A 72089-nucleotide genomic window follows, 5' to 3' on the forward strand; every position below is an offset into this window, starting at 1 on the left:
GCTCATTATAACATACCTTGTCTGACAATTACTTGCTGTCCAACAGTGAAACAGGAGATCTTAAAAAGTGGAATGTGTCCTTCAGAAGTAGGTGTTTACTACCAAGGATGTTGATGGGAAATTCCATAACAGTCTAGAGTTGGACTCAGATCAGCTAGATGATTTAATATCTGTTCCAACTAGAAACCTTGTAGGACTAGAGTCACTGACATACAGCTTTTATTGATGGCATTTATGATGATGTGCATATGTGTGGGTATGGTTCTGTGTTTAACAATAAAGACATTAAACAGAACTAAATAGTTAGAAATTCATGTCAGTATAGGTAGAAACCACCATACAGGAGTAGGTAAGGGTATGTCTGCAAATAAAAACACAAGCACTGATAATAACTGAATTCAAAAATGAATAAAGATTCTACCCAAGATAGAGTAACAGGGGCTGAGTTTAACCTCCCACCTGAAGCAACTAGAAAAGAGAAGATATGAAACAATGGTTTTCCAAAAAATGAAAAACAGAAAAGTACAGACTGTGATCCCTAAAAGGAGAGGAATAAAGGAGGTGACTCCTACGACTGAGCTAGCTTATTTCTAGAGGCCATTTCCATGCTGTGGCATAGGGAGGGGCAATCCAGACAGAGCCTGAGGTCTCGCTGAGTGGGAAAGAGAGAGATCAGAGGTCAGAGAGGCCCTGGTGCCAGAGGTGGGGAAAGAACCCTGGGAATGAGTAAGCGGAAAAGTTGTTGGACTGGGAATAATTCATAATCTAGAGTGAAATGCAAAGGCCATCAGATGAGGCAGGGGCTGGCAAACTACAGCCCACAAGCCAAATCCAACCCACAGGTTGTTTTTGAAAACTTACAAGCTAAGAATCATATTTACATTTTTAGAAAGAGTGTAAAATACACACAAAGAAAAATAGGCAACAGGGATTACATATGGCCTAGAAACCCTAAAATATAACACATAGCCCCTTACCAAAAAGGTTTCCCAATCTCTGAGATACTGTTGAGAGAGTCATCAGTCTGGTCGTGCAGAGAAATCAGCCCTAAGCTAAAGGCTGCTCTGGACTCACCCTAACAAACTTAAAAGCAATCCTCAACAACAACAGCAGCAGCAGCAACAACAACAACAACAACAACAAAAAGCAATCCTCAAAAGGATTTTACCAATTCATAATAAGTTAGCTAACAGTAAATTAAATCTAACACTATTTAATGAAATACAACAAAATCCAGTGCCCCCACATAAAGTTCACATTGAGCATTCAATAAAAGATTGCCGGATTTGCCGGGCTCCCCGCTCAACAGGGAGTCTGCTTTGTCCTCTCCCTCTGACCCTCCGCCTACTTGTGCTCTGTCTCTCTCTCAAATAAATAAATGAAATCCTTTTTTTAAAAAAAATGTCAGATTTGCAAAGAAACAAGAAAACACGAGCCCGTATTATTTACCTATTGCTGGCTAACACACTGCCTCCAAAGCTTGGTGGCTTCAAACAATAATCATTTATTACTTCTTAGGATATTTGTGAATACGGAATTCTTACAGAGCACAGTGGGGAATGCTTGTTTCTGCCTCACTGTTTTGGGGGCCTAAGTTGGAAGATTTGAAATCCAGGAGCTGGAACTTTCTGAAGGCTCCTTCATCTACCTGTTTGGCAGCTGATGCTCACTGGAGCCGCCTTTAGTGAGGTAAGAGTTAACAAAACAGGCCTAGTTGCCTATTCCTCACGTATCTCCAGTTGCATCTGGAACCATGAATGACCCTTGACCAACCACTGGGAATAGGGCCCTTAGATGTCAGATGATGATTCCGTTTGCATGCACCTGGGACAGCGGGCTGGGCTGTACTAGCTTGTCAAGTTGCTTTGCATGAATATCAAAGTTAAGGATGTGCATTTAGTTTCACTCTTGAGGTCCCGAGTCTCAGATGCCATGGCTGGTTGCATACCAAGATGTGCTTATGTGACCAGCACACTAAAAAAGCCTTGGACCCTAAGATTCCAGTAGGCTTCCCTGTGTAGACACATTCTGCACGCGTTCTTACCGGTTGCTGTCGGAGAGAAAGCACGTCAGGTGTGGCCTCTGCTCACAGGCTCTGAAGCCCTGTGCTGAATATGCCCAGGCTCTGCCCAGTGGAAATTCCTTCCCTGCTGCTCTACTCTGTTGTCTCTCACCGTAGTAAACTCTGGTGGGAATATCACCTTCTCTTGAGTCTTTTGAGTCCTTTTGGCCAAACATCAAACGTGGGGTGGTCTTGGGATGCTCAAAAACACCATGGAAATACAAATCAAAGGAAAGCTAAGTCTGTAAGTTATCCGTTGCTGTGTAACAAATTAGCCCAAAGGTAGCTGATTCAAACAACACACATTTATTTATCTCATAGTTTCTGGGCATCAGGGATCTGGGGGTGGCTTAGCTGAGTGCTCCTGTTTGTGGTCTCTCCCAGTCTAGGTGTCATTCTTGGTTGAGTCTGGAGAATCTGCAGATTCTCTGCACCCACTTACCTGGTGTTTGGCAGAAGCCTTCAGCTCCTTGTTGCTTGAATTCTCCGTAGGGCTGTTCATCACGTGACTTCGCTCAGAGGAGGTGTTCAGAGAAGAGAGAGTCAGAGAGAGGGTTGTGACTGAAGCCTCAGAAGGGAAATGGCTTTACTTTTACCACATGTTATTAGCCCCGCAGACCCGGGTTGGTACAACATGAGAGAGGCTATGTGAGAGTGTGCACGCCAGGGGATCGTTGAGGACATCTTAGGGGCTGCTGGTTATCATCAGCCATGGGAGATTCCACAAGATGGAATATCAGCAGGGATACAGAGGGAATTTCATCACAGTAAAGGGGTCAAATCTTCAAGAAAATGTAAAAATCCTACACCGAGCTTCGTGCCTAATTCTAAGACCCAAATAGAGGCTTTCTGCATTGATGGCTGTTGGTATAAGCATTTTCTGTAGGGGAGATCTGGCACGTTTCTAATCCCATCCGTGTTCCATCATCATCTTCATTGCAGTTGTCCTCACTGACATCAAGGGAATCCGAAATCCGATATTTCTTTTCCTTTAGTAAAATAATTATGGAGATTCTGTAAAACGCAAAAGCTCACTTGTAAATAGTTCTGCTTTGAACAACAAAAAAAAGCTCAGTAGGAAAAAGTCACTAGGTGTTAAGAAGGGTGTGGGGATTTCAAGAAGTCGCAGTTCAGCAGAGCAAGCAGGAAGTCATAACCACAAACAAGAAACAGGGCCAAGACATCAGAGGCGGTGGATATTTTTAATGACTGATAGGCCTGCCTGATCTTACACGGATGCCCGGGACGTGGAGACGTGGCCCTGGAGACTCATTACCCAGGTGTGAGCATGTGAGAGGGACACCGTCTTGTTCGTCACCCACATCTTGGTGCCTAGCACATGAGTAGAGTGATGTAAAATGTTTCCCTCTTCATGGAAAAAAGAAAGTCTGCAGTGGGAGGGCCTGCCGAGATGGACCAGCAATCTTAAAGACATCATTTGAATAAATTCTCCAGAATATAGACTTTTATGTTTTAAGGCTTAGCCTATGGGGGCACCTGGGGGGCTCAGTGGTGGAGAGTCTGCCTTCAGCTCAGGGCGTGACCCCGGGGTCCCAGGATCGAGTCCCACGTCGGGCTCCCTGCATGGAGCCTGCTTCTCCCTCTGCCTGGGTCTCTCTCTCTCTGGGTCTCTCATGAATAAATAAATAAATAAAATCTTAAAAAAAAAAAAAAAAGACTAGTGCATCTCTTCCTAAATTCTAATAGCTTGCCATACGGAGAAAAGAAGAATCTGGAAGTAAATTATATACAAGGATCAAAATAGGCAAATTTCAGATTTCTCCTGTCATTCAAGACTCCCCCTAACCCCCTAATCTGGCTTCTGCTTACTTTTCCAGATTTTTCTCTTGGTTCTACCTTCTGGAAATCTGCAATTCCAGTCAAATTGACCAAATACTATATTTTCCTGAGTTAATTTGTACATTTATCTCGACTTCTGAATATCTGTGAAACCAGGAGGTGTTTTACAATCAGAGCATCTGGCTTATGGCCCCTCTTCTAAATATACCCTGTATTTTCTTCTCTCGGAGATGCAGTGAAAAGTATTTTTTCCACCTCTTTCACATCAGCTAAAATCTAGCCAATCTTGGGGATCCCTGGGTGGCTCACCTGCCTTTGGCCCAGGGCGTGACCCCAGGGTCCCGGGATCGAGTCCCGCATCGGGCTCCCTGCAGGGAGCCTGCTTCTCCCTCTGCCTGTGTCTCTGCCTCTCTCTGTGTATCTCTCATGAATAAAAAAATAAAATCTTTAAAAAAAAAATCTAACCAATCTTTTCAGATGCAACTTAAATCCAAAATCTCCTAAAAACCCTTTCTGACCAGCCCTTCCAGAAGTTAACTTACTTTCTTCTGACCCGCAGGGTACCAGAATCTAAATTTACATATTCTGTACTATTTAATATTTATGTCTCCTTGTCTTCCCTGTCTTATTTATCCTTCCAGATTATAAGCATCCAGGGAGCAACAACACTGTGTCTTTATGACCTTGCATTTGGCACAGCAGGCAGCACGGATTCTCCTCGTTCCCACGAGCAGGACACATTAGTGCAGTGAATGAAGGAATAGGAATAACTATATGCAATTATTTTTATTTTTTTTAAAGATTTTATTCATTCATTCATGAGAGACACAGAGAGAGAAGCAGAGACACAGGCAGAGGGAGAAGCAGGCTCCATGCAGGGAGCCCGACCTGGGACATGATCCCAGGAACCGGGGTCACGTCCTGGGCCGAAGGCAGACGCTCAACCACTGAGCACCCCAGGGGCTCACAAATATATTCACAATATATATTCACAAATATATTCAAAAGAATATAATCTATTACAAGTAATGGGAACAGTAACAAAAGGAGAAGATGCCCACGGTTAAGCAGGGAATAATAGCAAGCTGCAGAGTGAATGATATTTTTGCCAAACCAACGGCCAATTCCTCCCTGGCACGTGGGACATGAATGTTTGTTCATTATGCACAGGAGGTGTTGGGAGGAGCACAGTGCTAACAGCACAATCATCTCGGGATTAAAATGATGGAAGTTCACAAGAGATTGTCGCTGTCGGGGTGTTTCCTCCACACGCACGCACACCAGACAAACGTCAACAAGGAGGGAGACTCCGATTCGCAGTGAAAACTAAGGGGATCGGCGGGGAAAGGCTGGCGGGCGGCTGGGGCGTCGCTTTACGGTGAAGGGGAACGGAAAGCCACAATCCAATACCCAGAAAGCCGTGGCTTATGAGATATGACAACCAAGAAATAGGATTGATTCAGAAAACTATAGAAGCAAAAGCACTCGCCTTCTGACTTGGTGGGAGCAGCAGGCCGGGGCCTAATCCACTGGTTGCTTTAGGGCCACGATGGCACAGAAGAAAGTAGAAGGTCCGGGCAGTGGGTGGGGGTAGGAAGTCTTTGCTCCTTTAACAACCCAAACCCCTCCTGCTGAAGCTGAAGCATAAGGGACGCAAGATCCGCCATCAGGAGTCACCTCCCGACCGGTCTGTCCCTTATGCCGGGCTGGTCGCGGGCAGAGCACACGGTCCCTGCGCAGGATCCCAGGACACCGCTCACCTTAAGTAAACACGCCGGGTGCCTGAGATATTTCTACCTTCATCTTTCATAACAAACGGTTAATTTTATTTTTTTAAGAACTTTTTATCACTAACCAGTCATCAGGTGCGGTGCTAAGTGCTTTGCAGGTTTTATTTTGTTGGTGACGCCTCACACGCCTATGACATAACTGTCCCCAATTCACAGATGGTGGGGGCGGGTGGGTGAGACGTAGGTTCAGCAGGTTAGGGCATCGGGGTCGAAGTCAGGACGTCAGCAGCCAGGGATGCGGAATTCCTGATTCTCTGCGCCCCGTTCCCGATCTCCCTTGATGTCCCCACTGCCGTGGCAGGCGGGTCCCGATCGCCCCTCTTTGTGCCAACAGAATGCAAGACCCCCCCATCACGCATCTCCTGCTCTGCTTCCTGTTCCTATTAGACACATAAAGAATATCGGGCCTGAAGGCGGGTGTTCCCGAATGTCACCGCTTCCCGTCGCCGGCCCGCGGTGGCTCCCCCGCCGCCTACTTGGCCTACTGTCTCTTGGACACGCTTCCAGCCTCCCTCGGCGGGTCACGGAGGGGTGTCGTGCAGAAGGCTCGCGGGTTAATGGTCCCTTCCACCCCAATTCTCTGGTCCAAAGAAGTCCGATGAATGAGAGACTTAATGACTCACTTGACATCGAGGTGTGGCCAGACCCAACCTCACTTAGCAACACAACCTGCCCTGAACTGACCGGAGGCTCTTTTCGATCTTCATTGATCACAGTCAGTGTGAATTTTCACACATTTTACTGCTGAAATATCAATTTGCCGTATCACAGGGTGCTGCCCAGGCCTCACGCAGGGCCTTAGGTACGATGTGCTCTGTTTACGTCTCTCCCCACCCAGAAGCCCAAGAGTCCTAAGCTACAAAATGCTTCTGGACCCCAAGGGTCTCAGGTGTGATTCCAGACGTGTATTTCCTCTCTCTTACCACCTGCTTTTATTGAAGAGGTAAAGTTAAGTGCCCCCCCGCCCCCCGCCCAGCCCGGATGTGGTGGGGATATAGAGCTGTCTACACCGTGTTATACGGACTCTGTGCCGTTGGACAACGCAGCTGCCACGGAGGAAGCTTTCTTAATCAAGAGACATTACCCGGTCGCACCGTGTGCGGTTTTGTCATTCATTGGTTGAGAGCCACTAATCAGTCCCCCCCAAAGGACAAGCTTTGTTTTCCCCTTCAGACCGCATCTCAATGTGGGAGACTGCTTCGTTAGACCATGGCTGGTGGTTCCGCTGACCCTTTTGGAATATGTAACCTGGTTTATAATTCCACAAGGGATTAAAATTGAGGTGATGCCAGGGCGCCCGGGGGGCTCAGTCACTTGATCTGATTTCAGCTCAGGTCAGGGTCTCGGGGTTGTGAGCTGGAGCCCTGTAAGAGGTGGGACCTGCTTGAGATTCTCTCTTGGGGCCCCCGGGAGGCCCAGAGGTTGAGCATCTCCCTTTGGCTCAGGGCGTGACCCCAGGGTCCCGGGATCGAGTCCCACATCGGGCTCCCTGCATGGAGCCTACTTCTCCCTCTGCCTGTGTCTCTGCCTCTCTCTGTGTGTCTCTCATGAATAAATACATAAATAAATAATTTTTTAAAAAAGATTCTAAATAAATAAATAAATAAATAAATAAATAAATAAATAAATAAAATAAGATTCTCTCCCTCTGTTCCCCCTTTGTCCCTCTCTTTCTGCCCCCCACCATGTGTGTGCACTCTCTTCTCTAAAAAATAAATTAATTAAATCAAGTTACAGTAATCCAGAGGAGCCTTACATTTCCGACTGATCTGGTTTTCTTTTTAATCCGCATTTTCTGGATACATTTATACAGACGTGCAGGGTTGCTTTTCCCATTCACCTGTCATAATTTTCTAGAATTCTGGTGGCCATGCTCCCCGACCTTTAGTGCTAAATCATAGCCTGTGAAGATCCATTAGATCCAGGACTTCAGAAATTTAAAAACTGCCACAGAATCCTCGTCCGTTCACTGAAATTTTGCGTAAGAGAAATCTGAGTCACAGAATTTAATTCCAAGAGCCAAGGAAGATTCCCAAACTAAAGAGAAGAAAAAGCACTTCTGACTTAAGGCACTTTCTTGCGTTTCTGTGGTAAATCAGTTGCTATGACAGTAGACTCGCTCCGCGAACACGTAACTAACTGCTTAAAATAGCCAAGGAGCACTTTTCCCGAAGGAATCGGCCTCTGCAAGGGATTGCTAAGTCTTACAGTATTTCTATGAGCTCTAGTTCAGCCATCGATAACTAGAGTTACAGAGTAGGCTTGAAAACATTCTGTTGTTTCGGGTTTTTTATTTTTCGCGGAGGGAAAAAAAAAAAAAGAAATTCCTTAGTATTTTACCCAGATAGATACATGCCTGTTGTTTGAAAAGCCTTCCATGTGGCTCAAGTTGAAAGCATATGGATTTCAAGTCCACACTTTAAAAGCATCAATGAATTCTTATAACATGTGCCTGGCACAGGGACACCTGGGGGGCCCGGCGGCAGAGCGTCTGCCTTCAGCTCAGGCCGTGACCCCGGGGTCCTGGGTTCGAGTTCCACGTCAGGCTCCCTGCATGGAGCCTGCTTCTCCCTCTGCCTGTGTCTCTGCCTTTCTCTCTGGGCCTCTCATGAATAAATGAATAACATTTTTACAATAAATTTTTAAAATCTTTGCGGCATAAATAAATGCCACCGTGCCCATCTTACAGGGGACTGATAGAGCCACGCATTGAGTGTATTTCCACCTTAAAGTAAACTGTTCACCGAGAAACACCACCGAAGGCCCCAGACTCTGCCCCCGTGGCTGCTCCGTGATGGAACCGTTCTTCTCTAGGCACCAGGATGTTCTCGAGGGTGCCGAAGGCCTGCGCTTTGTCTCCACGGGGCATCTGTAGGTCGAGCAATGGGGTGAGGGCCTGCAGGCTCCGCGGGTCAGCGGGTGCTCCCTCGGGTGCCGGGCTGCTGTGGCCCCGCACAGCACCCACCTGCCCTCCTGGGTCTCCTGCGGCCGCCGAAGGCCCTGGGACCTGTCACCCTGATGCTGCGGCCAAATGGAAGCTGGCAGCCGGGGTTTCATCTCTGAGGTACCAGGGCTGGTCCAGAGAGCACAGGTGCCAGAGGCATCCTGTAGCGATGGTCCGCAGAGGGAACTGGACAGTACGGACAAGAACCCTCCGGAAAAGCTGCAGCAGAGGCCTGCAGTCCGGGAACTCCCAAACGAGAAAGCCTGCTACAGACTTTTCTACTTCTCTCTTTTGAAACAGCCACCCACCTGGTCCATGGGCTAAGCACAGATTTCTCTCTCTTTTTTTTTTTTTTCAAGATTTTATTTATTTATTCAGACAGAGACCCAGGCAGAGGGAGAAGCAGGCTCCATGCAGGGAGCCTGACAGGGGACTCAAACCCAGGATCCTGGGCCGAAGGCTGACGCTCACCTGCTGAGCCCCCCAGACGTCCCAGCACAGATTTCTCTAAATGAAGACTTCACTCGGGTTCTTTCATCCAATAATATTTATTTACTTATTCTACTTTTACTTAGAATTTTTCTCTCCCCCTCTTTTTTTTTTTCCAAGTAAGTATACTTCTAAGGACATAGGAAATCCAGTAGCACTTGTTACCTGTTGAGCAAGCGGGGTGCTTAGGAGGCAGGAGAGGCTGGTGAGTGCAAACGCTCCAGGCTGCGTGGGCCGCGGGGAGCCTACCCTCAGGGCCCCAAGAGCCCCAGGAGCCAAGCTGTCCTACCCACGGATGCTGCTGTAAGGGTTTGGCATTTGTTGGAAGGAATAGGATATGTTGATCTACGTGGGATGCTCGGGCTCAAGCATCAAAATGAACTCCTAGGGGCACCTGGGTGGCTCAGCTGGCTGGGCGGCGGCCTTTGGCTCAGGCCACGATCCCAGGGTCCCAGGATCGAGCCCCGCATTGGGCTCCCTGCTCGGCAGGGAGTCCGCGTCCCCCTCTGCCCCTCCTCCCCTGCTGTGCTCTCTCTGTCAGACAAGTAGTTAACATAGGAAGAGAGCAAGAAAGAAAGAAGGGAAGATCCTGTAGTAGGCTTCGGCTTAGCACCAAATTTGAATTCTGGGAGATATCCTGGGCGTTACACTGGGGTTTTTTGGAAGAAAAGTGCTATAAAAGGAGGCACTAAGGCATTGTCTAAAAATAATACTAAAACCACTGGTTGAAAATTAAAAAGTTTAAAAATTTATAATAAAAAGATACACTGGTATATATCTCTGTATCCTTTGAATGGAATTTAGCCAAAGATAGATGTTAAATAATTAGTCACGGCCATCAAAGTGAATTCACCAGTTGCTCACGTACCCAGGGATTGGGCGAGGCTCGCGGGCAGGGGTCACCTGGCCTGTCGTCCGGGGCCTGATTTTTATTGGCAACCCTAATTTTCCCCTCCTGCCTCCACCCCAGCTTCCCGATCTCCCCTCCGGGTCCAGCTGCAGTCACACGGTCCTGAGGCAAGGCCCAGCCTCTCCCTGTGAGCCCCGGCTTGCCTCACTTCACCCTAGAGATACTTTCTTACTAGCTTTGTTCCAGATTATCCAGGCTCCTTTTTCACTCTCTCCTCGGAAGTCACTAATATAGGGCAGCCCGGGTGGCTCAGTGGGTGAGCACCTGCCTTCGGCCCAAGGCGTGATCCTGGGGTCCCGGGATCGAGTCCTACGTCGGGCTCCCTGCACGGAGCCTGCTTCTCCCTCTGTCTGTGTCTCTGTGTCTCTCATGAATAAATACATAAAATCTTTAAAAAAAAGAAGAAGAAAAAGAAGAAGTCACTAATATACACCCTTAGGGCCCCATACACGGAACCCTCTGTCTGGAGCCAGCCCACACTCAGCCAATTCAGGAAATCACATCCACTAAACAGACTATGGGGCTCGGCTTTTAACGCTCTTGCGAGCGCAGGTTAAATGCTCACACTCACCCAGTTGTCAAGAAATTGGCTTTGGTTCCCGGGCGGAGAAACACCTGTCAAGACCTCCAGCGGTGGGTAGCCCGGCTCTGCGGGCCAAGGCTAGCAGGCCAAAGCAGTGTTGGACATCCAGGCAAGAGTTTGCTGGTCTTCCAGTTCCTAAATGAGACTGAGAAAGAGATTTGGAGAAGTGCCTGGACGCTACTGAATAACCACTTGAGCCCCCTGTTAATTATTTATAGTAAATAGACATAAATCTAAACGGATCTCAAGCTACCAAGGGACATTACCCAAGATTGCTGGAAAGGGCTCATGCCGTGGAGTTCCTGGGGGTGCTGGGCAGGGGGATGCGGGGGCCGGGGGAGGCCTCGGACCCCCCCCCCCCCAGGACGGTAAGAAGATGCTCAGGGGCCGGTAGAGAGCTGCCTCCTTTCAGCACGACCTCTCCAGGGGACAGCGGCCAGACACATTGGCCTGAGCAGTTCAGCGGAGGATCTCAGCACAAAAAGCGGATCCAGTAGCGGATTTCATTACAAAAAGATTATTTTTTTTCTCATGACCTTCATCAATAGAACCCCTTAGCGTTTCCTTTTGGATTCGCTATGACGGATGTGTTTGCAAGCCTCCCTGCTAGCTTCCACCTGGAAGTTATCTTCTGAGTTCTAACCAGCTCTTCCAAATATTATCTCAAATCATAATCATTCATTCTAGAAGAGACTTCAATATATTTATGCCATTTTTTTTTAAAACCTAGCGCGATACATGACACCAGATTTGTATCTGTGGGTTTCTAGAACAGTGACATGCATCCAGCAGAGCCCAACCCCTACCTGATTCTGGGAGTTTCATCACCTCGTGGGCCTGGAGGCCTGGAGATCTAAACAAAAGCATCCACAGGTATGATGTTCTGTATACTTCCTTCGCATGTTCCTCCGTGTACGTGTATTTATATATGCATGGTACCATTATCTAGGAAGGAAAAAACTAGAACAACCTAAATGTCCAGAACTGGAGAGATTTTTATAGGCAACGTAGTATACCTAGAACATTTTGCAGCTATTTCAATGATCTTTATAATATTATGCAGTAATGTGGGAAAAGAATTTGCATGCATGTGGAAAAGGTCAGGCTACAAAATTATTGGGATGGCTCAACATAATGCGTGTATAAAAATAAATGCATATGGCAGGAGGGGGAAGTACCGAAAGGACATATGCAAACCCGGTGAATAGTTGACATTTTTGGGTGTACGATTATATGCCATTTCCTTCTCATTTTTCAAAATGTTCACCATGTTACTACATTGTATTTACACAAAACTGAGCATAGGAGACCTACACACATGCAGGCCTTGTCCGAGACAGTTCAGGACTGAGCTAGGCCGCGGATCTTAATATTGTCGGTTATAAATAGAAGTCATAAAAGAGCTTACTCAATCTGGTTTAGCCTAGGGTCTTTATTGGAAAATATCAGTAAGAAGTTCAGAGGATGGAGCTCTCAGGGTGAGCTCTTCAGGGACGCACAGCATCCTCCGGGCTGGGGCCCCATTACTTTTGAGTCTTCCTGCACATTATCAGCCTCTTTGTCACCCTCCTCCCTTGGGGCAGAAAAATTGCTGCAGCAGCTGCATTTCAGAGAAGGAGGAAGGTCAACTTTCCCCCCCCAATTACCAAATAGCGATCTGCTTCAGTCTGATTGGACCCGCATGGACCAGCTGCTGGGCCGGGGCCCGCTGCGCTGGCTGGGGGTCAAGTCATGGCACGGCACGGCGGCCGGTGGAGGGCTCTTGGCTCTCCCTAGACACCTGCCGCATGTCCCCACCTCACCGACCGCGGGGGCAGCCACGGCCTGCACTGGCTCTCCAAACGCAAGAGCCCGGGGTCGGGACCAAAACACGACAGAGCTGTTGACCACCGCGGTCGGCGTCCCCGAGGCGTTGTTCCTTCTGCCGGTGGACGCGCTCGGAGGCGTCAGGTTCGCCAGGCTTTCCTTCCCCTGCCACCGTCTCTGGCAACCATCCAGAGGCCTCCATGTCAGCCCGGGTCCAAGGATAAGGACGGAAGCAAGTAGAGCCACAGCCAGTGCAGGTGCCCACGGAGCATGGGCTGCCCCTGCTCGTCCTCAGCTGCTGAGACCCGAGGGGTGTGTGCTACTGCACGGAACCTAGCCCCCCTGGGCTGGCCTGCGCCCCAGCTTAGCCACTTCCCAGCTGCAGGAGTTGGAGAAGTTATTTCACTCCTCTGCACTTATTTGCTTTATTTGCCAAATAGAGACGATAGGTCAGACTGCTGGTTCACGCAGTAGTCCCCCCCTTAACTGTAATCCAAGGCCCCGGTGGAGGCCCAGAACGATGGCTAGGACCGAACCCTGTACAGACCGTGCTTTTCCCTGGATGTGCGTAGTTAGGATAAAGCTCAATTTCTAAATTGCGCATAGTAAGATATTAACAATCATGACGAGTAACTAATAATAAAATAGAACAATTGTAACAATATACTGTGATAAAAGTTGTGTGAATGTGAGCGTGATCTCTCAAAATCTCTTCCTGTACTGGACTCCCTCTCCTTGGGATGCTGTGAGGTAATAGGGTGCCCGTGTAATAGGGTGCGGTGACGCAGGCTCAGGTTACTACTGACCTCCTGACACGTTAGAAAGAGGGTCGTCTGCTTCCCAACTGAGGTTGGCTGTGGGTAACAGACCACAGAAAACGAAATTGTGAATAAGGAGAGGCCACTATGCTCAAAAGTGACAACTACTGGGGCGCCTGGGGGGCTCATCAGTTAAGCGTCTGCCTTCGGCTCAGGTCATGGTCTCAGGGTCCCGTGTCCAAGCCCCAGGTGGGGCTCCCTGCTCAGCGGGGCGTCTGCTTCTCCCTCTGCCCCTGCTCTTCCCCTGGCTCATTCTGTCTCTCTCTCTCTCTCTCTCTCTCAAATAAATAAAATCTTTCAAAAATGGTAACTATTAAAAATTTTTTTAAAATGATAACTATTTTTATTTGTTGATAATAAAAATGAGAATTCTTACTCCCACGGAGGATTTTCTCAGAATCTATCTCAGTGATTTTCAGGGAGGAAAAAAAATTCCATCTGAAAGAGGAGGCACATTATACTCCTTTCTACCAAGACAAGGTCACCTGAAGTTTTAGTATCTGTACTAATTACCTGTAGATAGAACAAGCAATTCTTAAGATATAAATGTTAGTTCCTTGGAATGTTCTTTCTTTTTTAAGAAATTAAAAAAAAAAAGAGATTAACTCAAAATTTCATATGGGAAAATGCTCTTTCACGTTCAATACCAAAATGCGATAAAGCTGTTCAACAGTACAGTTGGCTTCACTGAAGTAATTTTGTTTCTTCTCTGAGTTATCTATTATTGAAGATAGCCAAGCCATGGATATTGAAATAGATGATTTTCTATTCCATTATGAAAAATCTTGTGTTCCCCGAGCCTCTTCCCATAAAGTGATATATTCGTGTGTGTGTGTGTGTGTGTCTGTGTGTGGATGCATGTGAGAGAGAGATTATAGTCAGGGGAATGCAATTTAAAAATTTAAGAAGTAAAATCAATTTACAATTTAAAAGTAAAATCTCCACTTTCTTCCATGAGAATGTAATCATATCTAGACTTGAATCTAAGTTGACTTGATTTTGTGAGCAATAATTATTTTACACTGTGGAACACATTTTCTTAGACATTTATCACTGACGTCTGATATCCAGCATGTTTTGTTTTTGTTTTTCATATTATAGGTTTTACCTTGCTTAGGTTTCTAGTATCCAGCAATTAAGGCTTAAAGCAATTATTTATTCCTTTAGATATAAAATGTGCTTTGAAAAATGTGGTATAAACGAAGTCATGGCCTAACTGCATTAGGGCAGTAGCTCGCACACACTGCTGTGTAACACAATTACCTGGAACCTCGCGCACACGCACGCACACACTCTGGGCCCTGCCTCGGGACTTGTGAATTACAGTCTCTGGAAATGGGCTCAAAATTTTTACTGAAAAGGCTTCCCATGGAGCGCCTTCACCGAGAGGGTGATGCAGGTAATTCCTGACTTGTGTCCCCTTCACAAGAACAGCTAACATCTGTTCAAGTATTAAGACGCCCCTGAGAAAACCCTAGAATACGAGGCTGAGGCTGAAGCACCCCCTTGCACCTCAGAGACCAAGACAGACTACGTCAGAAAGGAATTTGTTTTCAAGAGCACTGAGCTATGGACACCCTTGCACATGTCTCACGGAGCACATAGGAAATAATTTCCCTCGGGCAGATGCCTTTCACTCATGTTGCCAGAGAGAATACGAATATATTCATAATTATGAGACCATGTCAAACTGCAGCACCAGACTTTTTCCAAGTAGGTACATCGTCTTCATTCCCACTAGGATTGATCCCAGTAGATCCATATTCTCTTCAATAGTTGTGATGGTCAGATTTATTTTTCATTATATTTTTTTTGATTTTTTGCCAATAAAATGGACATACAATATTTAGAGAAATTTCTCAAACACCCAGATTTTGATTTCTAAATATCATTCTCCACTAAAGGAAACTAAGGATCCCTGGTGAAAGGATCAACCCCAGGGCTGAGGTGGGGAAGACAAAAGATGAATCCAGAATATTTTCTTATGCCAAAAAGTAGAAAATTGCCCAAAGAATGATGGGAGACATAGCAAAGACACTGAACTCGGCTTGACAGGGCTCTTGCTGGCCACAGCTGGGAAAATTTGTGTATGAAATAAAATAATAATAGATCATAATCCATTGAATAAGATAATTCATATTCTATATTGATATCGAATCAATTATGATATGATATAGAATCATATCAATTCTATATTGATATATTCAAAGAAGGGAAGGAAGTAGAGGGGAGGAACAGAGGGAGGAAGGAAGGAGGAGGAAAGAAAGGAAGGAGGGAGGAAGGAAATGCTCTTATAAAACAATGTCAACTCATAAATGTGAAAGGAATAATGCAATTAGAAAATCACCAGTTGGTGGTACTGGCACAAAAACAGACACATAGATCAATGGAACAGAATAGAGAACCCAGAAGTGGACCCTCAACTTTATGGTCAACTAATATTCGATAAAGGAGGAAAGACTATCCACTGCAAGAAAGACAGTCTCTTCAATAGATGGTGCTGGGAAAATTGGACATCCACATGCAGAAGAATGGAACTAGACCACTCTCTTGCACCAGACACAAAGATAAACTCAAAATGGATGAAAGATCTGAATGTGAGACAAGATTCCATCAAAATCCTAGAGGAGAACACAGGCAACACCCTTTTTGAACTCGGTCACAGTAACTTCTTGCAAGATACATCCACGAAAGCAAAAGAAACAAAAGCAAAAATGAACTATTGGGACTTCACCAAGATAAGAAGCTTTTGCACAGCAAAGAATACAGTCAACAAAACTAAAAGCCAACCTACAGAATGGGAGAAGATATTTGCAAATGACGTATCAGATAAAGGGCTAGTTTCCAAGATCTATAGAGAACTTCTTAAACTCAACAGCAAAGAAACAAACAATCCAATCATGAAATGGGCAAAAGACATGAAGAGAAATCTCACAGAGGAAGACATGGACATGGCCAACATGCACATGAGAAAATGCTCTGCATCACTTGCCATCAGGGAAATACAAATCCAAACCACAATGAGATCCCACCTCACACCAGTGAGAATAGGGAAAATTAACAAGGCAGGAAACCACAATGTTGGAGAGGATGCGGAGAAAAGGGAACCCTCTTACTGTTGGTGGGAATGTGACCTGGTGCAGCCACTCTGGAAAACTGTGTGGAGGTTCCTCAAAGAGTTAAAAATAGACCTGCCCTACGACCCAGCAATTGCACTGTTGGAGGTTTACCCCAAAGATTCAGATGCAGTGAAACGCCGGGACACCTGCACCCCGATGTTTATAGCAGCAATGTCCACAATAGCCAAACTGTGGAAGGAGCCTCGGTGTCCATCGAAAGGTGAATGGATAAAGAAGATGTGGTTTATGTATACAAGGGAATATTCCTCAGCCTTTAGAAACGACAAATACCCACCATTTGCTTCAAAGTGGATGGAACTGGAGGGTATTATGCTGAGTGAAGTAAGTCAGTCGGAGAAGGACAAACATTATATGGTCTCATTCATTTGGGGAATATAAATAATAGTGAAAGGGAATATAAGGGAAGGGAGAAGAAATGTGTGGGAAATATCAGAAAGGGAGACAGAACATAAAGACTCCTAACTCTGGGAAACGAACAAGGGGTGGTGGAAGGCGAGGAGGGCGGGGGTGGGGGGAATGGGTGACGGGCACTGAAGGGGGCACTTGACGGGATGAGCACTGGGTGTTATTCTGTATGTTGGCAAATTGAACACCAATAAAAAATAGATTTATTATTTTAAAAAAATCACCAGTTGGGCAAGAATAATCAATAGATGCTAAAACCAATAGGTAAGAGTTTGATGAGGAATAAAAAGAATAGTCACATCATCTCAAAGGATCTCTCCATAAACTACATCCTAATGATAAATGGAAAAGAGTAAATTTACAGTGGAAAAGTCTGGCTGGCCCACCTGCATGGGCTTGAATGGTGGCCCCTAAAAATATGGTTATGTCTTAACCCCCGGAATTTGTGAATGTGACCTTATTTAGAAAAAGATATCTTTGCAGATATTATTAAGTTAAAGATTTAATGAAATCATCCCAAATTACTCGGGCCCTAAATCCAATGACAAATGTCCTTCAAAGAGACAGGGGAGGAGAAGGCGTGGACAGAGACAATGAGGAGAGGGCCAGGTGAAGACAGAGGCACAGAAGCTATGGGAAATGCCAACAGTGACTAGAAGCCAGAAGATGCAAGGAAAGGATTACACCCTAGACTTCCAGAGGGGGCACAGCCCTGACAACGCTTGATTTTGGACTCTAGCCTCCTTGCTGTGCAAGAAGACTTTTCTGTTGTCTTAAGCCACACAATTTGCAGTAATATGTTATGGTAGCCCCAGGAAACAAACACACCACCTTAACCAAATGATCTGGGTGAATATCACCAATAAAAGAATTAACCTGGGCAGCCCCGGTGGCTCAGCGGTTTAGCGCCACCGTCAGCCCAGGGCCTGATCGTGGAGACCCAGGATCGAGTCCCCCGTCGGGCTCCCTGCATGGAGCCTGTTTCTCCCTCTGCCTGTGTCTCTGCCTCTCTCTATGTGTCTCTGTGTCTCTCATGAATAAATAAATAAAATCTTAAAAAAAAAGAATTAACTTACATCATGCGATTCTGGATGAGACGCACTGAGAAGCTTACAGCCTCGCTCACGTAATGTTCCTGCCAAAATTGCACAACCTGAATCCAATCATAAGGTAATAGCGGACACATGCACATTGAGAGCCATTCTCCAGAAGATGTCGTCTGTATTCTTGAAAAATATTTAGGTTATAAAAACCCAATGGAAGGCTGAGGTACTAACTGCTCCAGATGAAAGGAAACTAAAGAAATATGACAACAAAATACAGTGAGCATCTTTCACTGGAGGCTGATCTGTGAAAAACAAACAAACAAAAAAAAACCTTATTTGGGGGATAATTGGCAAAGCTTGAATATTAGACTGTGAATTGGATGATAATAATATTGTATTAATCTTAAAGTTCCTATTTTTGTTACTCATACCATGATTATGTGAAAGAAGATCCTCGTTTCTAGGAAATAAACACTGACTATTAAGGGCCGTGGGGTCATACTATCTGCAACTTATTCCCAAATGATCCAGAAAGAAAAGCATCTACGCATACGTGCAGAAGAAGAATGAAAAAGTACATCTGGCAAATATTATATTTCATATATAGTATATAATATTTCTATATTTTAAATAAAGTATGATAAGTGGTATGCAAGAGCTCTTTGTATGATTATTGTACTTTTCAATAATTCTAAAATTATTTTGAAGTCTGATATTTTTAAAAAGCTTACTAGATTATTATACTGTGTAACCAATATGAAGACCATTCAAATTCACTTGTTAAGGCAGTGGTTCTCGTGAGTGATTTTGCCTCCCAGAAAACATAGAGCGGCGTCTGAAGACATTTTTGATTGTCAGTGACTGCAGATGGTGGGGGCGAGGGAGCAGGGATCTGCAGTGGTGCGACTGCATCCAGCGTGTGCAAAGGCCACGGATGGCTCTAAAATGGTAAAATGCATAGGACAGCCTCCCACTGGTAATAATCTGGCCCAAAATGTCAAAAGTGGCCGCTGTTAAGAACCTTGCTTTAAGGAAATGACACACTTCCACTGATAGAACCAGATTCTAAACACTTATGGAAAATGGCACCAAGTCTATATAGGTTTAGAATACCCCCTGCAGCAACATTTTACATCAACGAAAGATTCCCATTTTACAGGTAAAAATATATTTGCATTTCAAGACTTGGAAATCACATGCAGAAATGCGTACAATCCCACATGATGCCCTACGCCAGACAAGAGTAGGAAAGGAAAGGAGGCACACAGAAGTCTGGCTCATTCATTTTAACACCATCCCAGTGGCTGTCACACTAGGAGACAATAAGTTCATGGCAAATGCGATTTCAAGGCATTCGAACAGCTCGGTGAGAAAGAAAAATAGAGTCCTCTCACACTGACGGCTGTGCTCATAGAGCGGTGTGAGCCTATTACCTTTCCCAGTTACCCCGGGTAATCCATACCACCTCTTTCTACAGCAAATGAGATTTCCCATTTCCGTATTTTTAGCATAGGAGAGCTACCCAAGCATCACCATAACTGATGAGTAGTGAATCAGACAGTATTAGATTTTTGCAGAACAAACAATCCTCAAACCTCAATGACTCTCAACAGCAAACATTCATTTCTCACCCATTGGTCTGTGCCCTGGCTGAGATGAGGCCACTTCAAGTTCAGGCCTGCGCTTCATGCCCCTCCTTCTGGGACCAGTGATCACCTGGACAGAGGCCTGCTCCCTCCTGGCAGGTCACGGATGCTCCAGAAGCCAGGCCAAACTCTGCCAGCACACTTAAAACCTCGCTCACATCACAGCTGCTGATATCCTGAATATCTCTCCACGCCAATAGAAGTAGTTCGATCTGACTTTAACTATTGCACAGAATCCTGTAGCATAGGAATCCCGTCACTTGTTAAGTCTCTTATTCATGTGCACTTGGATTATGTCTAGTTTTCTCCTATGATATGTGATGCTGTGATATACACATATCCTCGTAACTAAATTTTTATCTGACTTTAACAACCGTTCATTGTTAAGGAAAAAAACATCTAAAAGTGGAATTCCTGGGTCAAAGCACAGAAACAGTTATTTTCAAAAGGTTTTTCTTCTCAGTGTTCTCTGGCATTAAAAAATCAAAGCAGTTAATGTTAGGCAGTTGGTTGGGGATATGAGGATTTGAGATATTGACCACATATACATGGATGGTAGGCGTGAGAGAGGAACAGAAGAGAAGAGGGGAAAAGAAAAGAAGGGAGGAGAAACTGAATGTGAGAATCATCCAAATCCAATATAGGATGGTATCAGCCACTATATAAGAATTACTGGTTGTAATAGAAAATTCCTCTGAATAGCCAGTTGTACCCTTATTAATTTGTAAATGAAATAAAAAAAAAACCTGAACCACTCAAATCAGAATATATATAAATGTTGCAAAAATTTAGTGATTTTTATAAGACATGCAAACATACAGCTAGTAAAGTATTGGACCGAAGGATTCTTTTTTTTTGATATTTTATTTATTTACTCATGAGAAACACACAGAGAGAGGCAGAGACACAGGCAGAGGGGGAAGCAGGCTCCCTGTGGGGATCCCGATGTGGAACTCGATCCCAGGACCTCGGAATCATGCCCTGAGCCCAAGGCAGACGCTCAGCCACTGAGCCACCCAGAAGTCCCCAGACCTAAGAATTTTTAACTACAATCTATCAACTTGATCTCCTTTTCCCAGTAAATCTACTATAAGCAGTGGTTCTCAACAGGAGCAGGTGGGTATTATAGTTAGCTCTTGCTGCGTAACAAATCACCCCAAACTTAATAGCTTAAAACAATAATTATTGCTGATGGTTCTGTGGGTCAGCTGGGTGCGGTGAGTGACTCTTGCGTGGTGCCTCCCCTGTAGCCGCAGTGAGGTATTAGCTGGGGCGGAATCATCTGAGACTTCAACTGGGTTGAGCATCCCCGGCAGCTCCTCCACCTCCAGCACTCAGCGCTACTTGTTGGCTATGAGCTCAGCTGAATGTGCCAAACTGGGGGGGCCCAGATGGGGCCTCTCCTCGGAGTCCGTGACCCTCACAGCATGGTGGCTACACTCACACATGGTGTGTCCCAGGAGCGCATATCCCAAGAGGGAGTGCTTCAAAGTCTCAGGTGGTAGTTGCAGGGCTTCTTATGATTTAATCTCGGAAGTGCCAGGATATCTCTTCTGCATTCTTTGGTTTCGGTGAATCACTCAGGCCTCCCCAGAAGCAAGGGGAGGAGACTTAGATTCTGACCTCTTGATTAGGGAGCAGCAGGTCATATTGCAGAAGACCTGCAATATGACCCTTTCCTACAGGGAAAGTAGGATCGTGGCCACCTTTGGAAGGTGAAATCTGCCACCGTGGGGCAGTTGGGGGGCTTTTCATAGGGTTAGGTCTTTCTCTGAAGGGAATTCTAAATACGAGAAGAAGATTCTCAAAGGAATGTGTGATCAAAATAAGTAAATAAATAAACAAATAAATAGAAACCATCTGTAATTCAGACAGATCATGGTATATTACATAATTAAGTTTATTTTCTGCCGCAATATTTCTTTTTAAAGATACTTAACCTCTGCCGCTAACTTGGAATGGCTCAGGATCGATTTGAAGGGCGGTGGGAAGGGGAGGGCAGGGAACTGGGGAAGGGGGCAGGCCTCCCCGGGCAGCTGCCTGCTCCACAAGAGGGGAGGAGAAGCCCTACCTCGGTCCACAGGCCAACCACACTCCTGTGCCAACCAAACACAGGTGACAACTCAAGGTCCAAGATCAGCTGCCGTGGTGGAGGCCGCTGCCCCTGGAGACTCTGTGGCAGCTCATCTCCACTCACCCTCCTGGCAAGCTACCCCTTAAGGAGGCCTGACAATCGCTCCGTGACATTCTGGACTCCCCGAGTCTTTCAACGTGTTGCCGATCCCCGGGGTTTCTGCACCCTGGGGGTCAGAAACAGGCTTGACTAGGTTCCGGGCTGACCTCGTTGCTGTGGATATGTCCCAGGTGCCCCTGTGTACCTCTCACGGTCACACCGGGCAACGCATCATGTCTGTCCGCCCTGCCTTCGAGGAGGCCGACTGGTCGGTAGATCCAGAAGGTGACCGCCTGGCCCCGGGTCGTGAAGCTGTGGGGTGGCCTTCTGCTCCCTTGGAGTGCCATCCAGTCCCTCCTTAGGATCTCGCTCCCTGGCTGTAGCATTCATACGTGCTTACTCCTTGGGTCAGGTGTTTCATTAGCTGTAAAAGGGTGAATTTTTTTCTGACTTTATCAGCTCTCCCGTGTCTGCTAGTGAGAATACTTGTAGAGGAGAACTTTCCCCCATTAACTAGGGATCTACCGTAAAATTGTTAAAACTGAGTTTTCACCTGAAAAGCAGATCAAGACTTATTTTTCCCATAACTACTAATTTTCAGAGTACAAATGAATAGACGACCTCCAACAGCAATAAATGAATGAAGTTCGTTACTCTGGCTTTCTCCTTCGAGCATCATTATACATTCAGTACAACGTATAATGTATATACATGATACATCATTATACAATTCATTATATTCATTATACGATACATTATTGTATACAATATTGAATACATCATTATACATTATACATTTCTCCTTGGAGCATCATTATACACTATACATATACATTATATGTATTATGTATACATAATATATACATTATATGTACATATAATGTATACATTATATGTATAATGTATACATTATACATTCAGGGATACTGATTTGATTTTGCTGTTGTGTTTCTTTCTTTCTTTCTTTCTTTTTTTTTTTTTTTTTGGCTGTTGTGTTTCAATCACTTGCCCTCATCTTTCTGGCGGATGGTGCAGTTGTCCACCTTTAGCCCGCAGAACAAGACGACAGGGTCTGGGTTTGCCATCTGCAGGTGCACACCTGGAACCAGACCCCTCCCAGGATCCCTGGTTCCTTTGAGGGGGAGCCTTCAGAGCCCAGCTTCGGGGCCAACGTTCTCATTTTTACAGGGCTGTCATTGCTCCCGGTCTTTTCTGTCCAGAACAGAGCCATTGTAGCATTTTAAATTTTAATACATTCATATTCACAATTCAAGTATATTTGAATATTTGATATATCAAATTCAAATTTCAAGTATTGGAACAGTTAACACTTAATTGAAAGTAGCCCGGGGGGGTCCTGGGAGGGCCGCGGGGAGCCGAGGGGCCTGGGGGACGCAAAGGGTCTGTGGTGGGGCATGGGCGGAGGGCCTGGGGGGGCAGGGGCCTGGGGGGGCCGCAGGGAGCCGGGGGCGGGGCCCAGGGGGCCTTCTGGGGGCTGCGGGGTATGCAGGGAGTGGGGGGACTGGGGGGGCTGTGGGGGCCCCCAGGGGGCGGGGAGAGCATGGGGTGCGCGGGGGACTGCAGGGGACGGGGGGGGGCGCAGGGGGACCTGGGGGGCACAGGGAGCCGGGAGGGCCCATGGGGTGGGCTGCCGGGGGGGGGGGAACCCGAGGGGGTGCAGGGAGCCAGGGTGGGGGCCGGGGGGGCCACGGGGATCTGGGAGGCCCCGAGGGGGGTCGGGGGGGCCCGGGGGGCGCAAGGAGCTGGGAAGGCCTAGGGGGGTGCAGGGAGCCGGGAGGGCCCGTGGGGAGCTGAAGGGGGTCGGGGGGGCGCAGTGAGCCGGGAGGAGTTCTGGGGGGCACAGGGAGCCGGGGGGGGCCCGGGGGAGCCGTGAGGGGGTCTGGGGGGGGCGCAGGGAGCCGGGAGGGGTTCTGGGGGGCACAGGGAGCCGGGGGGGGGACTCGGGGGAGCCGTGGCGGGGTCCAGGGGGGCGCACGGGGCCGGGGTGGGGGCCGGGGGGTGCACGGGGAGCCGGGAGGGCCCTTGGGGGAGCCGAGGGGGTTCCGGAGGTCGCAGGGAGCTGGGAGGGCCCGTCGGGGGGCCCGGGGGGGCCCGAGGGGGGCGCAGGCCCAGCCTGAGGCCGGGGCGGCCGCACAGGTGCCCCAGGGCCCAGCAGCCGGGGGGGGGGGGGGGGGACCGTGTGGGCCGCGGGCACCTTCAAGCCGCGGCCGAGCCCCTCCCCCCACCCCCCCCCCGCCCGCGCCCCTGGGTGGTTGGTTGCAGCTCAGCCTGTTGGTGAGGCCCGGAGGGGCCTTAGGGGCGCAGGAGGACAAGGCCGTGCCCTCGGGCCGCGGTTTGCGCTGACCCCGTTGCTCCTTCTCCAGCCGCACGCACCTTCCCGCTGGGAGGCAGCAGGTGGGAGGAGGATGGGGGAAAGCAAAGAGACGCTTAGGTCCTGTAGGTAAAGGGAAGTCTGTTCTCTCTCCCTTTGAGACACCGCAAACCAAGAGTCTCGCTTTCTTCGCTTCCTTCACTTCTCACTTTTTCCTCTTCCATTTTGCCCAAACCCATCTTTTTCCAGCTCAGAAAAGGGACGTAGCCTGCTCCGGTCCAGTGCTCTGGCTCCCGTCTACTTGATCACACCTGGCCTCCAGGGCCTCTACTCCCGTCACCTCAGTGTCTGTGGCCCCTTGTCGTCTTGGGAACCAGTTCAGTCCATGCCTGTGAAGCCCTGGGAAGAATTTGGCCACTCTGTTTCATGTTCTTCTAGCCCTTTCTGTAACCCCTTTGCTTAAAGCAATAATGTGAATCACTAATGTAACCAGCATCCCAGATCCTTCTGGAAATACCAACTCCTCTTCTCTCTATTTTCCCTCAGACCTATTTTGGTCAGAGAATAGTGGGGCCCTAGTGATGCTGATGAAGGAGGCTCAAGGTTTGCACTTCAAGGAAATAAGGCCTCGCTTATGAGTAGTGGAGGAGATAAAGATCCTACAGTCCTTTCATGATGCCCATGCCTCCTACTCAGCAATAGAAAGGAAGTAACTGCTGACACACATGCATCGGGGTGAGTCTCAGAAGCACCCAAGGTGCTCAAGTGAAAGCAGCCAGACACAAAAGGAGTGACTAGAGACAGAAATCAGGTCAGTGGTTATTTGTGGGAGACACAGGGATTGATTGAGAAAGTATTTGGGGGAACTTCTTGCTGATGACACCGTCTGTAACTTCATCACCAAGGGTGTGCATACAGGACTGTATGCCTCTGTCAAAATCTAACTGCACATTTATGACCCGTGCTTTTCAATGTTTGCAAATCATATATTAAAATTCTTAACTTGAATACGCCTATTATGGGTGACGATACAAAACATCTTTACCGATTTTTTAGTTTTGCCAACTTTTATCCTCTAAAGGTATGCAAAAGACAAAAACAAAACAAAAAAATAACTTTCAAGATAGAAAATGGTTTAATATAGTGCTGAAAACACAGCACGCACTCAATAAAAATGGATTGACACCTAATACCCAGGCGAGAGTACTTCGTTGCACAACTTGGTTCACAAGATGCCTCCTTTCAGCCCAACGTTATGGTCAAATTCAGCATCATCTACAGGATTAAAACTTCCTAGCCGTGCAAAAATATTTTCAGTAATCCTCCATTGTGTCCATCCAGTTATACGGCCTTCCCACGGGAGTGCAATGAATACAATCAATACCTTTTATTACTTCACCACCAGAAACTTACTACACCCAGATTCAAAGGCATCAGGCTGCTGCACCCTTCAAGGAGTATTTTATGAGAAACACATGCTGATATAATTTGATATGAATAAGGAAAGCTACCTTTAAATCATAAAAAGTATTTCTTAGGTTGAAGAAGTGTATATAAGGGCTATTAATCCCCCTGTGTGTGATCTCTAGCTGGATAAATACAGCAGAGAAAGTCAGCTTTCTTCTACAGAAATAAAGTTTCCTGAAAAATATACACTGCATGGATTTTGTGTCTCTGTAATAAAAAGTATGCAGTGCCAAGTCTCAGGCAAATTGGACAAATGGCTCAGTAAGGCTTATCCTTCTTAATTGTCCCATGTTTCTAGCCATAACTGGTCTCATAATGTGTATGTGACTGTTTTCCTTTGTTTTCACCCCCTCTGAGGACTATGACCAAAATAATAATAATAATAATAATAAATGCAAAATCAAAGCACCAACCAAGCAAAAATGCAAATCAAACTAAAGTTTCAAGCTGAAAGATAATTTACTGTTAGGTTATGTTATATATCCACGACACTAAAGGTATGCGTTTGAAAACCTTCTTTACCAATAGGCAGTCCCCCAAATATTTTCAATTGTTTTGTCACTAGAGAATTCACATATAGAGAAGGAATAAACAATAAAACATTATAGGAAAGTTATTACTGGAGAAATATGATTTTCTTTTTCAATTTCTAGAGGATAAAAATTTTAAAGGGGAAAAAATAGAAATAATGAAAAAAGTAACGGCAATTCAAAAACTGGGGAAAGTTTTAAATCCCTCAACCACATACAAAAATTTTCATTTTGTTATAAAGGAATTAGGGCTTTAACAATTCAAACCCTATATACTCTGGTGATCTCAAAGTGTGATCCCCCAGCCAGCTGCGCCAGCATCCTTGGGAGTCTTGCTCCAACTACACATTCTGAGGCCCAACCCAAGCTGAGTCAGAAGCACTGGAGGCAGCGCCCAGCCGTCAGTGTTGTAACAAGGCCTCCATGTGATTGTGACACAGGGTAAAGTCTGAAAACCACTGGTTTATTCCAGAAACATTTATGGGGTACCCGTTGTTGTCCCAGGCTCTGAGAAAGGCATCAAAATAAGGAATTGACATGATCCATAGTTCAACCAGTCAAAAGAAAAAGAATATGAGCTAGTAAAATCTTTTTTTTTTTTTTTATTACAGGAAAATAGAAGATGTCTTGGCTACGGCTGGATCGAGTAGAACTGCCCAGAACGCTCAGGAATTGAGGCCAGGGCAATCATGCTCGGTAAGATTTACCTGGAAGGCCTTCTCCAGCCTCTGAGATCACAGTCTCCTGGAGTGGGGCTCAGCAAAGCTTTATTTTCCACCTTTCCTTTCAGCAGTTCTGATGTTTACGGGAGTTATAATGATGCAGCTGTAGAGCTGTCTCAGGCTCTGTGCTCTCACCGCCTCCCCCCTGGCAGCCTCTCCAGGTGTGCTCTGGGGCGCACCTGTACTGAATCACCACGGTGAGCGCATACGACTGCAACATGCAGATCCCCCAAACTAAACCACTGAGTCAGAATCTTTGGGGACAGGGCTTGGAAATACGTACTTTTTACAAAATCTCGAGTGATTTTGAAGCACACGACAATCTGAGGTTCACTGCTTTGTGGATCTCGCCAAGGAGCTACTTTTAACTCTCCACCAGTCTACTCTCCCAGAATCTCCTATCAGAAAATGTTCCCGCCTTCTTCTGTCTCTTGGTGGGTAAATAACGGCCCCTCAAACACGTCTGTATGCTAATCCCCAGAATCTGTGAACCTTGCACGGCAAGAAGGACTTTGCAGATATGGTGCTATCTGGATGAGTTCAGAGCAATCACAGAGCTCCTTTCAAGAGGGGGAGGCTCAGGGATCAGAAAAGAGGTGAGACAAAGGAAAGAGAGGATTGGAGTCTGAGAGAGCCCTAAGGACAGAAGCTCCACTGCTAGTTTTGAAGATGAAGGAGGGAGCCACAAGCCAAGAGATGCAGGTGGTCTTCAGGAGCTGAAAAAGGCCAGGACACAGATTCTCCCCCGGAGCCTCCTGAAAGAATGTAGCCCTGCCCACACCTGGAGGTGGGCCCAGCATAAACCCATCTGAGGACTCTGACCTGGTTTGTGGTGATTTGTTATAACAGTGATAGGAAGCTCATGCAATATGTAAAAGATATAGAAGGGAAAATAAAACAGGGCCACGCTGCTCCATAACTGAAAAAGTTTACCTTGTTTGGAGATTCTAACACACAAGAGATGGCATATTTCGTGTTCCTTGGCATTTACTTTCATCAAACAATTTCGTTGACTCGACGTCTTTTTTTTTTTTAAGATTCTATTTATTTATTCATGAGAGACACACACACAGAGAAAGAGAGAGAGAGAGAGAGAAGCAGGCTCCCCGCAGGGAGCCCGATTCGGGACTCGATCCCAGGACCCCGGGGTCACACACTGAGCCGAAGGCAGATGCTCAACTGCTGAGCCACCTGGGTGCCCTCTTTTACTAGAGGACTTAATTAGACCTAGGGTTACAGTGATCAGAATAAACTGTTCCAGAACCTTAAAAGACAAACAAACAAAAAAACTTAGTTGCTTGACAGCCCTAAAATCCCCTTTTCAGATTTAATCTTCACAACATTATCAAAAGACATGGAAGGCCACCTACTGTGTATAGTTCATGACATCTTTTCACTAGTGTCTGCTCCCAGGGAGCGGACAAGCCCCAAAATACCAACTCAGATGAAGAATCAGGAAAAGCGTTCGTAACAGACATACTTCATGTGACGTCATCAGCTACACAGTAAAACCTGTAAAGGAACATGATCCTGGGGAAAAAAAGCCTTCAAAATCCTCTTAAAATTATCAGCCACTTTGGAAGATAATAAAAGAAGTGAATAAGTGCCACATTCTCTTACTCTTTACCTGTTTCCCATGTTTTTGTAAACATAAATGGGCCCATATTTTGCCCACAAACACCATACTTTAACTGCATGTTTGTTGTTGTTAGATAGTTTCCCACATAAATACATTGAGATTTCCATGGTGAAATCACACTTGTACGCCATTTCAATATTTGGATATATATTCTAATGCATTTAACCAATCCCCTATTTTAGACTTGTAACTTATTTCAATTATTCAGTCTTGTAGGCCACTTTACAGGAAACAACCTTGTATTCAATGATTTCATTAGAGTAAATTCCCAGGAGCGGAATTGCCAGGTAAGAGAATACAAAGGCTTGACGCTTTGGTATCTATGATGAGGTATCTCCAAAAAGGTCAAGCAGTAGTTTCACTCTTCTGGAGTAAAAGTGCTTGTTTTCCTCTGTATTCACCAGCAGGTTTAAAAACAAAACAAAAAATAAAAATAAAAAATAAATAAAAACAAAACAAAATTTGTTGAAATAAATGTGTATATCCTAAAATTTACTTGTTTAAGTATACAAGTCATTGATTTTTTTTTTTTAACTAAATTAACAGCGTGGTATACCCATCTACCACAACCCAGCTTTAGAATATTCCCAGCACTCCCCAAAGGCCCCGTGGGCCCATTTGTAACCATTCCTGGCTCCCAACCCAGTGCCAGGCAACCACTCATCTACTTTTTGCCTAAATAGATGTGCCTCTTTTCCACTTGTCATATAAATGGCAGGACGTGCTCTTTTGTGTCTGGCCTCTCTCACTTAGCTTAACGTTTTTGAAGTTCATCCATCTTGTCACGTGTATCCGCCCTTCGTTCCTTTTTATTGCCAAACAGCATTTTTTATACTTATCCTCCACACACACCAAAAATAAAAAACAAATAAATAAAATAAAGAAAGAGAAAGAAAGAAAGAAAGAGAAAAGAAAGAAAGAAAGAAAGAAAGAAAGAAAGAGAAGAAAGAAAGAAAGAAAGAAAGAAAGAAAGAAAGAAAGAAAGAAAGAAAGAAAGAAAGAAAAAGGAAAAGAAAAAAGAGAAAATCCTTCCACTCGAAAAAGGGAAGATTCTGGATAGAAGAGTCACCAGTATACGGCAGTTGTGCGGGGCAAGAACTCCTACCTACCTTTACGTTAGAGAAGCGCTTTGCCTGGACTTGGATGCTTGATTCTGTTTTCTGTAGGAAGCCTGTGTCCATTTTTCTCTGTGTTTGTTGGCTTTGCCCTCTGGGAGGTTTTTCCTGGTCCATCTCCATTTTGGTCACAGTTACCGTGGGAATGGAGACTTTCTCCAGGGGGACCAAACAGCTTTTTCAGATCATTTCTTGCTCATGCAGACTTGGGGGTCTGAGGCTGATTTCAAGGCTTAGGCACTCAAAGACATTTTTAATCCGGGCTTATGATTTCCTTGGCAACATGTTTTTACTTAGTAGGCTTCGAATCCATTTGCTTCCGCTCAGTTCCACATGCCAGCAACCCCACCCAAAATTCTTTCCTGAACATAATTATTAATCCAGGTTCTTTTCCCTGCTTCCTCACCTTCATGCTTCTCTCACACACTTACACAATTTCATGCCAGCGTCCTTGAGATCATACGGGAGCCTGGGCAAAGAAGACTCCGCCCTTACTCTGGTCTTTGCTGCTGGGCCATCACTGAAAGGCATTTTCAATCATATTTCCTATTGTTTAGAATCTAGAAACAGCTAGCTTTCCAATGTTTTGATGCCCCAAATTTCTTCTCTCCAAACTTCTTCTTATTTCTGTTTGAAAATCATTTAGCTATTGACAGACTGATTTTTTTTCTTCTTCTAACATCCTTCTAATAGAAACCAGTAACAACCCCAACACCACAAAATTCTGTTTTCCAGTCTTCTCCTAGAGGTACAGGTCCAGTGAGTGCTTGATCTACCCTCGAGCTATTGCCAGTGACCGTTTTTTTCTCTCTCTTTTTTTTTTTTTAAGGATTTTATCCATTTATTTATGAGAGACACAGGCAGAGGGAGAAGCAGGCTCCATGCAGGGAGCCCGACGTGGGACTCGATCCCTGGTCTCCAGGATCACGCCCCGGGTGGAAAGCAGCACTAAGCCGCTGAGCCACCCGGGCTGCCCCGCCAGTAACCGGTTTAACACGTATTTTACCACTATATAACGTGGGTCTGCATCATCCCATGCTCTGATATAGGTGCCTTACCACCCAATGCCAGTTCCACATATTTTAGGGTTTTATTAGAGTTGTACCCTGTTTCTTTTTTTTTTTTTTTTTTTTTTGTACCCTGTTTCTGATGCCAGTATTCCCATTGGTTAAGATGACGCTAACACTAAAATGAATACATCCCCCCAAATATAGGTCATTTAACATAAAAGAATTTTATTTCTCTACATAATATTCAATTACAGACAGTGGAATTGGGTGTTCTGCTCCACAATCCTTCAGAAAGAGCCTGACAGATGCTCTGTGGTCTCAACTGCCTCTTGAACTCACCTTGCGCTGACGCACAGCCAGCAGACAAGGGAAGAGACTTGAGCATTGTGTGAGAGGTGATGACAGGCCCCCCGGGGGAACGTGCCTCATTCCATCAGTTCTGCCCACATTCCTGTGGAAAGAATTTCTTTTTGAGTTTACACTTAACTGCAAGGGAGGCTGAGAAACATATTCAATCTTTGTGCCCAGAAGGAGAATCAAACAAGTCTGGCAAACAGCTAGCCAATGTCTGCCCCAGCATCACATAAAAACATTTAGCCTTAGACTTGAGAATTCCAGTGTTAAAGATCTTTGCTAAGAAAATATTCCAAGGGCACCTGGGTGGCTCAGTTGGTTAAGCGTCTGCCTTTGGTTCAGGCCGTGATCCTGGGATCAAGCCTGCTTCCCCTGCTGTCCTCCCCACCCCTCACACTCATTCTCCCTCACGAAAATAAATAAATAAAATCTTAAAAAAAAAAAAAACAAAGAGTGCCTACTATGAGACGCATTCATTAAAAAAATATATATAATCCAAAATACAAAATGTTTATTCTGAAGTCACTTAATGTCCAAAAATAAATATATAAGACAACATTAAAGATACAGCCCATTTATGTGATGAAATATTACACGGTAACTAAAAATGTTTTTTATTAAGAAATTTAATCATCAGAAAATCTTTCTGATACGATATCAAGAAAAAATAGAACATAAATTTGTTCACATGATATGTACATATGGTTTTAAAGAGGCCAATAAAATTATTGGAAGTAAATGGGCAAAAATCTTAAACACCCATAATCTGTATGATAGGGTTCTGGATTTGTCAAGTTTTCCTTTTTATGATTCTTCTTATCCAAATTGCCATTACAATCAGAAATAAAATACACATTTTTCTGTAATGTAACCAATTCACAGCCACATCTAGGTCTTCTAGTACTGTAAACATCTCAAGTATCATTCTCTTTAATAAAGAATTCAAGAAAGTAGCATATTAATTAACATATCCCTATCCTTTTTAAAATATAAGAAATTAATATTTTCATTATCTAATTTCGTAGTCCAGAAGGTAAATAAGGTTAAATAATTTCTTCAGAAATCACATACTGTAGGAATGCAGTTTTTAATTTATACTTCCCTACCTAGGGTGCCTTCTGTTGTTTTTTAAATGTCTTTTGCAAAATGTCCATATCCATTTCCAAAAAGAATACCTCCTCCGCCCACTCCTGCAAAATATACCCATAAAAGCACATTCAACTGGGCATTGGCAGATGGTGTCTATCACTCACCAAGGTTTTCAGGAGAAGCTTATTTTGTGTATGTCCACCTGCTTCTGTGTTGGAGGTAGACAGACAAAAAAGGCACCCAAATCACTAGGTTTATTGTCACACTGTTGATTTCTCAGAGTATAGAAGGGACGGTGGCCACATTTCATGAGCAGTTTCTATCAACACCTGGCCGACTTCAGATTCTTCGTGATCAGATAGTCCCAAATCTCAGATATTCGACTGAAATGAAGCTCTTACTCTCACCTACGTGCAGTACTGCATCTACCGATTATCATTGAGTTAAGGGCTGTTGACTTTTCTGTTCGCCTTGAAGGTTATTTTTTCTTTAGAATGAATAACGCCCACCTTTCTCAGCCATTGTGGAGCTCGGACTGCTAGGCTGAATTTTTGGTTAATTAACTTAACATGACTCACTATTTGTCTTCCCGTCCCAATGTGCTCCCCTGGGAACCCGTCAACCTAAGCACGAGATACTGGGAAGAGAAATCAAGGGGTAGTATAAAACATGGTGTATTCATGCTTTCTTAATAGAAAAACAGTTTGCACTTAATTTTTTTTAACTTAGAAATGAATTCATAGCATACTGTCTCCTTACTCCCACCTCTGGTGTTTATATGGATTATTTTCTATTCTAAATTGTATTTATTATTTTTTTCTATTTCAGGAAGAGGAAGGCAAAACTTTAAAGCCCAGATATCTTATTAATACCTTTATGATTATTTCCATCTATGAATATATTTTATCTGTTTTCTGACAATGCTTAGCATACAGTGGGTAACTGTTATTGGTAAAAGTCGTATGGAGCTACTAACACAATTCTGGAAATCTAATCTTTAATATTTTTGCCAGGGATTATGCAGGAACTTATAATTATGTTTTACTTTGGATTTACCTCATCTTTACTTTATCTCATATTAAAGTGTAATCAAAATCAGCCTGTTTCCATTCGGTCGCAAATCCCTTTCTTAAAGCACCTATTCAAAAGTCTCCCCAATTTTCATTTTCTCTGTCTTTTCTTATTATATTAAATCCTGATATCTGAAAATTGAACCATATAGTAGCATTACCATGTTCTTTTAAAAATACAGATCATATCTATTCTTCCTGTATTTTTACATTATAACTGTGTTTTTTTTAAAATCCTTGGCAAGTTGCAATTAGATTTCTAGTACGCCATTGTATTAGAGTAAATACCATTATTACAGTAGAAATAATTTACCTTGCGTAGTGTACTGTTCAGATAGTCTGCTGAGATGCCTCCGATAGCAAATGTCATTCTCATTCTTTAATTATAATTTTTAATCTTTCCTGGTTTACCATTCTTTCAGTAGATTAATTATTTTTTATTCTAAAATTCAGAAATCGTCTGGGTTTAATGTTTATTAACAAGAATTATAATATCCCATCGCTTTTTTTTTTTTTTTTTTGTCCCTCCCTGTAGAACAGTGAAGGAGTAACTTTATTTTTCTCAAACTCTCTGACCCATAACATGCAAGACATCTCTGTGGAGCAATAACTCAGGTTTATCATTAGTAGTTGAACACATTTGTGGGATTAGTTGTCACTTGGACGCCACCTAGTTGGTGGTCCCCACATTAAGAGTCACGCAGTCGAGCACAGGGCGCTTCCTTTGTCTAGAGCTGCTGCTTATACTCACACTGTGGAATGAGGCCATAATCCTTGCAGCACGAACAAAACTTGAAGTTTGTGTTTAACAAACAAACCTACCTTAAGATAAGACTGTGAACCCTTCGTGGGCAGGGGCAGTGTCAGTCATGCTTCCCATTAAATCCCCACCATACACTCACTGGTACACAGCACACGCTCATTAAACATGTACTGAATGAGTGAATGTGCACATGAATGACCCTCACTAATGCATGGGTTCAGCTTTTGTCCTTCTTGCTATGCTTGGATACAGCTTTAGTTAAGGTTTAATTCAGTCCAAGCAAGTCGGTTAAGAGTGAGCCATGAAAGGTAGGGGGCAGGGGGACGGATGAGGATGGACTCTACAATCTGCCTTGGAGCTAACTCCCTTCTGTTCCTCCTCTGTGTTTCGGCCAAGTGGTTTTATCTCTTAGCTGTGATTGTCTTATCTCTACAATGAGAAAAATAAGGCCTAATTCCCAGACTTGTTATGAAAATTAAATGAAGCAATACTTGTTGGGACACCTGGGAGGCTCAGTGGTTAAGCCTCTGCCTTTGGCTCAGGGAGCGATCCCGGGGTCCTGGGATCGAGTCCCGCGTTGGGCTCCCTGCGCGGAGCCTGCTTCTCCCTCTGCCTGGGTCTCTGCCTCTCTCTCTGTCTGTGTCTCTCGTGAATAAATAAATAAAATCTTAAAAAGAAAAAAGAAACAATACTTGTAAGATGCCTACTACCTAACCTGATCTAGACATTCATGATTATTAGGTTAGGGGAGTAAATCCTGGTAGCCTCATATACCAGTCAGCATTGCCGCATAATAACCACAGTATCTCAGGGGCACTCAACCATAAACACTTAGTGTGTCTCTGTGGGTCCCCTGTCGCGGCCCTGCTGCTGGCTGGCCAGCTCTGTGCTGCAGCTTGGGTGCAGGTCTGGTCCCTGTTTCTCAGATTCCTTGTCCCAGAGCACCACCTAACGCATGTTCTTCTCATGGTCCTGGCTGAGAGGAAAGCGGGCAAGCCTCCTGCCCAAGCTCATTTTAAGCCCTTGCTTCTGTCATGAGCATTAACATCCCACTGCTAAAGCGTGTCCTGGGACCACCCCAAGGTCAAAGCATGGGGAAGTAGACTTCTTCCGTGAGGGCGGGAGAGGACTGTGAAGGGAGAGAGAGTGAATGTTTTTGAACAAAAACCCAATCTAACACATCTTCAGTTAGCTGAAGCAGGGGGAGGGCCAGCTTTCCTCCTGTATCCTCGCTACTGGGTAGGATGGTACAATGTAAGTCCGTCTCAGATGGAATTTCGCCATATTTGCAGGTAAATGGCCACAAAAGCAGTCGTAGAAGCTGTTCTGGAAGCTTGACAAAGTCCCATATCTCTGTCCTTTTAGGTACTCTGATGGCTCCTTGAATGAAAGGTTTATTTATAGTGGCAGGATTTATCTGCCTTTTTAATAGGAGTCAAATGACCAAAGTCTTCCAAATCTGAGCCCACTGGCTCGGTCAGAGGTCAAGTGTGCCTTTCTAAAGGCTATAGCTAAAAAAAAAATAAATTAAATAAATAAATAAATAAATAAATAAATAAAATAAAGGCTATAGTTATGGGGATTTTGAGGTTCTTCTACCCCGTGCATGCAAGGCCAGGAATGGCTGCACAACATTTTCAGCAATTCCACATTTCTTTATCATTACCAGTTTATCAATCAATAAATAATTTCTAATAAGCATAAACATGTTTCAAGTAGTATCACTATTAAAAAAATCTTTGCTGTTGATCAAATATTACGAGAAAACTAGCTGACATCTTGAAGGATCCCTGACTCGAGTCTGTCCAACACTGGATAACGATTCCCATGGTGTGTTCCTAATCAAGGTACTTCCAACAGTCACTAACCATCTCTTGGGTGTACTCTGCTGCGGAGTACTGAAACTAAATCACTGTCTATGTGAAAGGGTATTAAACTACAGAGAGCCCAGTACTAGAAGATGTCCAAAAGAACATTAATTAGGTGATTTCTCTATCTTCTGGTTTACACTCAAATTCCAAGTCCCCATTAGACTGTGTCTCTGGGATTTAAAAAAACAAAAAACAAAAAACAAGCACATATAAAATAATCATTTGTCGTTTGGTCTAAGCATTACCAAAACATCATGTTAATCTTTTTTTTTTTTTTTTTGCACTGAATTCATTCTTTCTGCATCATAAAACCAAGGACAATAAAACTGGGCTAATAATGAATAAAAATAGCAACTTAAAAATCATATCCCAACCCATAACTCCCAGACTTTATTCGGCCTTCACTTAATAATCAAACATTCAAAATAGCACGAGAATTATTTTTCTTAAGTCTTGTGACCAAACAAACTGGAGATGAGGACAAATAAATCTACTGTTAGGGACTCTTCTGTAGGTTGTCAGATTGCTTCCCCTACAACATCTGCATAGGGCTGGTGGGACACTCCCCAGAATGTCCCTTCCACCCAAAACCTCAGACATGAGTCTCCTAACTCTGGGAAATGAACAAGGGGTGGTAGAAAGGGAGGTGGGCGGGGGTGGGGGTGACTGGGTGATGGGCACCGAGGGGGGCACTTAATGGGATGAGCACTGGGTGTTATGCTATATGTTGGCAAATTGAACAACCAATAAAAAATAAATAAAAAAAAAAACCCTTAGACATGTATAGCTGTCCTTGATTATCCACTTATTTTAAGATAAGGCAGGGAGATGGCAGCTGTCTTTGAGACTCCAAAGAAGGAGGAGAGTATTCCAGGGGACAGTACCAGAACCCATCAAACCTGAAGGGAGAGAGTTGGACACAACGTGAGAGAAAACAGTGTAACAATTAGAGGAGTGTGAGCTGATAAATATTGCCTTATGTGGAGGTGGGCCAGGATGACCTCTGTCTGCAATATGAGTAAGGGGACAGAATTAGGTGACTTTTAAGGGAGCTCTGCTGCTAAGATCCTATGAGTCCATAATTGCAAGAAACAAGATTTCTTACTAGCTCAGCATTTTACCTTTCCCTTGTTTCCTTTTCTTTATCTACCTTCCCCTCTTCTCACCAGAGTAAGATTTCTCACCAACAGCCTCTTCCATCGTTCATCTGCAGACCCAAGGCTTGGGGAGCTATGTGACACTCGCTTGGCTCTACTTCGAGAGGCATCTCAATTCCAAATGATTACTCTTCAGTTTTTGCATGCATTTCTTTAGAAAGATAATTCCAATAAAAAGCTTCAGCACATTTCCTGTATCTTCTCAGTCTTTAATTCCGTCTCCAAAAATAGGGAGAAAATAAGACATAGCTCAAAGTTACAAGTAAGTAGCTACTATTTTGCATTCTTCACTTGATTCTTCCCTAACACTGACACATCTCTCTCATTTATGAAAGCCATTTTCTTTATCATATGCAAAATTGACTCTCAGAAACATAAAATGTTTTAGAGAGTTTTACCCTTAATATACATTTTTAACACTTCCATGCTCTCTCTTCAATAAATTCCTTCTGTTGATTGCACCGAGTGGTGACTTTATGATATACAGAACCAACAGCATTGTTAAATTACTAGAACTGTTCCTTTTTGTAATTACTAAATTGTTAACTCCTTCAAATCACATGGGATTAATGACATTGGAAGTTATTATTTTTCTAGTAATAACTATTACTCAAATCATCAAGAAGACTATTCATTGATGGAAGCAAATATCTAATAGTAATCACTCATTTGTTTTCTAGTTTTGAAGAAACCACCAGGAGGGCTATCTCCTTTCATTCAAGGTGTGGCAGGGGTGAGTCGAGGGGAGTGGGGGTGGGGACTAAGTGTGTGTAGTATAAATAATGCATACATAGGGAAGATCTTGTTAAGGCCAAAGAATCCCTGAAATGGGTGCACCAGTCTATTTGTGAACGCAAGTAGATTAATGCTTACGTACGTGTGTATGTCTGTGTGTGTATACATACGCAAATTCATGATATTAAAACATTTACATATATCACACATATATGTTACATGTTACCTATGTGTGTTTTATTTATTACAAATATGTATACATACTCATTTTATATATATCCAACACTGAGCCTGCTGTATGCATAGCACTCCGCTATTAGTACATTTTTAATTCTATGAACTTCTCTCGGAGGATCCAAACTCTTCAACCAAAGATATCATTGAGTTCCATGTTTTATGCAGTGACTATACAATACCTGTTTTCAGGTAGACCACAGTCATCAGATTATCAATGAAGAAGTCACCTAGCCCACGTTTTTACCCAAGTCTGTAGGTACCCTTTTATTTTGGATACCTGGAGAATTGTGTTGTCAGTAGTCCTTACAGGCCTTTGGGCTCAAAGGCCAGGTGATTCTGTTGCAAAGTTCCCCAAACTAATGTGTTCATTCAACAAATGTGTGAGACTTTTGGTAAATAGAATTTTTAGTCTATAGCCTTTGGGGATTAGAACTGGATGAGTCTACCTCAACTTCCCCATATCCTCCTTAACAAGTAGTAGCCTAGGATAAAAGTTGGTCTTAAGCTCAATTCTGCTGAATACTCAAACATTTATTAGCAAGTAGGTACAAAAACAGTCAACCGCAACTGATACGTTTGGGGGAAGTTCTACTCTTTGTCTTCAGACACACCCACAGACACTTTGCATGAAAGATTTACTCCAAGGTCAATGCTCGATGCTGCTCTACTGGTGAGAATAGCAACATTCTGGTTAGGCTACAGTGCTCTGTGAAGTGGGGAGACTCAGGACTCAGCTCAACATTTGAGGGCTTCTCCAAAAGAACTGGGTAGCTGGGCTTGCCAGATTCCCATAAATTTTCATGCAAGAGTGGTTAGACTTGAGGGTCAAATATATGTTAAATGTTACCCGTTTCAGCAGTGAAAAATTATTTCTTATGCTAATTAGCAAATTCTCATGTGCAGATTTCCACAGCAGTATTTGAAGAGCTTGGTAGTCCTGGCTGGAGAATGGATTGCTGATAAGGATACTTCAAATGCTAACTAACCACTGCTAGGATATAAATGAAACATTAATTTCATTCATATGACATACTATTTATCCAGAAGTATTTTTAAAGTAAAGTTTCACAAAGATGATATAATAATCTAATGCCCAATTCTGGAATGCTGTAGTCTTTTATCTACTTTCATGACAGCTAATTGAATAACATTGAAGTCTCAAGACTGTGCCAATATGAGGGAAAGGGTCAAACGTCTGCTTTCTCCATTCCCTACCTGAAACACAGTGTCCAGAACTACATTGACAAAAACAGCATCTCTCCTGATGTTTTCTCGCTAGGTATTTGCCACCACAATCTTCTCATCTGTCCAGACCAGCTCCTTGGAATTCATCCTCACTGGCATCTTCTCAATCAAATAAACTAACATATTGAATGTGGTTAAGTGTGGTGTGTCGAATGATCCCCCCAAAAATGTGTCCATATCCTGATTCTCAAACATGTGAATGTGGTCTTATTTAGGTAAAGGGTCTTTGCAGATAAAATTAAGGTAAGGAATTTGAGATGAGATCATCCTGGATTACCTATGTGGTCCCTAAATCCAATGACAAGTGTCCTTATAAGAAAGAGACAGGGACGCCTGGATGGTTCAGCAGTTGAGCGTCTGCCTTCCACTCAGGTCGTGATCCTGGGATCCGGGATAGAGCAGGGAGACTGTTTCTCTCTCTGCCTGTGTCTCTGCCTCTCTCTGTGTGTCTCTCATGAATAAATAAGTAAAATCCTAAAATCCTAAAAGAAGGAAAGAAAGAAAGAAAGAAAGAAAGAAAGAAAGAAAGAAAGAAAGAAAGAAAGAAGAAAGAAAGAAAGAAAGAAAGAAAGAAAGAAAGAAAGAAAGAAGAAAGAAAGAAAGAAAGAAAGAAAGAAAGAAAGAAAGAAAGAAAGAAAGAAAGAAAGAAAGAAAGAAAGAAAGAAAGAAAGAAAGAAAGAAAGATGTGACAAGGAAGATTGGGGAAGAAGGGGAGGCCATGTGAAGACTGGACAGAGATTGTAGTGACACGGCCACCACCAAAGGAATACCTAGAGTCACCAGAAGCTGAGAGGTTGGGAAAGGGTCTTGTCTAAAGCCTTTGGTGGGAATGTGGTCTTATCAACAACTTGATTTCAGACTTCTGGTCTCCAGGTCTGTGAAAGAATAAATTTCTGTAGTTTTTAGCCACCAAGCTCATGGCAGCAGCCCAGGAAACCAACACAGTCACCAAATCCTCTTGAGACTACTTTTCTAATATCATTGAATCTATCCTTTTACCTCTATCATATGTCACTGACCTAATTGAGATCATCATTAATTTCCACAAAAATTTTGATTGATAGGAAAAGGGATTGATACATACTAGGAAAGACGGACTTCCAGTCTGAGTCTTCATGGGGCCTCATCTCACAAACCCTATGACCTTGTACCTACTGTCTGCCCAAACTGAGCACTCCTGGAAATGGGAAAACATACATGCTTGTCATCATCCACCAACTTCCTTAACACACCTGGCAGTCAGCTAAGCCGTCCAGTAGAAACATACCTACTTTGACTTTGCCTGAATTTGAGAAACTACAGATTTTTTTAGCTATCCACTGAGGAAGGAAAACAATTCATTCTTTTTTTTTTTCTACATGTGTCTGATATTTTTTCAGTATGCTGGAAAACACAGACCTCGTGTGAATCTAAACATTTCTCCTTTCACCTTGGAGGAACAGCCATTGCAAGAAAGGGACTCCGGTGCTCAGTGATATTAACTGGATTAGCGCGTGAGCTGACTGATCGGAAGGAGACTTCAGCAAAAGCTTTGGGGCCGGGAGAGCAATGAGTCCAACCGTAATATTGATAAATGGTTGTTCGACACCTGGAGAGCTGTTTTCTGAATTCTTCAGAAAGCTAAAGCCTGCAAAGAAAAAAAAAAAAATCTCTCCACTAAGGTGGATGCCCATGGGCAGATGTCCTAGCAACTGTACCACTCTACTAAGTCTAGAGAACCCTGTCTCCTGGGGCTAATTAGGTTATTGATTTCCAAGAACCTTTTGGCTTCAGGCAAGCTACCGACTCCGGAGACAGAAATCTGTTCTAGGCTGCATCTTGCAGGACCTTTCCCCCCTGGCTTCATGCAATTTCCATAGCCTTTATCTATAATATAGGTATCTGACAAATACAATTTCAGTAGGTTACTAATTGCTGATTATAGGCAATGGTGCCAAGAACGAATTCTGGAAACCTCCTCCATGCTTTAGGACACTTCTGCAGGATTTCTCCTGTTGACAGCTGTTTACTCATTTTCAGATTCCAGCATTTCATCTCTTCCTTCTCAACATCTCCACCCAGACACTGGAATAATAAAACTAAAGACATCACAGCATATCAACTTTGGAGGGAGGCGGTGAGAAAATCTGGGGGAACTTTCCACTTGAAGCCTCTTCTGTTAACGTCTATCACAGCTTCTCATTACCCAAGAACAGAAATCACAGCGAATGCTTCTGTCATAACACATGCAAGAAATAACTAACTGGATTGTAAAGAGACAGCTTCTATTGTATTTATTTTGGGTTGGTTATAGAAATAAACCATTGAGGAGCGTGCATATGGGCACAAACACAGATATACATTTTGGCAAAATAAAATTGTACCATCACAAAAGTGTGACCATAAAATAACAAGATTTATTTCTTTGTCAGACTTGTGGAAGTCACTTGTCATCCTGTATACGCACGTATGCTAGCATCGTGTTTCAAATGCAGCAACACCGAAATAGCTAAGCTCCCAAGTGTGCTGGAGTCCTTTCTCAACTCAACACTCAGCCAGTTAGCTTTATAACTCTCACAAATGCTTCAAGGACTCAAGCTCCATGATTACAATGAACATGTAGACAAATTCGGTGGATACACAGCAGTAGTAGCACACAGAGTCACCCTAGCTGAGTAAGTGACTATCATTCTCTGCTCTGGTGATCCAGTTTCAGTTGTTCTTGAGAGGTTGACTCATCAAAAGGAAGAGAAAAGTCCAAAAGTTCTCATGTCTTGCATGGCTGACACTCATATGTCTGATATTTCTCTAATTACCGTTTAAGGACCAGGCGTTAATGTATATAGAGTCTGACCCCTACAGCCACTCACAAATGGGTAGATTATGATCATCACTATCCTTTTATAGATAAGGAAACAGGCTTATAAAGGTTAAATTACTTGCCTAGAGGCTCACAAGAGATAAATAGATGAGCGCATATTAGAACTTCTGATCACCAATCTTCTGGCTCATTACCAAGCCTTATGACTCAAAGACAGAGTCCTTTATGCCCACAAATAATGTTAAAAGGTAACGCAGATAGCACAGATACTGAAGACTGGGTGTAATTCACACTAAGGATCAGTAAGGAAAACAACGGAATGCCCGTACCTGGTAAAGATGGGGCAGGAAAAGGTTCTAGAAGAGGAAGAAGGGCATCTGGGGGTCTAGAAACATGGTGTGCCTTCTTAAGATCCTGCCCAAGGAAGCTTCTGCGTTCTCAAAGCCCTTCCTAATTTTATCTCATTGACTGAGGATAAAGCCCACTCTCATTCTAGGGCTTCAGAAGTAGCAAGTACATTTGAATTACCCAATTCATCATGAAAGTATCATCAGGAAAATGCCAGCATTATCAAAAATGAATTAAATTTTTCTGACAGATTGAGTTTGACTCATGCTCCCCTTTTCTTTCAACTATTATTGCTTGGCTTTTCACAATCTTGATATCTTTGCTTACCCAGCTTTGTGCTCTAGGAGCAACATTTCCAGCCACTAGGGATCAAGTCAGGGTTCAGGTTTTTGAGTTCAAATTTTCAGAGATTGGAGGAAGGCTGCCCCAAAGGTCACTGAAATTAGAATAACCAAAGTGAAAAATGCACCAAGGGAGACTTTATGGCTTATTCCCTAACATGACCAAGAGAAAGAGGTAGGGCGTAAGATTGTTGCATGACATTTTCTGTTGTGGTTGTTGTTTCTAAGGTCAAAGTTTCCTCAGCTCTGGTTACATTTTCAGCATCTTTGACTCTGCAGGTTCTACTCAGCCCCATGTATCACTACAGTTTGGAATGGTCACCAAGAGAAAGTGCTGAGTCACAAAATTAGACACCAGAAGCAAATAAGTAAAAATACCTACGGGCAAGGTTGTATCAAAATATAATGAAGTCAAGAAATTTCTCTAGTGGCTTTGTCTTTTTACTGAAGAAAAATAACTTTGGGGGACACCAGCGTGGCTCAACGGTTAAGTGTCTGCCTTTGGCTCTGGGCATGATCCTGGAGTCTCCGGATCGAGTCCCACATCGGGCTCCCTGCTTGGAGCCTGCTTCTCCCTCTGCCTGTGTCTCTGCCTCTTTCTCTGTGTCTCTCATGAATAAATAAAATCTTAAAAAAAGAGAGAGAGAAAAGAAAAATAATTTTCTACACCATGGTTGTCCCACTTCATTGCTTTTAATATTTGCAACTTTGATGACAAGAAAAAAAAGGAAAATGGGAGGAGTGAGAAAGAAAGAAGAAAGAAAGAAAGAAAGAAAGAAAGAAAGAAAGAAAGAAAGAAAGAAAAAGAAAGAGATAGAGTAGGAGGGAGGGAAAGAGGGAGAGGAAGGGAGGGAGGAAGGAAAGCAGAATAGAAGGAATTTGTTATCCATGCCTTCTTCTGGAAAGAGATGAGACTAGCTCAGAATCCCAGGGCTGTGGCATTCTCTTTCCTTAGAAAGCAAAATGATTCATACTAGCAGTGTCAGGCTTCCGAGGGTCAGGTGTTGTTTGGGGGTTGGCACAGTATATTGCAAGGGGACTGGAATTTAAGATCCATCCTTCCCAACCTTCTATGACCTTGAACAAATTATTTAAATCATTCGGTTCAGTGTCTTCAGTATAGTAGACCACATATCTGGATTAGAATCACCAGAAGATACTGTTAAAAAAGTATAGACTCTGGGGTCCAACCTATCACTGGCTTTGAATGGTAAGAGGAGGCATGAATCTGAATTTAAGTAATCTCCAAGGAAATCCTTAAGGAGTGTTCTGGCCTTTAATTATCTAATCTGTACAATGATTTTCTTAGATTAAATGATCTGGAAAGCCCCTCACAGTTCTAACACTTTATTATTTTATAAATAAAAGGGATGATTGTCCAATAGATTAACAAATTGTGAGATGGCCATACAATGGATCTACTCAGCAATAAGAAGAAAGGCATTATTGACACATGCAACAATATAGAAGAATCGCAAAACAAAATTACGCTAAAAGAAATAAATTAGACCAAAAAGAGAGAGAGAGAGAGAGAAGATTCCACACACCTAAAATCCAAAAATGCAAAGCATTCTATAGTCATGGTGATTGTCTAGAAGTGGGGACAAAAAAAGGATTACCAAGGAGCACTATGAAAGTTTTGGGGTGAAGGATACATTCATTATGTTGATTAAGGTGACAGTGTCCCAGGTAAATACACACGTAAAAATTCATGAAATTGTACACTTCAAATTTAAAATCTGTGCCTCAATAGGTTGTTTAAAAAAAAAAAAAAGGAAAAAAGGACAGAAACAAACTAGGAGCCTGGGGAAGCTTTAATATCCCCAAAGATTTCCCATCCGAGTGTAGAAGAGGACTGTCAGAGGGCAGGAAGAGGGAGGGTCCCTGGACAGGGAGCAGGGGGTGTTCCTTAAACACAGAGGGGTTCACAGGCATCCTAAATGGCCCCACTTCAAGGCCAGAGGATTCATCTGGAAGCTGTAACAGCCTATGCTGTGGGCTGCCCCGGTTGGGTACCCAAGACTGCCTGCGGCCACCCGGCTGCCCATGACCTGCCCCCCGTGTCCCCCAGCTGCCCACGCGGCTATGGATCCTCCCTACCAGCCTCCTGGTCCTGCCACAGACTGGGAAGTCCTGGGCCTGTCCCTGCGATTATATCACCGCAAGTCCATCACATTCAGCCCGGGTTGGCGCCAGGGCTCTTGAGACCCTAACACTGGGGAAGGCATATGCATTCAAAACGTTCCTGCTAGCACAAAGGAGTTTCAAACTAGAGTCATGTTGAGCACTTGGTCCAGGCTCTTCCAAAAGAGGGTTCCTGGCTCCCACTGACACTGGGTTGACACCCATCACAGCCTGTGTCTATGCGTTCCCTTCTCTTACCTTCCCAACTCGCTGCTCTGACCTCTCCCACACGGAGGGTGGGGGGGGCTCCTAAGAACAAATGGCCTCATTCTGGTGAAGCATGTACATGACCCGGGAGTGCCAGGGAGTTGCTTCCACCATGGGCCCCGCACTCTGCCTTTGCAGCCTTGAAAGAACTTTACTGGAAGCTCTGGCAGAAAGTTAAATTGAATAAAGATCAAAGTTGATAAAATTCCTGGTAAACCCACAGATGGTCCACTTTAAAGGCAACAGTCCTATTCACTTCTGATTAAAATGGAAATTGTAAAGAACCTCCTTGGAACAAAGTTGAATGTTGGGACCAGATTAAGAGAGAAGTTCATTACCCTTAAGTGAAAAATGCACAAAGCCATCATTCAGAGGCAGTAATGGAATAGTGATGGTAAAGAGATAATTAAAAGGACAACTTAAATTTAGCTGAACAATTTTGGAGATCCTCAGGGCACTGAGAATAGAACAAAGTCTCCCCCAAATACTTACTATCCTGGCTGCTGAGATGATCAGATCGGTGTCACATCTTCTACGTCGATCCAGTTGCCTTTGAGTATTATAGCACAGATACTAGAAATGAGTTTAGCCCATGGCCTCTTGTCTGCTTTTCTGTTTGGGGGGAAGGCATTTACTTCATTGCCTCAGCTCCTATATTTATCCTGGCGGGGAGGATAGCCTGTTTCACATGGCTAATCACGGGGAGGCATGCCTTTGCATATTCACTCTTCTTCCCCCACCTCCATTACTGCCACCCATTTCCCAGCTCCAGAAGCAATCAACATGTGGAATCTTTCCACCATTACTAAAAAAAAAATAAAAATAAAAATAAATTTGCTGCTAATTACACAGAAATCAGCGACAACATTAATTAGACTCTAGATCGGCGCTGTCCCTTTCCTTCCATTTCGATAGTGCATGGAGCCTCATTAACGGCAGACTCAGGAAAAGTAAAAATGATACCATACTAAACTCCAAAGGTTAGCAGCAGATTGTTCTGCAAACCTTGGTAGGTCCTGTTGTTTAGTAAAGAGTATGAGAACCTCAAAGAATGACTGGAAGTTTGTGAACCAACTATGGACCCAGCCCTCCTGTACTCCCTGCATTTCCGAGATAAGAAATATTAACTTGGGTGGAGCGATACCTGTATTTATATGGATACACACTGTATGGACACAGACAGAACATTTCCCACTCATAAAGATCAGGGCCAGTTGAGCCTATATGGTGTCAAGTGATAGGTTTAGGTTTAGATGTTATGGTCAAAGTTCATCTTAACCAAGCAACCAGGCCCCTCAAATCTCCAAATGCTAATCCCAATTGCTGACGACTCGATGACCTGGAGTAGATCAATTATCGTCATCCTAACTCTATTTTCTTCTAACAGTCACCACCAAATTCCTCTAGGGATATTGAAAAATTATTAACAAGAAGCACTTTGGCTTCCCCAGAGGGAAAGGAATTCAGATGAAAACAAAATATTCTAATTCTTGATCATTGAGATTTCTGAAGGCTTGGCAGGTGTAATTCACTAGTCACCAGTGAACAAACTGAAGGGTGAGAATTGAGTGCAATGCATCATATTGGACACAGTTAACCAGAAAGTTCACTTGAGGATGAAACAAGAAGACACTCAAGCTTTAAAGTGCCCCATAAGAATCAGGCAGTAATTATAAAATAGGATTCATGGAGAGCACTTTTAAATCACAGTGAAGAGCTAATTTCTGGAACCACTGGTTAAGTTATTGCTTCTGACTATTGCCATGGCTGCAACCCCCCTTACGGAGCCAGAAAAGAAACTAATTTTAGCTACAGCTTCTTTAACCTCTTACCTTTCCTAGGAAAGAATTTTCTTCGGAGAATCCACAAGTTGGATCTTCTGGTAATAAACACTTTAGAAAATAGAAAGAAAAATCTCAGCTGAGAAACTTTTCACAAGCTAACTCCAGAGGCGTTATTAAAAACAAGTGCAAAGGAATGCCATGCTGGCCACAGCTGTAGCTGTCTGCTCTGAAGAGTAGGAAAATGGCAGAAAGAGGGTTTGTATGGAAATGTTCTGAGAGTGATCACCCGCTTGCCTCTAAGTGGCCTAAAACCCTAGGGAGCATTGATGTGGCTCTCCTGAGGGCTCATCACACACACATCTGGGGATCCACAAAAAAAGGCATTGCCCATCTGGATTCATGATGCTGCTATTTCTGTGGGGAAGCTTCTTCATTATTCAGGAATACACTAAGTGATTTAAACTTAACTCCAGTGCATGGGAGCAAGCAACTTACAGTTAGCCCCACGCAGATGATTGTTTTTTATTTTATACTACCCAGAGCCATTTACAGACTCATGCAATCTCTATCAAAATCTCAGTGACACTTTTCACAGAGCTAGAAAGAATAATTCTAAAATTTGTATGGAGCCACCAAAGATCCCAAGCCGCTGAAGCAATCTTGAGAAAGAGGAACAAAGCTGGAGATATTGCACGCCCAGATTTCAAACTGTACTACAAAGCCATAGTGATCAAAACCATCTGGTATTGGCATAAAATAGACACACAGATCAATGGAACAGAACTAAGGCCCAGAAATAAAAGCACACATATTTGGACAATTAATTTATGTCAAAGGAGCCAAGAACATACAATAGAGAAAGTCTCTTCAATAAATGGTGCTGGAAAAACTTGAGAGTTACGCGCAAAAGAATGAAACTAGACCCCTGCCTTATACCACACACAACAGTTAACTAAAAATAGATTAAAGACCTGAATGTTAGACCTGAAATCGTAAAATTTCAAAAAGAAAATGTCGGCGGTAAGTTCCATGACATTGGTCTTAGCATTATGTTTGTAGACCTGACTCCAAAGGGAAACAAAAGCGAAAATAAGCAAATGGGACTCTATCAAACTTAAAAGCTTTTGCACAGCAAGGGAAACTATCATCGAAACAAAAAGGCAACCTGTTGAATCAGAGAAGATATTTGCAAATCCTCTATCCAATAAGGGGTTAATATCCAAAAAATATAAATAAGTCAGGCCACTCAGCAATAAAAAAAAACTAACGACCCAATTATTTATTTATTTATTTATTTATTTAAGATTTTATTTATTTATTCATGAGAGACACAGAGAGGCAGAGACACAGGCAGAGGGAGAAGCAGGCTCCACGCAGGGAGCCCGATGTGGGACTCGATCCTGGGTCTCCAGGGTCACGGCCTGGGCTGAAGGCGGCGCTAAACCGCTGAGCCGCCCAGGCTGCCCAGGACCCAATTTTTTAAATGAACAGAGGACCTGAATAGATTGGTGGGAATGCAAATTGGTACAGTCACTATGGAAAACAAGGAGATTCTGGAAAAAATTAAGAGTAAATCTACCAAAAAAAAAAAAAAAGAGTAAATCTACCAAATAAATGAATAAGTAATTTTCCTGAAAGAAAGAAAAAGAAAGAAAGAAAGAAAGAAAGAGAAAGAAAGAAAAAAAGAAAGAAAAGAAAAGAAAAGAAAAGAAAAGAAAAGAAAAGAAAAGAAAAGAAAGAAGAAAAGAAAAGGAAAGGAAAGGAAAGGAAAGGAAAGGAAAGGAAAGGAAAGGAAAGGAAAGGAAAGGAAAGGAAAGGAAGAAAGAAAGAAAAGAAAAGAAAGAAAAGAAAGAAAAGAAAAGAAAAGAAAAGAAAAGAAAAGAAAAGAAAAGAAAGAAAAGAAAAAAAGAAAAGAAAAGAAAAGAAAAGAAAAGAAAAGAAAAGAAAAGAAAAGAAAAGAAAAGAAAAGAAAAGAAAAGAAGGAAGAAAACAAATCTACCGCATGACTTAGCTATTCCACTTCTGGGTATTTGTTCTAAGAAAATGAAAACAGTCATTTCAAAAGATATGCACAACTCCTATGTTTATTGCAGCAATGTTCACAGTAGGCAAGATATGGAAACAATATATGGAAACAATCTAATTGTCCATCGACGGATGGATGGATAAAGAGAATGTGGTGTGTGTATAACACACACACACACACACACACGTGCATTCATACACATAATGGAATAATAGCTATAAAGAAGAATGAAATATGAAGTCTTGCCATTTGCCACAACATGGACCTAGAGGGTGTTATGCTAAGTGAATAAATCAAAGAAAAATATCATATGGTTTCACTTGTATGTGGAACCCCCCCAAAATAAATTATAAAAACAAATGAACAAATAAAACAATAGAAAAACAAAGTCATAGGTGCAGAGAACAGAGCGGGTGAAGGGGGTCGACCGTGTGCTGCTGGCTGGTGAGCAGACCTCTGGTGGGTCACTCTGCGGTGCCCAGGGGTGTCTACTCACGGTACCGTGTACTTGTACGTGTATACACAGTGTGTGCGTGCCATTATATAGTGGCATGTACAAATTTTACTTCAATAAAAAAATAACCGGTATAGGGCAGCCCCAGTGGCCCAGCGGCTTAGCGGGGCCTTTGGCCTGCGGTGTGATCCTGGAGACCCAGGATCGAGTCCCACGTCGGGCTCCCGGTGCATGGAGCCTGCTTCTCCCTCTGCCTGTGTCTCTGCCTCTCTCTCTTTCTGTGTCTCTCATGAATAAATAAATAAAATCTTTAAAAACAATAACCGGTAAAATTACTATTATAATTTTTATTTAAAAGAAAAAATTAAGGCCCTCTACTATTGGCCTGAGGGCATCGAGAAAAAGTGATGAAGGAGAGCTAGCTTCTTGAATCTGAGCCTCAGAAACTCATCTTGGGGAGCACTGGGCTCAGGAGTCCTGGACAGACGGAGCCCCGGCCGAGCTGCCTAGACCAGCCCCGAGTGGGCGGGGAGGTGGCCGCGCTGCTCCACGTGGGCGACACGGTGCTCTTCGGGCTCCACTCCTTAGCTGCGATGGCCGCGGAGCTCGGATTGAGTAGCAGTGGCGACTGGCCTGGCATCTGCTGGGCCCGGGACGAGGATCGCTTTCCTGCTCACACCGACGCAAGCCTGGGGCACCCTGCGGGCCTCTCCCCCTGCCCCCTTCATGCTGAGTCCTGCCGCAGGGCCGCGACGGGCGAGCACGCAGGTTAGGGGAACTCCCGGACACCCGTGGGTGCAACCTGAAGGCAAACATAGAAGAAGGAAGAACAAGGCTCTGTGAGTTCAGGAGAAGACGGGAGGCGCTTTACCCCTCCCGAGAGGGCTCCGAGAGGGCCTCAGGAGAGGGGCCTGTGGGGCAGGCGAGACCCAGGAGGACGCTGCCATGGGGGGGAACGGAAGGAGGGCGCTTCCGAGGGAGGGAGCAGCATAAACTGAGGCAGAGACCTCACTCCTCTCAGGGAAGGAGCTAGATGCTGGGCGGGCGGGAGGAGGAGGCTGTGGCCCAGACAGGAAGGACCTTACCTGAGCTCTGGACCTCACCCTTAGGCAACGGGGGGGGGGGGGGGGGGGGGGGGGGGGGGAGGGGCACTGGAGTCTTTCCGGCCTGTTCCTGCTCCGGCTGCAGAGCTGCAGAGCTGCAGGTGCGCCGGGGGCGGAGGCCGAAGGAAAGGGAGGCCCAAGGGGATGCCCAGGCTTCTGCAGGTGGTCGGGGCTGGAAGCCTGTTCTTGCCATGGAGCAGGGAGAGGCTACCGAGGGGGAGGAGACGGGGTGGCCGGCCGGGCCGAGTCTTCACTGCTGTCATGTGGAGCCTCCAGGGGAGAAGGTACGGGGGGGCCTTGCAAGTGGGGGCCTGGAGCCCAGGTGGTCAGGAGGCCGCGACTGTGCGCCAGGGCTGAGGCTAGGAAGCGTCAGACGACGGTCCCAGCAGGCCGTGAAGCTTCTCCTCATGCGTCCCTGGGTCTTATCATGGTAGCAGAAATGCTACCCCGAACCAGGGAAGGGGGGGGATCTGTGACTAGAGCAGATGTAGGGACAGGCAGGCGGGTGGAGCCGCGAGGGCTGAGGCCCAGCAAGGGCACCGGGACCAGAAGGGCTGAGGGGAGTGGAAATGCTGGCACCCTGGAGCTCGGGGGGGCCATCCGGGGCCTGCCGCGTTCCTAGCGCAGGTAGAGACCAAGGTGGAAGCTGGCAGGGGGATGGCTACAGGGAGGATGAGACGAAGAGCAACGGGAGAAGACTCAGGCCTCGCCTCTGGGGGACCCAGGCTGCAGCAAGGCGGCGAGAGGCGGGGAGGTTGGGGGACGGGCCTCGGTGGGCGGATGGTTGGCCTTAAAGGATGAAGGAGACCGGGGTGGTTTGCGGGGGGCGGCAAAGGCCCCGCTGGACGGAAGAGGCCAGAGGTAGAGGCCAGTGCGCCAGGCGAGGATGAGCTAAAGAGAGGGGCTGGCGGGACTCTGGGGAGTGCTGCTCCCCTCAGTCCTCTGTGGCGGGAGGGGACCGGACAGCAGGAGCAAGGAAGCTCTCCTCAAAAATCAGCCTCCAGGTTTAGGATTACTTCTTGATTTCATACCACGAACTTCTCCGGAAGTGCCTGATTGGAAAATCTCCCACGGCGCTGGCTCCGATGGACACAGAGAAGCCCGAAGCCCGGGCTTGCGGCCCTACCTGGCACACGGGCCAAACTTGCGGCTCCTCCTTCCGGATTTTTATTTCGGTCTATTTCAACCTTGCTTTAGCAACTGAAAATACCAGACAAAAAAAAAAAAAAAAGGAGCATAAAAGGAGAAGGCACTCCATCCCCCCACTAACCCACCTTCCAGGAAACAGCCCGGGCACCCGCAGCCGTCACAGGCGCTGGAGCCCCTGACCAAAACCCTTCACCTCCCGGCTCGGCAGGACCACTCAGGGGCCACGGACGTTGCCCACGACAAGGGGGTGCCAACTGTACAACTGACGTCACGGGCACTAAAAGCTAAATTGCTGCCTATCCCCCGTTTCACACGCGGGCCCCTTCCTGAGTGAGGTTCCCGCTACAGGAGCAAGAGCTCTGGCCTTGGGTCTCGCAGCTTCAGTTCTATGATGTCGTCCGACGGATGAGGGTTTACTCCAACCCTACTTGTAAGTGGCAACGCTTAGGATTTTAACTGTCTTTAAATGTCTTCCTCTACTTGTGTGACTAGGCTGCTTCTTTCCTCTCCGCACACTATCCTTCTTCCCTGGCAAGACCCCGGGCCTGCGGTCCTGGAGAACTGGAGATCGCCCAGATGAGCAAGAAAGGAAAGGGATGTATTTTTCCTAAACCACCTTCCCTCTTACTACTGTGCAGGTTTGATGAAACTCCTATGTACCCCCCCCCCCGCCCCGCCCCACATGCACCTTACAAACTTCTGCAAGTGGCAAGTGACAATGGCACAAACACACGTGCCCTCGACAGAGAGACCTGGGTGCAGTTCTCAAACAAGGCCTGGGCCTCAGAGCCCTTCGCAGGCCGCTCCCCACTCCACCTGTGGCCCTAATCCACGGCCCCCAGGGGACAGCTTTGAGCCCTAATTCGTTATCCTCCTGCTTCGACGCACTATCCTTCTGGGGAGAACAAGCCGGAGCATGCAGTTATTTATTTATTTATTTATTTATTTATTTATTTATTTATTTATTCTTAAGCCAGAGCATTTTAGATGGAAAACGTCGCTTCCCTGAGACAAAAGAAATCTCAAGAGTGGGTCCTTTTCCCTGATCTTTCTGGGTTGCCTATTGGGACAAGAAAACGTCTGGCTAATGTCGTGCAGCAGATGTCACCCCAATGGAAGAGGGTTTTCAGGCGTTTAACGGGGTCGAGGGCACCACCGTCCTTCAAGTCCTTCAGCGTTTTGCTCTGCCTCCATTTCACCAATCGCCCTCTTACAAAAAATTCACTTGAGACTCAGTTCTAACTCTGTGTCTCTCCTTGCAAACTCGTTCTTCATTTCTCTTCTAACACAGTTTTCTTTATACAATTAATATATGTTAATTGCTTAACATCCAGACGCAAACAGATCAAAGAGAGCAAAAATCCCACGAGTCAGAAATAATCATCATTCATGTTTTGAACGTTATAATCCTGCCGGTCTTTTTCTCTGCACTCAAATAAATAAATACCCATATACATGCATGTATATAGGATTTTGGATTCCTTTTTAAAATGGTATTTATATTTTTTTCTTTCCATTTGGCAAACAGATTGTAAATACTTCCGTATCATTTGATATTTTTTAATGAAAAATATTAGTTTCTAAATATAAATGCTCATTGCACAACAACGCAATCTAAAGCTGCATAAAGGGCAGCCCTGGTGGCGCAGCGGTTTAGTGCTGCCTTCAGCCCAGGGTGTGATCCTGGAGACCCGGGATCGAGTCTCACATCGGGCTCCCTGTGTGGAGCCTGCTTCTCCCTCTGCCTGTGTCCCTGCCTCTCTCTCTCTGTCTCTCATGAATAAATAAATAAAATCTTTAAAAAAATAAAAAATAAAGCTGCATAAAAGCACACACACACACACACACCCCTTTACGCTATGCATCTGAGGTGGTCAAAGTTAACACCTGATTTTTGCAACCATCCAGATCTTTTTCTACTTTATATGAACTTTCACACGCATATGTGGAGATGCTCGTCTGTTTTTACAAAATGGGCTCTCGCCCTACATATGTTCATGAAAGCAAGTTTTCTTTTTTTTTAAAAGATTTATTTATTTATTATTTATGATAGACACAGAGAGAGAGAGAGATGCAGAGACACAGGCAGAGGGAGAAGCAGGCTCCATGCCGGGATCCTGGGCCTCCAGGATCACGCCCTGGGCCAAAGGCAGGCGCCAAACAGCTGAGCCACCCAGGGATCCCCAAAAGCGAGTTTTCTCACACAATATATCACAGATATTCCTTTGAGTCAGTAAGTCAAGACCTAATTTCTTATTTTAAAGCGCTGCGTTCATATAACAGCATGGAGAGACCATAATTAGTCATCCCTTTTCATTCAATTATTCAACATTCACTTATTCCCAGACTTTTGCCTTATGTACATGCTTTACTTTCTGTAATATAGATTCCCATAAATTAAATTGCTGGTCAGAGGGTTGCACATTTCTAATCTGTAAGCATTTTACAAGTTTTCGTCAAATCCCTTTGCAAAGAGGTTGTGAAAACCCGCACCCTTGTCAGCCATGTAGGAACGGGCCTGTTCCCGCATCCTCATCAGCACTAAACGTTATGTCTCCTTTTCACTTTTCCACTCTGAGGGGTGAGGAATTGCATCTGGTTTTTACGTTCATTTGCATTTCCCTGACTACGAGTTCAGTCTTGCATTTTTTATGTGTGAATATTCCTCTAAAATATATGGTGATGGGCTTTGGATCTTAACATACTCACATACCGTTGCTTAGTGAATCAATCTCTTGCAGTCAAACATGAGAGTTGCATCCAGTCTCTCCCAGATTATATTGCAATGAAGATCCAGGTACATTTTTGTGTGTGTCCACCTCTTTGCTCAGGCTAAATGGTCTCACCCACTGTCTTTTTCTTTTTTTTTTTTTTAATTTTTATTTATTTATGATAGTCACAGAGAGAGAGAGAGAGAGAGGCAGAGACATAGGCAGAGGGAGAAACAGGCTCCATGCACCGGGAGCCCGATGTGGGATTCGATCCCGGGTCTCCAGGATCGCGCCCTGGGCCAAAGGCAGGCGCCAAACCGCTGCGCCACCCAGGGATCCCCTCACCCACTGTCTTGACTGGAGCTCAGGAGCCCAGCATGTCCAGTTCTGGCATCGCGTCTGAGAAAATATGCAGACATACACAAGCGGATGTACCTGGATCTTCATCGTAGTCGATGTTCCACCTTAAAGCTAGGTGCCTGACCCGAATGGTCAAAGGATGAAGATACAGGCTACTTCTCCTCCCTTGGATCACTTGAGCAGAAAGGGCTGCAAGTCTGCAAGGGGAGGTGGGTATGACGAGGATGTCTTCAGTTAAGCTGTGGATCCCCATCTCGGGGTGGAGGAAAGGGGATTCTGGTGACCCTCACCTGAAGCCTCATATCCTCTTCCTACACCAGGATCCAACCTCCCACAGGCCAGAGATGCAATCAACAAGCAGAAAGAGAAGAAGAGAAGAATGAGCCGAGGCGACTCAAACCCCATCCCAAAGATGGCCTTGCCGGGAGGAGGGGAGAAGTCTCAAGTGTGACTCGTAGCTCGGACTGTATATCCTTCATTTCCGAAGCAAGCCAGCCTCTGGGACCTTGGCCATAGGCCTATCTATTCCACACGAGTAGTAAGAAGAGTCAGGGGGCCAAGTTTTCAGTCAGTGACGGGGACGAGATGCCACCGCTGAAAACATGCTCAAGGGGGGATAGGAGAGGCAGATAGAAAACTTGTCACCTTTGCTCAATGCACAGGTTCCACATAACTAAGCACTGCCTTCCAGGACACTTGCCTCGATCTACTCCCCAGTGAGCAGTGTACGAGTTTGTTCCCCCCTGACCGAAAACCCTCGCCAGGTGCAGTTTGGCTTTCCCCCCAGACGTGAACGGTGCGAAGGGAACAGAGGCTGACACAGATTTGCTGCTTGGCAAGCGTACGTCTAACAGGACAGACGTTGGTTCACGGGAACGAGGCCCGTGGCAGGACCTCCCTTCTGGAGCTGACGCCTGAGAACCAGCCCTGGGAGCCCCACGGCCCAGCCCTCCAGAGGGGGTGCAGGGTCCTCCGGCCAGCCTGCCTCTCCTTAGCACCGCTTAACCCGAAACAAGCACACAGCAGGCTTGGAGGACCAAGGACATGAAATGGCCTCTGGGGCCCAAGAGCTGACATGTTCACAGACAAAGAGAACTGCGTCCTATTGCGAAGCGGCTAATCAGCGAGCATCTCGCTGAGAGGGAGCATTTGAACAAGGAGTTGAAAAATCCCTACCCCACCCGGCGCAGAAGGGGACGTGGGCCTCACGATGAGTGGCAACAACCTGGCAAGCAGCAAAGCCAGCAGGTCGGAGGGGCTGTGCAAAGGCCCTGGGGTGTGTGCACATTGCCGGCATCAGGGCAACCCCCGGTCCCGCTCTTTCCCCCCAGAGGGACTCAGCCAGAGCAAGGTGAGCTGCCCCTGAGCCGAGCTCCCCCAGCCTAGGGCCCAGACGCTTGCCCGCGCGAAGGCGGCTGAACACGGGGAGCAAGTGCTTGCCCACCAGCCGCGCTCCCCAAACAACAGTTCTTCCCCGAGTGCCTGACCCCTTGCTGCATATCATGTAGGAATCAAGTGCAGACTCTATCTTCCAACACAGAACAAATAGGCTTTGTGGGGGGAAAAAATGCACAAATCATGACATTTCGTTTTTCTTGAGCTTCAAGGTTTTTATTTCATTACGGTTATTGTTTTGCTCCTGCCTCTGTCTTAAAGCAGCAATTCCTCGGGTGTCCCCGGCCCTGGATCTGAGCCAGCGCTCAGAGACTCCTGTCATTCTGCTCTGGGTGCCTGGACACGGCGGAGAGCCCACTGAGAAGTGGACCGAGAGGCCTCATTTGCCTTGCGCCCTTGTCTGACCCTCTCTCCTCCTCCACGCGGGTGAGGGCGACAGTGTCGGCTACGTCACTGACACTAACCAGCTCCGTGGGCCCAGGGACTCGCTGGCCACCACCGTACTCCCATGCCCCACGCAGGGCCTGGCACTCGTAAGCCTGAATGAATATTCGGGGAAGGGATCCATGTGTGCATGAAAGAATCAGCGGAGCCTGTTTAGAGAGGACAGTGAAAAGAGCCGCGAGAGGGATTCTAGTGCTGGACTTGTGGGGCTCAATAGTTGCCGAGCACCCTGCACACATGGTGGTGGTCGAGCATCGGTGGTCAAGCCAGGCACCTGCAACCTGACTCCATTCCCGCGCTCACCAGGTCACCCTGGACAGTGGTGGCGTCTATCTGGGCTTGCCTCAGCCAGCACGAGCTGGAAATTAGTGATTTCCATACATTTAGAAACACAAAATAGTGATGGTTTTTAAGAACCGAAGACTTCAGTGGTTTCTCGAGTCCACGTCCTTCTCGTGCTCTGTCTTGTCCACGCACCCAGAGGGATGGATCGCTTGGCCTGGCTTTGTCCTAAGGCGCATTGTGTGGGGAAGGTGGGAGGCGTCAAAAGTGGCGTTTTATCAGGGAGTTTTACACACTTAAAAATTACTTTCAACACCTGAGGCTTGGCTCACTGAACTTATCCTTGGCTTTAAATCTGTCCAGAATGGTTAGAGATGGTTAAAGCAGAAAAGCAATGCAACAGGACCAGGGACTTGACGCCGGGCAGTCTAACCTCTAAAAACCCACAAATATCCCAAGTTCCTGCAATGCCTCAAGGACACCACCAGGACTGTCCCACCAGACTAACATTTTCTTAAAAATAACCTTAAGTCAAGGAGTTCCTATTGTGTTTTGCTACATCCCCACCACGACACAGCCTTCCGTAGTTACCTGTTTCTTAAAAATAAAGTTTGGGGAGAAGGGATTATCATACATTTCTGGTTGGTTAAGTCGTGGACAAACAAGAGTATGCAGTGCTTTTTGCTTCAAGGAACAAATATCGCCTGATGCCCACCTAAGGCCCTGCAGCACCGTAGCGCCTTGTCTTAGGGTAACTTTTGCCAAATGGACATTGTGAGGTCATTTCCAGTGTTTCATCCTCTGGAAAGATATAGTCAGGTTCAAGGAATGTGTTTCTTCTTCTCCTAACTTTCCTTCCATGGTTGTGTCCAGGATGCAACAATATTAAGCAACGGTCTCAAGCGGGGAGCTTCCCTAGTCCGTGGCCAGGTGGTCGAGGCCTGCCGTTGAGATGGGACCCATTCAGGACAGATGTCACCCCTGAGGTGTGGGAGCCCAGGATGAAGCACAGCTGAGCCTTGTTGACTTCTGGTCAAGAAAGGGAAGTTGGAAAAAAAAAAAAAAGAAAAAAGAAAAGAAAGGGAAGTCGGAAAAAAAAGAAAAGAAAAAAGAAAAGAAAGGGAAGTCGGAAAAAAAAAGAAAAGAAAAAAGAAAAGAAAGGGAAGTCGGGAAAAAAAGAAAAGAAAAAAGAAAAGAAAGGGAAGTCGGAAAAAAAAAGAAAAGAAAAAAGAAAAGAAAGGGAAGTCGGGAAAAAAAGAAAAGAAAGAGAAGTCGGTGGGCACAACCCTTCTTTTTTTTTTTTTTTTACAACAACCCTTCTTAAATATTTGTTTTCAAGGAAAGTCCCCCAAACTTGCCTACTCTATGCAGCTTTTGCGTAATAGGTTAGCCCTTTTAATGATGTCAAAGACTTGTGGTCAAGTGAATTTAAGATAATCTCCACAGTAATTGTTTAAACACAGAGTAATATCTGGTGTTCAGTGTCGGTTCCCGGGGGAGCTAAGGTGGCCGTGAGCTGAGAAAAGTAATGTTAGCTCAGCTGGCAATGGGGCCCCTTCATCCTGACATTCTCCTCGGTGTCACTGCGCAGATACCCGGAGATTCATTGCACTATTTCGAAATCCACCTCGATAGTCCATGGCAGAAAATTTAACCACCTCCAGAGCTTACATGACTTTTTTTCTTTCTTTCTTCTCTTTCTTTTTTTTTAGTGCTAGATTTGCTCCCCGTCTGAACTCCTGTCCCTTCCTCCAGCTAGTCTTTAAAACATAGGATCAGAGGAACAGAGCTTTTTATGGACTCCTATTCCTGGTCCCCCCCACCCCCGAATGTCCACCTTTGTACATTTTCACACACGACGTTGCAGAGGAGATGGCCCCGCGGTGGGAGAAGCTCCTGGACCCCGGGGACCTCCGCCCCCTCGTCTCGGCCTTGGGAACCGGGGCCCAGCCCCAAGGACCAGCGTGAGTGAGGAGGAGAGCACCCCCTTCACTCCCCGGGCCTCATGGGCGCCCCCTCACCATCCACGACCTCCCGGTCCAACTTGGCTCTTCCCTCAATCCTCACTCAACCTTCAAACACTCAACTCTGAGCAATCTTCCTCACGCCTTATTTCGCATTGCACGGTTTCAAGTACTTCAATTATCTCCTAGATCAGGACATTCCAGGTATGGGGGCGGGTGGGGACTGTATGGCAGCAAAATGTCAGATTTCCCCTTCCAGAATGCTAGCTGGTTGTCCCTTTTCTTTTCTTTTCTTTTCTTTTCTTTTCTTTTCTTTTTTTTAATTGTCCCCTTTCTTCATGTCCTCTGTCACCCTGTCTTTCCTCGGCACACACATGGGTGCCTGGACTTTTCCGGGAGTCTGTTAGACGGGGTGGTCAACAGCATTTGTTCACATCCCTTCCCCTCACTTCCACAAAGCTTTGACAAAGGATCCCATCCCTTTGGCTCTTCTTCTGTTAACCCTAAGGGACACCTGCCCCGGGGCTCCCTGGAGGGTGACGCATGTCCGCCGCATGACAGTGACACCAGTAGACACAGGATGCTCGCCAGGGACCGAGGAGCATGCTCAGCTTCCCCAGAGGCTCACCCCCTTAGCCTCTACCATCAACCCTACCCTAAGTTCTGTTAGTGTCACTGCACCACGGGGACATCTGAAGGCCCGGGGACCCCTGAGTTGCTGGGAGGGGAGGCAAGCTGGCCTGATGCTCTCAGCTAGAAAGGAGCTGAGAGGCCCTGAGCGCAGGCAGCCGGGCCATGGAGCCCCGCTCTAACCATTCTGCGGTACTGCCTTCCGTCCCCTCGGGCTCAAAGGACGTCGTCACCCACCTGGGCCCAAGGAACACTGAAGTGTCCACTCAGGCATTGCTGGGATCATTATAGATGAAAACACAGCAAATATTCTGGTCCGAGGATTTTTGGACTGTGGTCATTTAAAAGCAACTTTCATTTGATTGGCAGGAGAGTTACAGATTTCTCTGCTATAAGCAGCGATGGGCTGGGGCATGAATAAAAAGCTGTAACCATTTTCTATCTTTCTTAGAGGGAAAAGAGAGTTTTCTGTGGCCCATGGGCATCTTGGTGGGTCGAGAGGTCTGTCCCTATGCAGATGGGCGTTCTGGCCTTAAGTCTACTGGAAGCTTTTATTTTCTAAATCTTGCCTGACAACCAGTGTTTCCCTCACTGCGGGCCCCCACAGCTTCTCATAAAATATTTTGCTTTAAGTGAGTCGTGAAAACGGGATTCATAAAACGATGACAGAAATACGGCTTTAAAAACCATCCAGAAGCCTTCATGGCAACGAAATAGAATGTATGAGGGGGAAAAAATGTCTAGGTGGCATTATAAGGCGTACAGGAAAGAGGAGAGGATTTCTTTTTACTGGAAGCTACTAAAAAAAATTCAGTGAAGCCCATACTGTGTTCTAGGTAACAGCATAAGATTCCATTTGTATGTGATGAAGAGAAAAGAAAGAAAAGAAAAACACAAAACAAATGCTTTCTTTTAGACTATACTCAACTATTAATTTTTAAAATTTATAGTCCTTACCCTCAAAGAAGAAGACTTCAAAGTTATAACAGGATTATTTGGATTTATTAGGATTATTTAAATTTAAGGGAGACAGGATTTTTTTTCTGAAATAAAATACTTAATTTTGTGATTAATTCAAATACCTCTGTTAGTATTAAAATAATAGTTAACTGTTTTATAAACAAAATCTTTGTTTTGTAACATGTTTGTAAATTTTTGTGTTGGAAATGCATTTGATATTTAGTTTGAGTTTCAAAAATTTTGTATATGTTCTGCACTCTTTAGAATACCAGTTTTTATATTGTATTTTGTATTATGCAAAACAAAACCCCAAATGCCAGTAAAAAAAAATATTATATTTTAATATTCATATAATCTCTTTTGTTAAAAACAAGATTAAGATGGTACCAAAATAATTTCCAGAGAAATTATATAAGATACAACCAACGCTAATTTTGGTGACTTATTATTACCAGATAAAAATGAGAAAGTACCACAAACTGTTAAGAGGAAAATTAGAAGAACATTTTCCTTATGAGATTTCAATCCAGGGTGAGTGACAGGAAGACATCCTAGATATTCAAACCCTTGGAATATATATACTCCCAGTGCACTACTTCTTTTTTTTTTTTTAAGATTTTGTTTATTTACTTATTTGCTTATTTGCTTGCTTATTTATTTATTTATTTATTATTTTTTAGATTTTATTTATTTATTCATGAGAGACACAGAGAGAGAGAGAGGCAGAGACACAGGCAGAGGGAGAAGCAGGCTCCATGCAGGGAGCCAGACGCGGGACTTGATCCTGGGACCCCAGGATCACACCTGGGGCTAAAGGCAGGTGCTCAACCACTGAGCCACCCAGGCTGCCCTCAGTGCATTATTTCTGAAATAATTATTAAGGATGGGGGATCCCTGGGTGGCTCAGTGGTTTAGTGCTGCCTTCGGCCCAGGGCATGGGCAAACCCAATCGAGGAGGAAATCTGAGATCTAACAACCAGGGAGCTCAGCCGAGTAGGGTGACACAAAAACAGTCCGCAGTGACAGGCACAGAGCAATCCCAGAGAGTCTACACTACACCATAGACAGTAGGGTCAAGAGCCAGAGCCCAGGGATATGGCAAATAGGCCTATTTTCTTCCAACAGTCAGAATAAGAAACAGCAAATGAGACCTTTAAAAAAGCAAAATATTATAGATTTTGCAAGCAAACAAACATGGTATGATTTTGAGCAAGTTGGAGAAGAAAATCCAAGGGACCTTAGTGATTGAAGAATTGCCCCTATAAGGCCATGGAATATCTTTCCCTCCTGGCCCATCACACTACTCAGTTCTGCAGTAAATCCTCTTTGTGTGATTATGTCACAACTGCTCTTTTTTTTTTTTTTTCAATTATAGGGCCAAATGTAAATTCCTAATGTTGACAACATAAAAACAAGGGAAACTTATGAGGAAGAGAGGTATGGGGAAGCATGGGAAGATAATGTCATGGTACCTAATGGGAATGGAGCGATACTCCTAGGAAGTGGAGATTTACGTGTATTATCTAGTTACAAAAACGCAAGTATAAAGGAACTGCTTGCTGATAAATATTCCCAGTGGCACGAAACATGGCATAAAATCTGTAATTTGCGTCAGGTCCACGCTGTCCTGGGCGGGGGTGGGGGGGGACCCACTCTCTCCTATCTTGAGATTTCTCTCTCTGAATCAGGACATCTCGGATTCCCAGAAGCTCCCCCTTATTATGCACACAACCCTCGGACTCCCTCTCTATCCAAACCCTGCTCTTGGCTGCTACCCCTGCACCCACCCGTGTCCCACCCCAGGCACGTTGGGCTCCGACTCCAGGCCGTCCCTGCAAGAGCCCGCTCTAGCCGGCGCCCCAGACTCCCCACTGCAAAGGAGGGTCTGGCATTAACAGAAGGACCCTGGGCTCAGGAGGGCAAACTGGGTTCATATGCTGCCTCCGCCACTAATTTCTCTGCAACTTCCAACTGTTTATCCCAGTAGCTGCTCTACCTAGGAGACGGAGGTCCTGGTATGCGTGTCACAGGCTGTACTGACGAGCGAGCTCACGCAGGAGGCACTTAGGCAAGCGCCCCCCGCGCAGGAGGCTGCAATCTCCCTTCCTCCCCTTCATAGATGAAATGTGCTGAAGATGAAAAAAGGGCTGTTAATGCCCCCGATCTTCTTTTTTCTTCTGTTTAAACACCTGCGGTCGTCAGTAGCGCTTTTAGGAGGCCCGCTTGCGTGTCCAGATTTCCCGGGGCTGCGACCAGGCCCCAGGGCAGCCCAGGGCCCTCCTCCAGCCGGGCCTGGGCCAGACCCGAACCTGGCTTGCTGCTGCCACCCGGCGGCCGCGCGGGGGGACTCGAGGCACCGCTGCAGACACCGGGCCCTGCAGGCCAAGGGCGGCCCTGCCCCGACCCCCGCATTGCATGTTTTTGTTGTTGTTGTTGTTTTGTTTTTTATTTAGTATATAAATTTATTTTTTATTGGTGTTCAATTTGCCAACATATAGAATAACACCCAGTGCTCATCCCGTCAAGTGCCCCGTGTTGCATGTTAGAGACAGCTTGGCGACCCAAGAGGCCTCTGCTTCTTTTCCAACAGCAGCATCTTGAAAGGGGGGTGCCTACTGCTTTGTTTTCATCTTCTGGGTCCATAGCAAGGTCACGGCTGACCGGGAGCAAAACTGTGAAGTTCAGCTTGAGGGTCGGACATTCCTTCCTTCCTCTTTCTCTCCCCCATGCCATCTTTGATGTCCTTTGACCTCATACACGCTATCTGTTCCTCAGATCAAAAGATCCAGATGAAGTAATTCCCTCTAGGGTAAAAGTGACTAGTAAGGATTTTTTTTTTTAAAGATTTTATTTATTTATTCATGACAGATACAGAGAGAGAGAGATAGAGGCAGAGACAGGCAGACAGAGAAGGGACTCGATCCTGGGACTCCAGGATCACAACCTGGGCCGAAGGTGGCGCTAAACCACTGAGCCACCCAGGGATCCCCACTAATAAGGATTAATATGACTTCTTTCCCTCTAATGTCTGCATTTTTACTCTTTTTTTTTATTTTATTTTATTTATTCATGAGAGACACAGAGAGAGGGGCAGAGACACAGGCAGAGGGAGAAGCGGGCTCCATGCAGGGAGCCCGATGCGGGACTCGATCCCAGGACCCCGGGGTCACACCCTGAGCCGAAGGCAGATGCTCAACCACTGAGCCCCCCGGGCGCCCTCTTACTCTCTTTTTAAACAGAGGTACTATATGTACATGGTGCAGATCCTACGAAGTCCTCCCCTCCCCCGAGCCCCCCAGTTCCATTGCAGAAGCTCCTCCTTGCCCGTATCCTACGGAGACTCTGCGCCCGTCTGTAAACAAGTGCATACAAATGTTCCTTCGTATCATGTTGAAAAGGCAAGCGCTGCACCAGCCCTCGTGCATCCAGCTCTTCTCACCTGATGCATCTTAAGGATTATGTTGCGGTATTTGCACTTTAACAGGCATTAAAATGCAATCCTCTCATGGCACAAAGGACCCAGCTCTCTGGGAGTTGAGCGCCCATGAAGCTAGGAGAGAGACGGCTGGAGGCGGTGAGCCTCGGACTCGAGGGCGGCTCGGAGCCACCTGGGGAGCGTGCACCACAGATGCGGGTGGGCCGGGCGACCCTGCCGCGGGCTCTAGCCGCACCTCAAGGACCACGGTCTGCAAGTTCACAGCCCGACTGCATGTTAGAGCTGCCCGGGAACCTCTGCCGAAACCTGAGCGCTTCGGGCTCACCCAGCCTGGGTGGCCCGGGGGATCCTGCGCGAGGCCAGCGTTCACTGTGGGTCTCGGGCCGGCTGCTGTTTGGGAGCCTGGAGGTGCCGCAGTTGGCCCGGGGTGTGGCTGGGGGGCTGCGGGCGGGGGCTCCCCGGGTGACAAGTGTGCGGCCCCGGGGGGAAAGCCCGTTGTAAGATGTGCTCGGGGTGATTCCCCAGTAGTGACAGTGCTTCTCCAGAGCAAGGGGGGTCCCCGGTGCCGCTACGTGACAGGTGCGGGAAAGCAGAGTGCGGCTGGAGGGCTGCCTTTCCCTCCTTCTCTCTGGCGACGAGACAGTTGGTACCAGTCAGCAGGCGTTTGGTCACCGCGATCCCTGTTGTCTGGCACCAGGGACAGAGAAGGACCGAGCGCAGCTGCCCATCCATCCTCGGTCTGCGAGGTGGGCCAAATGGGCTGCACGAGGCCCAGGCTCCGCGGAGGCCAGGTTGGGCTGGGCAGGCACCGGGCCTCCAGTGTCGGGGACACTCGGCCTCCGGAGCACCAGGCCTCCAGCGTCGGGGACACTCAGACTCCGTAGCACCAGGCCTCCACCATCGGGGACATTCCAGCCTCCGGAGCACCGGGCCTCCACCGTCAGGGACACTTGGCCTCCAGAGCACTGGGCCTCCACCATCGAGGACACTCCGGCCTCCAGAGCCACCTCTTGGCCACGTCGACTGGTCTAGAGGTGGTTCCTCCTTCCCTCGGACAATCCCCACCATCCGGAGCTGGTCAGTGACGAGGCCCCATCGGGAGCTGCAGCCCCCAGGTCAAGCCCCACGAGTTGGCTGCCGTCTACGCCGACGGGCGTGGAGCTGAAGCCAGGGCCAGGCTTCCCTCCAGCTGCCGGCATAAGTTGTCGCCTCGTTTCATGACGTCTGATGGACACAGAACATCGTATGAGCCTCAGGGGAGTCACATCATGACCCGCTACTTGTATGCACTGTGAAACGATGGTTCGTTTTTTTTTTTGTTTTTTGTTTTTTTTTTTAATAGTCACAGAGAGAGAGAGAGAGAGAGGCAGAGACACAGGCAGGGGGAGAAGCAGGCTCCATGCACCAGGAGCCCGATGTGGGATTCGATCCCGGGTCTCCAGGATCGCGCCCTGGGCCAAAGGCAGGTGCCAAACCGCTGCACCACCCAGGGATCCCCTATGGTTCGTTTTATTGAATTTTTTGACCATCCTCTCCGATGACCTCTCTGGATGGCAAACAGATGACTTTTCTGTTTTTCAGTGGCTCGGGCACAGAGCAAGGAGGGAACTGCTACTATTCCTCCGGTCGTGCACTTGGACAGCACACCAGCTGCAGCTGTGTAATCTACGGCACTGTGACTGCGGCCGGTCAGCCTAACGATGCAAACTGGAGATTTAGAGTTAAATATTGAATTTATCTTAGTCTTTATTTCTTGCTGTTTCAACCAAAAAAAAAAAAAAACAACAAAAAAAAAAACAAAACACACCGCTGGGATACTGTAGGGTGAACGTATCTAGCTCGCAGAGCCGTGTGTAGGGCCGGAAAGACGTTAGACCACACGTGGAGCAGCCTCAGCCTTTGTCGCCTCTTTGTGCTGTGTCGGTCACACGACCTCGACCAGCTGCGAACGCGACGTGCTTAGTAGTGTTCGTGTCCACACTAGCCTGGCCAAGGTCTCCACGGCGGGATAATGTACCTCCACCTGCACAGAAGCCTACACCTTTCTCTTTGGTGAGTTCCCTGTAAACTGGGGCCCCGGGTAAGCACACCAGCAAGGAAGGCGCTACGGTGAAGGCTTTTCTTTAAAATTCGTGGCTCTTGCTATTAAATCCAAGCTCACGGTTGAGGAGCACGCGTCCGTGCCAAAATCAAGGAGAGTGGATGGCAGTTTGCTCTTTTCTTACCTGTTGAGACCCTGAAGCATCACACACCAAATCCTGCCCCTTTTGCTAGTTCGGTGGAACAGCATCCACAATGGGAACATCCACAACGGTTCCCAACGAATTGGAAAGGCAGCGTTTCCTTCGCACCCCTTCCCAGGTGGACTCCTCTCCCACTCAGGCCCCGATGACCCCCTGGCACTCTGGAGGTCTCCCCTTGGCTATCTGCAGCCCCCTCAGTTCCAGCTCTGGTTGACAGCCTCTCTCGTCTCCACTAGTTCCCGGGTCTTCGCCTGAAGCCTACCTGTGGACACTCCCAAGCTCCGTCCTGTGCCTCTTCTGTCCCCATCCCGGGCCAGTATCACTCTGTCTTTGCCTGTCCCATTCTGCGTCAGCAAACAACAGATAACAATCCACCCATGAAATTGGTCTGTGGTCACATTATGTCAAGAGATGCCCTGAATAAAATGTTTAATGGCAGCAAATTAAAATGTCCATATTGTCCAATGGAACAAAGTCCAGGAGATGCCAAACAGATATATTTCTGAAGAAATAACTTTAATTTGGAATTTGTAAGTGAAACTGAATTGTGGCGCATTTCAGAAGAGAACGTTCCATTTAATGCAGCTAACTGAGGACTCCCGTGTTTATATAAGCTAATGCTCCAGAAACTTTGCCAACATTTTAGTGTACACGCTGACGGGGGTGCTCCAGATGAATATTATCATAGGGCTTTATTACATTCTTGGTCTTCATTTTTGAATTTTTTTTTTTTTTTTATTTATGATAGTTACAGAGAGAGAGAGAGGCAGAGACACAGGCAGAGGGAGAAGCAGGCTCCATGCACCGGGAGCCCGATGTGGGATTCGATCCCGGGTCTCCAGGATCGCGCCCTGGGCCAAAGGCAGGCGCCAAACCGCTGCGCCACCCAGGGATCCCTTGGTCTTCATTTTTGATCAAGTAAATACACCAGCAGTTGTCGTTCAATGCAGGCTTTTGTACTTAATTATATGGTGATTTTTTTTTTTTTAGTTTTTAAGAGCAGAAACAGAAATCAACCTCCCTGCCATGTGTTTAATATTTCTCCTGCTTTTACTTTTGTCATTTCTTGATAATTGTAAGGTTTGAGAATGTTTGTGAAAAAGTTTTACTTCCTGTTATGTATACATAATTAAATGAAAATTCTTGAGAAAAAAAAATACACTTTCTTTAAAAAAAAAAACAAAAAACAATACACTTTCTGCAGGGATGACAGGGCCGCCCCTCCGCTCCCTTAGTGCCCATTCCTGTCGATGAGTTGATGACTCTTGGCTCCGCAGCTCAGCTCCAGCCTTTCCAGAGGCCCAGGTCCGCGGTCCAGCTCAGTCCACACCCCGCAGCATCGCAAACCCAACCAAGCCAATTGTGCCACTTTACCCCATACAACCAATTCCTTCTTTTTCTTTTTTTAATTGGACAGACTTGACATGTAACACTGTGAATTTAAGGTATACAGAGCATTACTCCCATACACCTGCGTGTTATAAGAGGACCGCCCGCGTCCAATTCCTTCTTGCGTCATCGGCTTCTCAGTCTGGGAACTGCTCCGTGTTCAATGCTGCAATGGCTGGAATAGCCTTCAAGTCCATCCTCTCTGTCTCTTCTTCTACCTTCTGTACTTTATCTTCCTCATTTGGGCTATTCCTGTAACTTTCTACCTGCTTCTCCTTAATTCCAGGATTTTTCTCCTTCTGTTCTCTGTAATACTTTTTAAATCTCTTGCTAAAATAAAATAAAATAAAAATCCTTTGACTAAATAAATAAATAAATAAATAATCCTTGACTTACCACTGCATTCAGAATAAGGTATTGGAGAACCTTCATTTACCAACAGGGTCACACCTAATACCCTAGCACCACTTCCTGCCATTTTCCCATGCTCTTCTTATGCCAAACTCTTTCCATGACCTGAAACACCCTTCCAAGTTTTCATTTAAAAAAAAAGGCGAGGGGGGATCCCTGGGTGGCTCAGCGGTTTAGCGCCTGCCTTTGGCCCAGGGTGTGACCCTGGAGTCCCAGGATCGAGTCCCACGTCGGGCTCCCTGCATGGAGCCTGCTTCTCCCTCTGCCTGTGTCTCTGCCTCTCTCTCTCTCTCTCTCTCTCTCTCTCTGTCTATCATAAATAAATAAATAAATCTTAAAATAAAGAAAGAAGAAAAGAAAAGAAAAGAAAAGAAAAGAAAAGAAAAGAAAAGAAAAGAAAGAAAAGAAAAGAAAAGAAAAGAAAGAAAAAACATTTACTGAGCATCTGTTACATCACAAGCTCTGAGCTGCTGCCAAGAACACAGCAAGGTGCAATGGCTTTATCAACTGCCCTTAATCCTGGTTCTACTGTGTGGTCGTAATCTACCCATGTAATTTCACTCCAATTTTTTGATACTATAGTAGTAAAATATAAATGACTAAATCTGTTCAGTCTACCGAATTTGTTGGACACCACGCAATTTTAATGCCTCGGTGATCTTGTGTACGCTGTCTTCACTTCCTAAAGTTGCCTTCACCCAGACTTACCCTCCGTTCTCTGGTCTGTCACCTCCCAGCTTCCAGCAGATGCCTTCATGGAGCAGAACAGTCAGGCCATGGGTTGCCACGGCGAAGGGTTGCTGGACGTGCTCGTATTGACCAAGCACTTGCTACCCATCGGGTCCCCTCTAAGTGTAGTCAGTGCTGCTGGCAGTGAGACATCCCCTCATTTCACAGATGAGGAAATTGAGGTTTAGAGAAGTAAAGTGACTTCCCAGTCAGCTCAGGGTCAATCCTGGCATGCAACCCAACCCTATAGTGCCTCCCACTCACAGCAGGTGACAAATAAGGAGAATAGAAAATTCTATTTGTACGATGAATGCAACCATACAAGACATGCCTAAGGAAGAAGATTGGTAAGAAGGACCACAAAGTTTGCCATCATGGTCATGTGAGGCGGTAGGAATATTGGGCACCTCACCCCCATCCCAACAGCTAAATGTCAGCTGCTCGCCTATCAAGACTGTCCCATTCCCTGCGGCCCCCAAGAAAGGCTGCCTACTTTTGTTCCTGGGGCTTTATATATATATATATATATGTAAATTTATAAATATATATATATATGTAAATTTATAAATATATATATATACATCTCTACTACAGCACTTATCTCATCATGTAATTTTTCTCTTTACCTGGTTTCACCTGATTGAGCACCTCAAGAAAAGAGACTATGTTTTTTCATATCTTTCAAATTTCAATGCCTAGCAGAAAGCCTGGAATATTAAAAAAAAATGCCCAATAGAAAAAAAAATGCCTAATAGGTATTTGATAAATGAATGGTCTCCGGTGTAGGCTCTGTGAGCTGTATGATATCTCTTGCAACTACTCAACTCCGGCTTGGTAATACAAAGGCAGCCATAGGCAATACATAAATAAGTAATCATGAGTGTGTTTCTTTTTAAAATTTTATTTATTTATTTGAAAGGGGGGGGGTGGGGAGGGAGAAGCAGACTTCCCACTGAGCAGGGAGCCTGACCCAGGGCTTGATCCTAGGACCCCAAGATCATGACCCAAGCAGAAAGGCCGACTTTTAACCAACTGAGCCACATACATGCCTCGGGTGTGTTTCAATAATACTTTACTTATGGAGAGTAAAATTTGAGTTTTACATAATTTTCATGTGTCAAGAAATATTTTTCTTCTTTTGATTTTTTTCAACCCCCAAACCATCTAAAAATGTAAAAACGATTGTTAGGGTACACTTGGATAAACACAGGAGGCAGCCGGATGCAGTCCTTGGACCATGGCCTGCCAGCCTCTGCCCTGAGCCCCTCAGGTTGCCCCTCACGGTTCTCAGCAGGGGTCCCGTCCCGCTGCCCCGTGTGTAGAGGTGGTGGTGGAGATGAGCTATGGGATGCAGCTCGCCGCCCCGAGCGTGCCAGCGCACCAGCACAGCTCCACACAACCCCAAACTGAAGTGGCTGCCAGAAGAGTCCCCACTCGACCTACCTGTAAAGCCAACCTGGAAAATCTCACAGAATATCGTGTTTTGCTATTCATCAACAAAGTTACTAGAAAAGTCACTTAGGGAGAAAAATTGGAAGGCTTGTAAATAGGGTTGCTATTTAAAATCGGGGCAGCGGGCAGACCATGAGTAGTTATCCAGGAAATCCGCGGACGTGTATGTTCAGGAAGGCTGCAAGACCCACCGAAGAGTTGCATCCAAATGGGGCATGTGTGCCAGATAGCTTTTGATCTGTTGCAAATAAAGGAATTTAAAATTCCCAAACAAAGCAAAACTCCAGAGGATTGTGCCAAGGTAATGGGATTATAGCACTGAAAACAGGTCAATGGAAAGACACCTGCCTTTTAAATCGACACAAATAGCTCGGAAGCATTGGGCTGCTGCTTCTCTTAACCTAGAAGTGTTTCTGGAGCTTGGTAGAAGGCCAGTCCTTACGTAAAACTTATCTTTCCTGTTAAAACAGGCTTTCATTGCTTCTTGAGTATCTCTCAGAGAGGTCACTAGGGGGATTTGCTAGACCTCAAAGCAGGGAATAGAAAAAGCTTGGCAATAACACACTCTGGCATCTATATAAATATGTCAACTGCCCCATATCTCCAGTATTAATCTCACATGCACTGGGGTCCTGAAACGTGGAAGAAAGTGAATGCTAACATTTTAGGAGACTTTAATAAATGGTGTACCAGCAACACCAGCTGTGTCCCAGGCCAGGCCTTTGACTTCTTTATGCTTTGGTGTATTCATTTGTAACATGAAGAGGTTGCATCAGACTGTGAGGCTCTTTTCTGCTCCATGATTCTGGGATTATAGTATATATTTCTATCCTTGGATAACCTGAATTTCACCAGAACTTACTGACATTTGAGTATAAGAAAAGCACGACACTGTTTATGCAGCATTCTGGCAAAAAAACAAAAAAACAAAAAAACAAAACAAAAAAAACACTTTCACCTGGAATTAATCATGAGAAAACAATCAGAAAAAAAATCTTTCACCTGGAATTAATCATGAGAAAACAATCAGGCAAATTCCAATCCTGAGATAGTCCACAAAACAATGGCATTCCACGGTATGGAAGACAAGATTTTAAATTAAAAAAAAAAAAAAAAGTCACAGGGACTATTCCAGATTCAAAGAGACCAAAGAGACATGATAAGATACAACTTTTGGGACATTTGAAGTAAGGTGACTAGAGACCATATATTAGTTAAAATATACCCCATATATAACATAATTGCGTATATGACATAGTACATAATGATGGTACTGTGGTTCTGTAGGAGAATGTCTCTGTTGGAAAATACAAGCAGAAATGCTCAGGGGTAAGGTGTCATCGTGTCTTTCAAATGATTTAGGAAAAAAACAAACAGCGTGTGTGTGTGTGCGTGTGTAGAGAGAGAGAAACAGAGAAGATAAAGCAAATGTGGCGAGATGTGAGTCTAGAGGAAAGGTATAGAAGCTTTGGTCGTACTACTCTGTCCACTCTTCTAGGGGGTTGAACTTTTCCAAAATTGAAAGTTGGGAGGAAAAATACCGGTCAGACTCCCTGTCAGGGCAGGTGTTCTGGAGGAAGGGAAGAACCAAGGGAGGGGGGCTGGGGAAAAGTAGGGTTTTCTTTGGGTGAGGTTGCAATCTCGGACACGTATAAAGCACACAAAGGGGCAATCAGAGGTTGGACGCAGGTCCCACTACCTGTAGAGGAGGAACTAGGAAGGAGGCCTTCCTCCTAACAGAGGAAGAGAAGCCACATTTCTAGCACTGACTGGAACAATTCCCCGCAGGGCAAAGGACATGTCCCCAGTGCATAGAGAACATCTGGACAAATTTGATCAGGTTCGTCCAGAAAGGTCACTGTGGAGGGCTTGATGCACCACTTGATTGGTCTTGAGATGACCAACGTACTGAGGGAGGGGATTTGGGGGACAGAGGTGGGGGATGCTGAGGGAAGACAGAAAGTCAGGACAGAAATAAGCAGAGTCCAGGCCTGCTTAGTTGGTGGCCCGGCGGAGTCCCTCCAGGTGGGATTCCCACCTCAGGCGGGGAAGTGCTCAGGATTGCGTGCAACGATGGATGCTCTGGGCAGACACGATGGTCCTTGACTGTGCGTCTGTCGCTGCCAGAGCTTCCCGAGGCTAATCACGGAGAAGTGTGCTAGAGACAGGTCTGCACCGACACACAGGAGCCCCGGTTCCCGAAGGCTGGGGAGCTCCGCAATCACACCCACCGGGAGGGCTCGTTCCAACCCGATGGCTGGGCCCCACCCAGAGTTTCTGACCCGGCGGTGTGGGGTGGGGTGGGGTGGGGTGGGCCCGGAGGATCTGCACGCGGAACA

General features: G+C 45.5%; 1 long non-coding RNA gene across 1 annotated transcript; it reads left to right on the plus strand.

The window, feature by feature from the left end:
• The first annotated feature begins 23902 nt into the window (after positions 1-23902).
• Positions 23903-37464, plus strand: LOC140625654 (uncharacterized). The gene is made up of 4 exons (XR_012024990.1): positions 23903-24027; positions 24491-24755; positions 26553-26637; positions 37412-37464. It is a non-coding gene; the product is annotated as an uncharacterized lncRNA (long non-coding RNA).
• The last annotated feature ends 34625 nt before the right edge of the window (positions 37465-72089 follow it).

Source organism: Canis lupus, chromosome 36 (assembly GCF_048164855.1).
Source record: "Canis lupus baileyi chromosome 36, mCanLup2.hap1, whole genome shotgun sequence".
Lineage (NCBI taxonomy): Eukaryota > Metazoa > Chordata > Mammalia > Carnivora > Canidae > Canis > Canis lupus.